This window comes from Battus philenor, unplaced genomic scaffold, assembly GCF_028537555.1.
Source record: "Battus philenor isolate CCGP_79_NKW_IND1 unplaced genomic scaffold, ilBatPhil1.0.hap1 SCAF_30, whole genome shotgun sequence".
Taxonomy (NCBI): Eukaryota; Metazoa; Arthropoda; class Insecta; order Lepidoptera; family Papilionidae; genus Battus; species Battus philenor.
In genome coordinates, this window is record NW_027181694.1 from 6,785,749 (window position 1) to 6,857,837 (window position 72,089).

The 72,089-nt window shown below is 39.6% G+C and overlaps 4 protein-coding genes and 1 long non-coding RNA gene across 5 annotated transcripts in view; 3 read left to right on the forward strand and 2 right to left on the reverse strand.

Annotated features, from left to right (window-relative positions):
* Positions 1–3,262: 3,262 nt before the first annotated feature.
* On the reverse strand, positions 3,263–40,552 carry LOC137927293 (BTB/POZ domain-containing protein 7). Its single transcript, XM_068771077.1, has 27 exons — positions 40,264–40,552; positions 34,722–34,835; positions 31,718–31,782; positions 30,424–30,521; positions 28,869–29,049; positions 28,513–28,623; positions 28,202–28,329; positions 27,162–27,224; positions 25,190–25,293; positions 22,770–22,841; positions 22,296–22,378; positions 21,755–21,880; positions 20,382–20,581; positions 17,985–18,139; positions 14,960–15,091; positions 14,069–14,161; positions 13,351–13,578; positions 12,324–12,400; positions 12,064–12,204; positions 10,632–10,696; positions 10,270–10,324; positions 8,840–9,042; positions 8,166–8,228; positions 6,774–6,829; positions 6,146–6,218; positions 4,320–4,385; positions 3,263–3,471 (listed from the first exon to the last, which is right to left on the reverse strand). The coding sequence occupies exons 2-27, from the start codon at positions 34,788–34,790 to the stop codon at positions 3,263–3,265; spliced, it is 2,916 nt and encodes a 971-aa protein (XP_068627178.1). The 5' UTR covers positions 34,791–34,835; positions 40,264–40,552.
* Positions 25,321–26,789, reverse strand: LOC137927331 (uncharacterized). Its single transcript, XR_011107752.1, has 3 exons — positions 26,674–26,789; positions 26,123–26,246; positions 25,321–25,352 (listed from the first exon to the last, which is right to left on the reverse strand). It is a non-coding gene; the product is annotated as an uncharacterized lncRNA (long non-coding RNA).
* Positions 40,553–42,700: 2,148 nt separating the features above from the next.
* LOC137927325 (E3 ubiquitin-protein ligase rfwd3.S-like) lies at positions 42,701–48,637 on the forward strand. Its single transcript, XM_068771116.1, has 2 exons — positions 42,701–42,864; positions 45,770–48,637. Exon 2 carries the CDS (start codon positions 45,783–45,785, stop codon positions 47,574–47,576), a length of 1,794 nt encoding a protein of 597 aa, XP_068627217.1. The 5' UTR covers positions 42,701–42,864; positions 45,770–45,782; the 3' UTR covers positions 47,577–48,637.
* Positions 48,638–51,661: 3,024 nt separating this feature from the next.
* On the forward strand, positions 51,662–57,613 carry LOC137927380 (thioredoxin domain-containing protein 9). The gene is made up of 6 exons (XM_068771179.1): positions 51,662–51,806; positions 53,574–53,651; positions 54,695–54,794; positions 55,187–55,388; positions 56,166–56,301; positions 57,022–57,613. Exons 2-6 carry the CDS (start codon positions 53,587–53,589, stop codon positions 57,158–57,160), a joined length of 642 nt encoding a protein of 213 aa, XP_068627280.1. The 5' UTR covers positions 51,662–51,806; positions 53,574–53,586; the 3' UTR covers positions 57,161–57,613.
* A 5,457-nt stretch (positions 57,614–63,070) lies between these two features.
* Positions 63,071–72,089, forward strand: part of DPCoAC (dephosphocoenzyme A carrier) — an 11,742-nt gene continuing 2,723 nt past the window's right edge. Inside the window, exons 1-4 of the mRNA XM_068771185.1 lie at positions 63,071–63,201; positions 66,617–66,743; positions 70,981–71,169; positions 71,892–72,071. Coding sequence (XP_068627286.1) covers positions 63,135–63,201; positions 66,617–66,743; positions 70,981–71,169; positions 71,892–72,071 — 563 coding nt within the window. The 5' untranslated portion in view covers positions 63,071–63,134. The remainder of the gene's footprint in view (positions 63,202–66,616; positions 66,744–70,980; positions 71,170–71,891; positions 72,072–72,089) is intronic.

A 72,089-nucleotide genomic window follows, 5' to 3' on the forward strand; every position in this document is an offset into this window, starting at 1 on the left:
AATTATGAAACAGGAGGATGAAAGTGGAAGGAGGAGGTACGCCCTCCAGCGAGCTTCCGGTGCGTTGACATTCAAATAAATTCGATAACAAAACAATTTTTTTTATCTACACGTCCTTGTGATGCCGCCACGTTATACAGGATGTTCAGTCTTCGCAGACCTCCCGCATTACCACCTCAACCTCACCGAACACTCACGTGCCATACCAATGGCCCGGTCGAGGTGTCCGCGTGACTCCCAACGCATGTATACACAATAAAATTGGTTCTTTACTTTAACATAATAATTATCTTTACAAACGATTCGTTATCAACAGTTCCGAATTACAATTGGGCGCGGCGCGCTGCCCACGCGTGGGCTGGCAGTGATTATCTTATGTAGTCCCATCGTGAACATATGAAACTACTCTCATCTCCAACTACATGAACTGAGTATTATATACGAGTACAGTCAGCGCCCCCTACAGAGCTAAATAAATAACAATTATAAAATATCTCTCGCGGCCGGGCGCGAACAATACAAAAACAAAACAATGTACCGCTTGAGGGTATATCTCGTTGTGAAACGTATGTTCAATTGACAACATATCGGCAGTAGAAGACTGTTGGCCACGCCCACTTACCTTTCAGCCACGACCCCTTCCATCACCAGGCGGTGATCAATGTTTATCACACAACGTGTCACTAAGGGTTTTATTTTAGCTAAGCTCGACATAGCCCGGCAAATAGGCTATTTGAAGTGGCAGCGGTCAGGTCAAGAGGCCCCTGGACCCTCAAAACTGGCACTCCGCCAGTGGTTCCAACTGATCCTATTGGAAATCAATAATGAAGGCTTATATCCTTGAATAAACGATGATGAAGTTAGAGATTTGTTCACCATGAATCTTTAAACAAAACATTATCCTTGCATACTATGTACAATACCCGGTAGACGCGGCGTGGTTAACCCCCCCCACACCCCCAGCACTGGATGGACCGAAATAGTCAACGTCATGGGAAGACTTCATCACGGTGATTTTTGAGGGAGACAATGATGATGATGAAAATGCTTCACATATAGAAAACGCGAAGACGCTGTTCACCGAAGCACATGCCTTGAAGTTTGGGCGCCATTTATCAACAAGCTCCCATAGTGTTGTAGCGAAATAATGAGTTGTCAAAATGATTTCTCTTGTCTGTCAATCCATCGGTCTGCGCATGCGCAGAATGTTAGGACGCGCGCCGTATGATTTGTAGGCGGCTGTCAAAACCGCGTCTCACGACGAAAAATATTATGAAATATAATGGCGAACGGCGTCAACTGACATATGTGTTGTTGTTTTGTGAATTTGTATTAAATCTTTAGTGCTGTAATGGAATATGTAATTAAATACTATCTTATATCAATTTTGAATCAATGTTTAATATTTACAAATGAGCGGTGAAAGTTCTATGTGAAAATTATTTCATTCGCATGACAAATACTTTATTACGGCGTTGGTGTGTCTGAAGTTGTAGGCGGATGACTTTTAAAATAAACTGTGTCTATCTTACATCCGAGCGTTTTAATTTTTGTGCTCCAGCTTGTTAGGTGTTGTCTCTAACATTGCCTACCTAACCTGTTAAACTCCACCCATATCTGGTGACCCCGACGTGATTTGAACAGGCAACCTTCTGATGATCGACAGATATGGGAAACCACGACGATATAAGGATATGTCGATTTTCAAAACCATTTGTTTACAAAAACCGTACACGTAGTATCTTCAGTAAGAGAAAGTGGACAGGATGAGATAGAGAGAGAGAAAGTGAATTTGAACCACGCATTTGTTATCTCTGTCTACCGCCATACTTTCAGCCATGGAATATGCACAGCTGGACATAAACTTCAGTCATAAATTTCCAATAGAACCTGTTAGATAAGTACGCTTGCCGGTCCGTCCAGAATTTTAAGACCACAGCTGCTGTTCCTTCTAGACGCCCTGTAGCTTTCCCACTGCTGTTCAACCAGCCAATCCGCTGTTCTGTATAAATTAGTTTCCTTTATCTTGCTGTATCAAACTTTGTGTTCACATGAAACAGAGTACGATCTCCTTTTAATATTTCTGACACGAAAGGAAAGTTATAGTAGGAGAGATACATCATTACGCTCCGCCCACAAGTCACACGGTGTGACACGAGAGGTGATGGAAGAGTTGAGGAACTCCAAGCTTCATTCATACATCTTGCACTGTGCAATCCCCCTCCCCCTCCAATTACGACTGGTAATAGCAGGGGGGAACATCCTTACGCCCCTTCCACACACTCTTGCACTGTAATACCCTCCTCCCTTTTGCCTCCCTCCAAGTTCCCTTTGAACATGTGACGTTAGAGGGGATGACAGAGGGGTGGTAAGAACACAGCCGCGCCGCGCCCACGCGAACATACGTACACATTTACATATATATTTACATAACTTCATCCCGGCCGCACGTGCAGACCGGTTTATTTTTTATTTGTGCCCAAATACACGCGCGCCCGTGTAACTCCGGGAGGGAACGGAGGGAGGAGTTGCTTTCCTCTCAACGTCACGTTCCTTATTGCTCTTCAGTTAAGATGGTTCCAGGTGGAGCCGTCGCTCTTCCCCCTCCTCCTCCCCGTCAGCTGTCCACGGGGACCGCGCGCTGAGATCATGCCGGTGAGCTTCGCGACGCCTACCTGCAACCACAAACAACGTCATGTACGCTGGTAGAGTTCGCACTAAACTTCTAGAACATTCTGGACAAGTCGACAGCAAGCAAACACAGGATCCAGGGCACTTTCAAGCGGTCTCGTAAAAAATATATGCCCAGCACTGGACGTACTAAGCATTCTGATCAACAAAAGGGTTAACAAGTTTGGACAAAGAATGACGCGCATAGTATCATGGTATTCTAGACTATTACTACTTCAATCACTCTGTCTCAGGTGAATATCTATCTCCTCTGCGAATTCTGGCTGACTTATTATGCCCAACAGTGGACATTCCACGATATTATGCCGATACTCATGAATTACATTATCACTTGCTGTTATATGAATATCTTCGCAAGTCTAGTAAGAGTGGGACTAGAAATTAGTGGTGGAGGTGTGACCTGTAGTCGCGCTGCCGGTACAGCGCATCAGTGGGCAGCGCGCGTGGGCTGGGCGTGGTGCTGCGGCTGCCGGCGCGCCGTGACTCCGCCCCCGGCACTGCGGCACCTGCCCGACACAAACACGGTGTGTTGTAATATACAACAAGCGCCATCTAGTTCAGAATAAATAAACTATGTGATCAATGGTGAGGAGTGTGATGTGTGAAGGGTACCAGAGAGACGCGGCGGGGGTGTGAGGCGGTCGAGGCGGCGCCGCGCGACCACGCTGCCGCTGCCGCCGGCCGCGCCGCCCACGCCCGACAGGCTGCCCACGTTGCCCACGCTGCCGGCGCTCAGCGCTGACGGGCTCGGCGTCGCCCGGCTTCGTATCGCTGCGAATTCTACAAACAAATATTTTCTTGAATTCACGCGACGGGAGTTCACAGCTGCTTGTATCTGTTAGTATGTACTTATGCGTATTAATACGCAAAATTGCGTTTTCAATAATTTTTATTCTAATAAAATTAACGAAACACTATACTAAGCACAGTCTGCCCTCGTATAATATTTCCAAAATTAAATGATTTTATGTAGCCATGTTCATTGACAGTGAAATCTTTTTTCAGAAAGTTGAAAAAACTGAATGTGTAAACTGAAGACTTTCAGCCTGAAATAATAAAAATAACTCTGTTTTGTTTCAACTGAATATTAGTAGCTTGATACTGGAGAGCTATATTTGGCAGATGTTCTCTTTGTAAGTACAGAGACTACTTGTTAGAAAGAGACGGATGGAGACTTCTCTGTGCGGTGACTCTTGACAAAGATTGCTGGATAGAGATAGAACAGAGACTGCAAGAGAGAAACTGTTTTATAGACACAAGATAGAGAATGAACTGGGAAGACACTGAAAAGATGAGAATGAGATACGTGTTATATTTAATAATGCTTTCTCTTATTTCTACTCTTGAGTTTACAATGTAACTGAATACATGCGTGTGATATGACTGTATGTGTGTCTGCCCGCCTCTCTCTTTCTCTACGTGTCTGGGAGAGAGACAAACTCTCTCTCTATGTAATGTTACTTACTGTGAATGTAAACGCGCGCGTATCATGTGACTATATTTATGTGTGCACAAACGTAGAATGTAATCTTTGTGTGCGTGTGTGTTTTGTGTGATGTGACTCTATCTTCGTGTGTAAGTTTGTGTGAAGACTATCTTTGTACGTGTGCGTGCGTGCGATCACTGACCGGGCGGCAGCAGGTCCGCGTAGTGTCGGCTCCGCGCTGCGCCGGCGCCGGCTAGCGACGAGTACGCTGCAACGAACGCACGACACGTTTACATGACACGCCCACATGTGATACAACATTCAACATATTTTAATTTCAAGTTGACTTAGCTGACAGACTTTCTTAAACAAGGTCCCATTCCTCAGTCATAGAGGATATGTAAGGAGTGACTATGGGAGGGTCCTGGTTGATATAAAAAATAAAAAAAGTTTGCTACAAGTAAGAAAAGTACCAATATTTAGCCACTTCCGCACATGCAGTGGTAGTCGCGCAACAAAGTGCACCGCCCGCCAGCCCACTGATAAATGCGTATGCGGCAAACAATGCGAATTACAAAACTACCACCGTCAAATCACTCAACACGTGTTTCACCCCTCCACGGGGCATCTTCAGGAGTTATGTTACACCGATTAGTGCCAAACACAGAGTCAACAAATTACACAGACGTATGAACCAGTCAACGATGTCACTCGAATAATTGTTCGTCCATAGGGCAGCAGGCAGAACACATGCAATCGATGGCCGTTATGGTCGAAAAGTTCTGGAGTGTCGATCACGTATCGGTGGTCTCAATATGGGCTGCCTAACCACCACTCCTCCCAATAACTAAATCAACTCCGATAACGTCCAACATAAATATAAAAGTTTACACGTGACTTATATACACACGGGAACCTATTACATGGTGATTGGCAACATGGCAAACGTGCCAGTAGACGCGGCATGGATGCGTCCACCCACGTGGTGGATCGGTCATCATCAGGATCTTTTGATGGAGGCCTGTGACGTCATCACATGAAATAGCCTATCAGCGCGAAAGGGACGGATGCATGTATCAGTCAAAAGTGAACCTCCTTTTCATAGAATCACGTCATATATACTCTGTTGACATTTTTATTCATTGCTACTTAAATGTCAATTGTAATTAAAATATGAAGACATATTTTGTTTGTGAGATACTTTTTTATTTAATAAATCAGTGTTTTAATTACTACATGTACACAAATACCTCACTTTGCGTCGCGGTTACGTTCCAAATAAACGCTGCAAAGTGAATTAAGATTTTCTATAGCGAACCATGTAAAGATCGAAGATAGCTTCCAGTGTTACGAATATACTACTTTTTAAAAAGAAAATTGAACAAAGTAAACATTTAAAAAAACAATAATAATATAACTCTGCCAATAAATAAATTGGAAAAATATTTAACTTTTTATTAACCAGAAACAACACGTAAAAATTTATATAAATTTATTATTCTCTTTTTAAAAAAGCTCAACATACTACGTAATTGAAACTCCAAAATTAGCAAAACAAAGTGAAAATAAAACTGTATTCAAATTGCGTTGTTTTAGTTAGAAAGGGAATCCCCGAGTTTTGATGGCATGGCGCAATTAGAAACAAAAGTGTTGCCATCTTTTGGAAAAAAATTCAAAAAAATAAAAATTAAAGACTCGAACCCAAAACAACGCGACCTCGAAAATCTAACGACGCACAGTGAAAATTAGTACCAATTAAGTGTGTATATATATATATATATATATATATATATATAAATATACATATGTGATTTAGATTTTAATACAGTTGAGCATATTTTTGATTATGGTAACTTTTGGTTGAAGATGGCAACACAGTGTAAAAAAGTAAAAGGACGGTATAACGTGTATCTGTGTCTAACGATGATTACTTTCAAAAATACACCCCATACATATATATACATACATAAATATATATATACACACACATCTACATGCGTCTGTCGGTCTATCACACAGGTACGTTACCTCGTATGACGGACAGCTCTATAGCAGCTCGCAGCTCGTCGTCCTCGGTGCGTGGTCGCGCGCACGCCGCGCCCTGTGGACACGCGCACACGTCACATCAGTGATGACGTCATCACCATCCCTCCCCCCCTCCTATCACCAACACTACATCCTCTCGCAATACGAGGATCACAGTGTGGAGACGTACGTATCTTAATGAAACCACACGTTTGCTCCTCATCAAGCAGACTCATAAGAATTACATAAATGGGATTACGGCATCTATAGGAGAGGGTTATGCCCAGTAGTGGGCGGTCTATGATAATAAAATATCCAAATCTATGAAGTATAACATAACTTGATCATAATGCATTCTGGAAAACAACGGCTGGCTCCACTGACGATCAGCGGTAGATATTCTACCACTGGAATGATTAAATTGCTTCATCATGAGAATACAGACATCAGTCTTCGTTGTCCTTTGTATCTTTTTACCCACAAAACATACCCCATTCCTCTTCTTTCAGTAAATACTTTGTTCAATATTCAATCAAGGTCGGGTTTATTCGCTGGCAACAATCATGTATGGTGATGTATGAGAGTGTATGTGAGTTGAAGTCAACCGGAGCTGGTCTCCAAGGGCACGTACCTGCGCGTCACGGTGCTGCCGCGCTGCGTGGCCGCCCGCCCGCTGCGCACGAGACCCTAAAACACACGACCATACAAAAAATAAAAACCCATACAAAAAGTGTACGGGACTTTTTTTCACTTTGGGCATCAACAATGTCTATTGTTGAATAAACTTGCCACCGCTGCCAAATTAGAATAAATATAATATATACTCAATTCAAATTACTTTCAACACCTATTTTTACGTGTATATATATTAGCACAACAATTACAAGATACAGTTGCCGTATCAATATTGATTCTAGTTACAATATTATATGTGACGCGTGTCAATCTACTATCAACGCCATCTATCGGCGGCGTCAGTATTGACTGCGTTAAAACATTTTTATATTTGAATGCATTAATATTTTGTATAAGACAACATCTAGAGATGGGTGAAGCACTTTGACTTCATAGGTATAAGAAGTCAAGGGATATACAGGATGATTAAAAATAGTAAAAGCTGTGTGGTGAATATATAGCGAATTTCTCAGTAATAATCTTTAAGAATTTTAGAACTAATACTATATAAAATATGTAACATTTTTTATTGTGCATGGACCAGGGCTTCTTAAGCATTTGTCATTCACGACCCCATGATTGCGAGTTTCTTGACGACCCCGTACAAATATAAAAGAGAAATAAATTAATATTTTCATGATTTATTTATTAGATAACAATATACATATGAAAATATATCGTTTTAGAATTCATTTTGAAACATACAAAAATCTAAAATTAAACCTTCAACAAATGCTCGTGTCTAGACGCTGCAAGTCCACTGTATTCCGCCAACTCTAGTGATGATATAAAATGGTATATATAAATATTGACATTAAAATCTCTCGACCACAAAATTTTGTTACGCGACCTCATTTGGGGTCAAGAACTATAGTTTAAGAAGCCCTGGTATGGACAGATAGTAAAAAATATTTAACATATTATATCGCTATTTATTATTTCTATCACTGTTGATTTTTATAAAGAATGTACAATAATTTAGTCGCATCAAATGAACTATACCCTTTAAATCATCCTGTATATGACAATGAATATATATTTTTTAATTTTTATTTCATATCAATATGAAAACACGTAAAACACAGTCCGTCGACTCTATTGTCCAAAATAGTCAAACATGATCGCACTGGGTTTCACAATGAATTCTTTACCATGACTCCCATGTATATAATAAAAGCTCTAATATTCTCCAAACACAACATAGTACCTTCCTCACGAGGACCTGTGAAGCTGTCCCACTTTACATATCTTGAATGTTGACAACACCAACAATTTTATTTTCTAATTATGAGGTTGGCACTATTCCCTCTCTCTTTCTAATGTTACAATACTGTATCGTGGTACTCACCGGGTCGCGGTGTGTGCGTGGCGCCGTCTCCCAGGTCCAGCTGCAGCACGCCGCCTCCGTACTCTGCGCACAAACACACACACATTACACTCAACTTCACCCAACTCTGTCGCTTTCCGAAGTTGTTATACACCAGGCAGTTCCAACCATGTCAAAATATGTCCCGGCGTCAAACTGCTAAATGGGTAATATCGACGACAGTCCAAGCCGATATCCCCTTTGAATCCAAATTTCATCACCTTTCTTGCAATCCAGCATCTTTGACCTTAAGGTCTGTTCACCTTCAGGGCGGATGTCTACCTGGTTCTGCGCATTATGTGGTCTGCGAATTGCCACTACCACTTGCAAACCAACTGTGCTCGGTTACTTTCGTCCACGGATCTCCTCATTACTGATCATAACTTGAAAAATTCTTCCGTGGCCAGTTGAGAGATGGTAAGTTTGAGGAAAATAACTGGCTGGATGTAGTGCGAGTTGAGGTTCATAGTAGCTGTGTGTTTGGTGGATTTCGTACCTGACTAAACCAATATATTGTGATGGAGCATATGGTGGACAGGAAGTCTAAAATCTTCTAGGAGAAGAGGAGAACTGATTGGTTCACAAGGGAGTCTTCAAGACATAATCAGCTGATGTGATAAAATGTACACTGTGTTTAGTGTATGTGCAGTACATACCCGCCGGTCGGAGCTGCTGCAGCTGGTGCGCGTGCGGGTGGTGGGGCTGCTGTTGGTGCTGCTGGTGCGACTGGTGCTGGTGCTGCTGGTGCTGGTGGTGGGCGGCGTAGAGGTAGTCGCGAGCGGTGAGCAGGTGCGTGTTGGCGTTGGGCGCCATCGCCACGTCCGGCACGCACGCAGACAGGCGCGCCCTCATCGACCGGCTGCAAACACAATACTAACATTTATGGTTTCTCTTTTGGGTTCCAGGAGTACATCTTCTGTATTAAAAACAGATGGAGTAAGACTGGTATAAAGAGACAGTTTCTTTCATATTGTTTAAGTGGAGGGGGCATATCTGTAAGAAAGAGAAGGTTATATGTGACCATACCCACTATAAATGATTTTTTATCTCTTTTATATTTATTTACCTCACCTGCAATTAATTTATCTTTGCACTGTCCAAACGGGTAACAATAAAATGACATTCAGCATTAAGTTCGCTGTATAATATTGTATAAGATGTGTTTAAAAGAGAGTTTATTTTTTGTCTCATTCAGTTTGTGTTCGGAACCTTCGTACTTTTAATTTAAAAATTTGACCAAGTGGTCACAATTAAAGGGGGGATTCAAACATGTTATTATATGAGTAGAGCCTACTTTGATGGGATTTTAATTACTTTTCCAAACAACCTTTATCAGGGAAGGATATATGATTGTTTTCCAAGCTTTTTTGTACTCACGCCCCACCTTACCCTTTCTGAAAGTCTTACACCCCCTCCCCACTCCCCCTATGTAACATAAATAAGTTTTATATTAAAACGAAAGGAAATTCGCGTCGAGTCTATTCTCGAAACATTCCCCTTAATCATGAAATTGCCCCCCTGATCCTACATTGGGAAACATTGATATACGATGAAGACAATATTCAGAGACTTGGACGTCGGAGGGTGTTACATCACGTCTTTCTCCAACCCTCTTATCATGGCCTTGGCGACGGAGTTGGAGTGATCAGCCGCAAGTAAGGAGTCGAGGCACTGAAACTGGGGAAGTATACGAAATTGTTCCCGTAGTTTCAACAAAAGGCTTTCAATATGACCGTGGGATTTCAACCGGTTGGAGTCCTATATAACCCTTTCGTTATCTACGCAGTGAAAGTGTATCCCAATGTATGATTTCTCCACGTGAAAAAAAAAGGATGTACAAAATATAATAAATATATACATGGTGTTTGATGAAACACGTATAAGCTACAAAGGTATGAATGTTCAGCTCATTTGTGAACAAAAAAACCTTCAAAATTTTTACAAATATCCCCTATCACCCTGTATAAAGTGATCACTCTGAAAGTCTATTGAAATGCGACAGACATATCTCCTAGTGGTATAAAGTCTTGAGGGATATCTGTAGTATGATCACCACGTATGATAACCCTGGAATGATGAACAGTACCTGTGCGCATCTGGCCGAGGTGGCAGTTCACGTCTGCAGGTGCCCGATTCACGCTCTGGAAGATACATAAAGCCTTATTAACCCTTAATAGCCTGATTTACGAAAGTGATTTTTTTTTAAATATTACTGTGTTTGCTTGAGGGTCTAGATGAAGGGAAAAATATATTTTTTTTAATTTCGTTGGAAAGAATATTATACAACAGTAAAATATGTACAGCCAACCTAAAAAAAAACTGATAGTAATGTGAACATTCGGTTTAAAAGATTGGTATCAAAATTGAAACTCTAGGCTATTAAGGGTTAATATCAGGAGTGAGGACTAGGTCTCATCCCCTCCCATCAGTTCCTCTCTGTCAACTGACCGGGTTGGTGGAACGCCGCGGGCGGCAGCGGAGCGCCCGTCGAGCGCAGGGAACCGCTGCCAGATCTGTAACGAGACGACACCAGTTCAAATTCATAATATATTTATTCAACAGACGGACAGAAACTCAACAGTTGCACTATATATATATACCAATGTTTATATATGTTATATTATGAAACGTTTTATTCAATAAACCTAGTTATGTTTCTATCAAATAAAAACTATGTAATGTAATGCTATAATAGAAGGTCTAATATATCTTATGGAACTTTATATATGTACACTGAGACGTGTGAAGGTTTTGTTAACTTATTTATATATCCTTTTATATATCGTATCCGTGCCCTCTTGAATGGTCATGGTCATGACCAGGTCGATTCTGGTGACCCCACTGCTCTCACCATGAGAGCATTCATCATGCCTTTTTGCAGTGATAGTTTTGATAATGTCTTTCCATCTTTCTGAAGAGCTTCCGCAGGATCGGTTCACCACCAGACTTTCAGACATGTCCAAACAACGCTAAGATTCATATTTACACAGACGATGATAACCTCAATCCGGCTGGATAAGTTGACCTGTAGTGGCTCCAGCATGGTCGTCTACCAATGGGTAAGTCCAGATCCCTCCTATCGGAACGTACGAGTTAGTACTGAGTAATGGATGATCCACTAGGAACCTGCTCCGGCTGTCGCGACCCTGACTGCGGCTGGTAGCAAGGATCTTAACGAGTCATGATGTTTTTAACAAACATGTGTTTACATCAGGTGTTACGGACAATCCTCTGAACAGAACCTGGTAGAGTACGAGACTGCTGCTCGTGTACTTCGGTGTACAGGAATAACACCCTACAGGGCTACCCATCTTGGATCACCAAGAGGCATCCCCGAAAGGGTCGACATCAAGGGTCTGCCGGGGCTTCTCGAGGAGTTGGGTTGGTTTGAGTATGGCTAGCCCCGAAGCAAAATGAAAGCAGTGCCACTTGGTTGCGGAAACCAGCACGCAGACAAGACACAAACTCACTCTCATGTTGAGTTTTTTGATGATCAAAACGTTGGTTCGGTATGCCGTTCACGGTATTTTGAAGGTGAATTTTCCGACTATCCAGAATCCTCAGCGTCCAGGTCACAGTTCTGTACAAAGATTGAAAAGACCAGGCTTGTTATCAGTCGAACCATGATTTTGGTCATTCAAGATCTTTATAAGTTTTTCTACTGAAGATCTGGTCACAACACGACATCTCCGAAACGCATCCTCACAGCCTTCAGTGTTAGAGGATAATGATGTCCAGGCTACACAGCTTTAAACTGCTTCTATCTCAACAACAATTTCTTTATAAATAACTGACAACGCCATCTATTGAAAAGTCAAAGTAACGTAATAAATTAATTCCTGAGGCTAAATTTGAGATGCTAGTGAACATGCTTTCTTACCGACAGCAATCCAGGTCGAGGTCGGGGAGGTCCGGCAGGTCGGGAACGTCTGGTGCTCCGGGTAGGTCACGCGGGTCGGCTCCTCGCGGCCAGCTCTCTTCGCGGCACTCCCAGTTCTCTTCACCAGCTCCAGCACCCTCGCTGCATACACAATAACAACTGCTATAGCCTGAATATGACCCCCCTTTGGGTAGATTGTCGTGTACAATGTAACGCCATTTGTGCCAATAGTTTTTTTTTTATGAATTTGTATTGATCACCTGTCCTCGCAGTCCTGCAGCAGCAGCTCGGCGCAGGAGTCGGGCAGCGACATCTCGCGCACCGCGCGCAGGGCGATCTGTAAACAGTTTCCAAGATCAGACCGCTGATGTGCAAGCCAAATGTGACTGGTCGATAACGCGGCCTGACCAGTCCACCCAGACTAGATGGTGGAGGTTTTTATTGCTTGGATCATTGTACTCCAGAGTCAAGCTCTGCTCGAATAACTTACGATAAGGAATACAGACTCTCTCTCTATGCTCTTTTTCGTGTCTAGTCGTTAACAGCAGAGTGGGAAATTCATTGCGTCCCCGCAGTCCTGCTTAGGTAAGCCTTTGTCCGTGCGTCTCTCTGTCTCTCTCACTCTTGTATGTCTCCGGGTGCGTGTCCCTATCTCTCCTCTCTGTGTTGTGTCAGTGTCTCCGGGTGTATGCTTGAGTTTAGCTGTCTCGCTCTCTTAGCGGGTTGTATGTATATCTCCGGGAGTATGTGTATCTCTGTCTTTTTCTCTGTGATCTGTGTCTTTGTGTGTATGTGTATTCTCTGTCTCCTTCTCTGTCTTTGGGAGTATATGTGTTCCTGTCACAGGATGTGCAAAAAATCGTTTTTTAAATTTACTTTTTTGTTACCGCTTTTAAATAATATTTAAATGGTTTGCAAGGAGTTAATATTTTTTTACAGAATTGTTGTTATTGAACACCTAAATAAAAGTATAAAAATACATATAGTATAAGTAATACATCTACATATATCGTTTTACAGTAATTAAAAAACATTTTGAAACGCATGGAATCATAACATCTTATAATTAAATATGATAAAATAAAAATTGTAAGGGGATAGATTTATTGCGGGCCTAAAATAATTCTCCAAAGAGCTGCATATTGCTCGCGTGCCGCAAGTTGGTCACCCCTGATAACTGTATCTAGTAACTGTATCGACGGTGGTCGAGTCTCTAGTGGACTCCTGAGGATCCACTTGGACCACTTAAGATGATATGATATAGATGTTGAACTATAATCACCGTACCTGCTGGTGCACCTGCTTGGTATCAGAGGCGTGCAGTTCCAGTGCGCGTGCAGCGGGAGGAGAAGCTCGCAGCTCGCGGGCGCGCGCCCTCAGCGCCGCCAGCACGCGGGGGGAGACACACGCCGCCTCCGCACCGCCCCCTGTGCTGCCCGCCGCGCCGCCCCCTGTACTGCCTGTAACACCCCCGGCACCGCTGCCAGCACTCGAGCCACTTCGCGCTGCTGCCACCTGAACACATAATTTTTGTTACTATAGTAAAACGGAGACTAGCGTTCTCCTATTATAAATGAGACATTCTTCCAGAAGTTCAAGACACCATGCCTGGGGGGGGGGGGGCAGGTTTATGTGGCTTTTTACGCTGCCCTGTATGAGGAACCCTGATATCACCAATTTAAGGATCATCCGTAGTACCTCCCGTTATTCTATTCAACTCTATGCTCGAAACTCTCGTGATGCTGTTAAGATGGTTCAAGACCAAGTAAATCCCCCGTTTCTACTCTAGAAATGACCCAGCTGGTATCTTCTCCACTTGCTGTATGACTTATCGACTGCCACTTCAACCTATCAAACGGCTGGGTTATGTTGATTATTCTTCTGTTCTTCTTCTATCAATGGAATCGATAGCTTTAAACTTCATCCAACTTTGTAATAAAAGGTAGAAGTCTGACTTTTGCCAAAAAAAGGTGATTAAATTACTGATAAAAGGTGATGCACTCACCATGTAGAGCGTGTCCGGGATGCGGTGCAGGTACCGCGCCCTGCGCACACGGGCCAGCTCCGCCTCCGGCACCGCCTGGTCCTCCAGCAGCGCCTGCAACAACACCAGCTTCTCAACACCTGGATACTCCACAAGCTGATTTCACACGTGCAGTTACACATTTGCCACATTTTCTACGGTCAAGATATTTCCTCATCATGTCTCCGGTCTCATCCAAAGATCATCACGACGTCTGGTCTTGAGCGACCTGTGACCTTGACTGACAAGTTTCACTGAGATTTCTAGATCTCCGTTCCAGGAAGATACCCCCCCCCCTAATTTTAACGTTAAGAAGCTCCCCCCTTCCCTTTTTTATTTGTTCCCTTGCCCTGTTTGGGGCAGGGGGACGTTACTTCTAAGGTATAGATATATAGTTTTTTAATCTTGCGCCTTTCTTTCCTCACAAATTTTATCTCCCTTTCTGATGTTTTTTACACATCGCCTTACTTCAATCATCACCTTGTTTTTTAGTATATATTACCCCTATTACATAAATATCCTCCCCTTCCCTTGTTTATAGTAACTAATCTCAAACACTCTTTCCTCATTAAAGTTCTCATTTCGATAGAAGGACGCTCCGTATAGTAACCAGGAGATCAGGCCTGGTTGAGGACTCCCACTCGAAGATGTTCGACAACGACGATTGGTTCTATTGATGGGTAATTACTGAGGGTATGTGGATTCTAAGAGATCATAACTGGGAGTTGGTGTCAAATGGAACAAAAAGGAGGGATGAAGCTTGAAGAGTTGGCTAGGAAATTCAGCCATATCTAAAACTCACGGTGTTACCCTGCTATACGTTGAAGTTTATGAGATAGTGCTGGTAGTGTCATGGGGTGGGTGGGTACCTACCTTGATCTCGTCGAGGTAGGGCAGGAAGCAGCGCGGCGGGCGGCAGGTGCCGCGCGCCAGCCACGCGTCTGCACCAGCTCCGCGCTCCACCATCTGCGGCGGCGGCTGTGGCACTGCGCCCCTTCGCACCGCCTGCCACGCAACATACTTTACCACACCTGCCACGAGTTGCACAATAGTTTTCTTGCGGCATAAGACTACATAGGTTCCAATATATAGAAAGCATTTGACCTCTGTCTTGCCTGATGTGAATGAAGCGATGACGAGGTATGGGATGTCACATGCTTGCCTAGAAGAAACCTATTCATTCTAAAGCAGGGCTTCTTAAACTATGGGTCGCGACCCCAAACGGGGTCGCCTGGCAAAATTCTGGTGTCGAGAGATTTTGATATCAAATATATATATATACCATTTTATAACATCACTAGAGCTGGTGGAATACAGTGGACTTGCAGCGTCTAGACACGCGCATTTGTTGAAGGATTTAAACTAATATAGATACAATTTTATAATTTTTTGTGCAATTTTTAATTTTAGATTTTTGTGTTTCAAAATGAATTCTAAAACTATATATTTTCATATGTATATTGTTATCTAATAAATAAATCATTTAAAAATTTAAATTTATTTATCTTTTATATTTGTATGGGGTCGTCAAGAAACTCGCAATCATAAATGGGGTCGTGAATGACAAAAGTTTAAGAAGCCCTGATCTAAAGGAATTCATGGCAGAAACAAAGGTTAAAACATTTGTTTGACTTATTATATATTCAGTAAAAGAGGATGTTGGATTTTCTTTTGTAACGGGACGGTAACATTTAAGTTTGAAACCTTATGGACTAAGATGTATCATATATACCAGTGATTCCCAAAGTGGTCTACATCGACCCCTAGGGGTCTATGAGAACCGGCAAGGGGTCTACGTCAGCGAAAAAAAAATTTGGGGGTCATTGGGCCGAGATTTAAGATTAAACCTTACAAAATTGTTTTAATTTAAATTCAATTAATAAATGTATAAATTAAAATGTGTTTTTACTTTAAGTTTTTAACACTAAACTTCACTACAGTTAGAAATTTACAGGAAATCAATATCAGGTAAGTAGGGGGTCTACCCAACACGGAATAACATGGCAAGGGGTCGACGACACAAAAAAGTTTGGGGAACTTTGATATATACTGTACTGTATGTGTATGTGCCTTTTTCATTTGACTATCTCTTACAGAGTTCATGTGTGTGTGCATGCAGCTAGTTTCTCTCTCTGTGTATGTGTGTGCCTATGGCTGTGCGTATCTGTCTGTCTCTCTTTCTATATATTTCTCCTTCTCTTTCCCTCCTGTTCTTTCTGTGTTGTGTGTTTTTATCCATGTGTGTGATATTTGTCTTGTTCGAATGGTCGTTGTCTCAATGTTTGTGCTTATGTTCATATGTGTAGCTTGTGTTTATCTCTCTCTGCAATTCATATATTAGTGATATTGATATATTCTCGTGCTCTCTCGTATCTTTTAAAAGACAATTTCGTTCGATATCATTGAGTACACACAATGCAATTTAAATCTCATTGGAACGTGACGGCTTGCTGTGACTCGTAATTATTGCAGCATCTTTGATCCCTGTTTAGTAATGTTTTATTTGTTTTGTCATTGTTTGACTATAAATCATTATATGTTCTCAGTGAGATAGTTATAAGGTAACAATTGTAACTAATTTTATATTTCTAAGTTTGTACTTTCTTACTGCCTTTTGTTACTGTTTATCTCCAATAAAGTAAAGTAAACTCTGTATATGCATCCACGTGTGAGGTGTGTATCTATCTCGCTCTTAGGATCTATCTCTTTCCGTTTGTGTTTATATGAGTATCGTGTCTCTGTATATTATGTGTTCAAGTTGGTATGTATCGGTATCGCTCTGTGGGTCCTTTATCCTTTTATCTTTTACAGAGTTCACGCGTGTGTGCATGCAGCTAGTTTATCTCTCTGTGTATGTGTGTGCCTACAGCTGTGCGTATCTGTCTGTCTCTCTATTTATATATTTTTCCTTCTCTTTACCTCCTGTTCTTTCTGTGTTGTGTGTTTTTATCCACGTGTGTGATATTTGTCTTGCTCTGATGGTCGTTACCTTACTGTCTGTGTTTGTGTTCATGTCAGTGGCGTAGCTATGGTATTTGGGGCCTGGGGCAGATTGGGGCTTGGTGCCCCCCCCCCCAAACAATCTAAATAATTTCAAAATTCAGAACAGAATGTAGTTAATATGTAATTTTTTTTTGGTTCTAAATAATAATAAATATATAAAAAAATAACATTAAATCTTAATAAAATTTATAGGGAACATTTAAAAACGAACATTCCTCGCTATTTGGCCTGCAAAGTCATTAATAACATTTTCAAAATCAATAGTGTCGACTAGTTTGAAACACAGATATGTGTTTTTTTTTGGTGATTTAGGGTCCTTTAAAAAAACACTTTATGTGTTTTGCGAATGAAAGGCCTTAACACTGTGTATATTATAATTTGTAACCGTTAACTTTTTTAATGTTCATATTGATTAACAACTTTTTTAGCACAAAAATAGTAAAATTCGATATACTTTTTATGTTATTTACTTTAAATTATGGTTTTCATTTTTCTTTTAACATTTCATTATTCATCATTCAAAAAAAATTCAAAAAAATTATTTTCCACTTTGGTGCTCCCACTGCTTGTGGTGCCTGGTGCGGCCACCTCGCTCGCCACCGTTCTAGCTACGCCACTGGTTCATGTGGTGTTCATTGGTGTGTATCTATCTCGCTCTTAGGATCTATTTCTTTTTGTTTGTGTTTGTGTTCATGTGTGTGGTGTGTATCTATCTCGCTCTTAGGATCTATCTCTTTCTGTTTGTGTTTATATGTGTATCTGTCTCGGTGTGTTATGTTATCGCTCTATGGGTCTACCCCTTACTGTCTGTGTTTGTGTTCATGTGTGTGGTGTGTGTCTGTCTCTTTCTCTCTGTGTATGTGTTTTCGTCTGTGTGCCTGTGTGCGTGCGTGACCTGGTGCAGCAGGTCGCAGTCTGGCGGCAGGTGCTCGAGCCTGACGAGCGGCAGCAGCGCGGCGAGCGCCTCCCTGAGCGCCGCCTCGCCCGCGTCGCGCCGCCGCGCCCCGCGCCGCGACACCGAGTGCGCCGTGTGCCATATCACGTTCGGCTCTGCGCACACACAGTAAGTACACGTTACACATATATTCAATAAACTTGTATGTATTTAATAAATTATATTTTTGTAATACGACCAATATTGATATATGGCTGTGAAGCTTGGACGCTAACTTTGAAAGAAGAACAAAAACTGCTAGTGACGGAACGCAAAATCATGCGGAAGATCTTGGCACCAGCGAGAAATCAAGACGGATCTTGGAGGCTCCGAAAGAATGCCGAAATTGAGACTTTAGTAGCACAGCCAAATATCATTGGCGAATAAAAAGCTCAACGAATTCGGTGGCTTGGTCACTTGGAGCGAATGGGATCGTATCGGAGCGTGAAGGTAGCGTACCTGGAAAAACCGAGGGGTCGAAGACCAGTGGGTAGACCCAGGTATCGCTGGATCGATCGCGTTGAGGCAGACTTGCGCGAATTGAATGTCAGCCAATGGCAGACGATGACGCAAGATAGAGGAAAGTGGAAGTCTCTCGCTTCGGAGGCCAAGACCCACTTTGGGTCACTGAGCTAGCGGAGTAGTAGTAGTAGTAGTTAATCTACTAGATGGCGCTAGTCGGTAAGCCACATAGATACAGTGCTGATTTACCGACGTTTTGCTCTCTTTTAAATCACTCTGTATGCGCGAAATATATACTCCAAAATATAAATAAATAGATATAACAAAAATTGTGTTTTCGTCTTCCTAGACCTTGCAGAACAACCTACCATTATCTACATAAACATATTTATAAATTTATTTGTAAATGCGATCAAGTTATGATTTTTTGCTTGTTTTTTCAACATTTTTCTGACATTAAAATGTAATATTTTATATATTCCAGAGAGACAATTGAATGTTGAGCTGTGAAGATATGAAACAAATAATTATTCTATCAAATAGACTTTGCTAAACACTTTCTAAAGTTAAGACATACGATATAATGTATATAAACATGTATCAAAATGTTGATTCTATTAAAACTCAATAGTAAAATCTATAATTGAGACCATCGGGAACTAAGGAGGAATTATACAATCGAGCCAGTCGGGGCTGACGGCGCGACATCAAAAACATGTAATTAGGCAACTCAAGGCTAAGTTATTCAGGCACTATTGTCCATCATTTTCATTATTGTTTCTCTACTTGATACCCTATTCTTTGTTGAACTGTCTAAAAATTACCTGACTGCAGTATTTAAGAAAGGATGTCAAGAAAGTGATGAAAGCCTTTTTCCGACATCTCATCAGCGATACGAAGCTAAAACAAAGCTATAGTCGGAAACTTACAGCAGGTGGAAGAAGAGTGCCTAGCATGAATATTGAGGGTGTTTCATGTATTTACAGTTTAGTAGGCAGTTACGGAACTACACTCGAATAGTATACGTCCATATTACAGAAGCTTCGTCAAGCGACAACTGAGACTGGAGTCGCTCGACGAATGGAACAGGAAGTGTGGAAGGAACGACGGCTTCAGTGACGAGGATATTTTTCCCGGACGCCGTCTCAGCCTATCGCGTGCTCCGCAGTGTCGAGATGGATACGGTCTTGGCCCAGCTCTTCACGGGTCACGGGGGGTTCTCTGAGTACCTTCACAGGTTCAAGCTCTAGAAGGACCCCTCGTGCTTCTGTGAACCGGGCGTGGGCCAGACCGTGGTCCACCTTGTGGCCCACTGTCCGGCGTTCGGAAGACTGCGCGCAGATTCCGAATGTCGGATGGGCAAAAAGATAGAGGAAATGAATATCTCGGCCATCATGCAAGACGAATGGGAAAGAGAATGCTTCCTCAGCTACTGCGGGAAGGTGGTAATAAATGCAATAGGTAAAAATAAAACGAACACTAACATATAGAAATAAAAGGAATATAGTACTACCAAAAATAGTGCAATAAACAGTATAATATAAGATGATAATTATAAAGAAAATACGTGTTAAATATTTGAACAATAAATAATGTTGCAAAATAAAATAGTAAGGAAACCTATAATGTAGTGGTTGAGGATGAATGTATAGCTAATGGAATGAAAGAGAAAGACTGGGAAAATTGTAGAATGAAAGAAACAGTACGACAGATAATATGATACATGAAGGAGAAGAATGATAATAATTAAAAATATGAATAAATTACTAGAAATAAAAAGTCTCTGTCCCACACGAGATAGGGGAACGAGAGGTCGCCAACAGCGGGGACCATAAAAAAAAATTATAAAACCTGTACTGCCTTTGTTCATGGGGGAAGGTAAGGAGTGTAACGCACCTCGCTGGTCGTGCGGGGGCGTTGTCTTGGCGAGGGCAGCGCGCTCGGCCCACCGCAGCAGCGCCCTCAGCGCCTGCGCCTCGCTGGCTTGCAGAAAGGGCGACGCGAGGGCGTCAGCCAGTGCAGCGCGCGGCAGCCGGGCTGACGCCGCGTGCGCCATGATGCTGGGGAACTCGTCGCGGAGGTACCGCATCGCCTGCCTGCCGACACACGTATCATCATTCCACCTTCTCATACACTGCTCAAAGTTACACGCTCAGATCAGCTCAAGCTGTTCCTTGATGTTGAAACCGTCTTATTCACGCACTTCTATTAATGCATAGAGAGCACAACGTTATATACCTAATGTGGTAAAAAAAGTGGCGATAGAAATGGTATCCCGAAGGTGAGGGTATGAAACTTGGCATCGCAGGTGGTGGATTCGATTCCCGTGATATCTTACATAATTTTTTTATAGTCCCCGCTATTGGGAGCCTCTCGTACCCCTATTTTGTTTGGGTCAAGGATTTTATTTACAAATAATTTTTTCAGGGTTTTATCTTTATTCTACACTCACTCTCATTCTTCTCAATTTCTTTTATTCTTTCCTTTTATCCTTCACAATATCTTGCAATTTTTTTTTGTTCTTTTATCGCCTTCCTTTCCTCATCTTTTTTACTCTTAGGTGGCTAGGTACAATTTTATTTCTAATATTTATTTTATTCTTACATTTTCTATCCTTTTCTTATAATATCACAGGTTTGTTTAGATTAGACTTTTTAATACATCAGAGTCTTGTCTTACATTCTATTATTATTTAATAAGTTCTTTTACATGTGCATATCATTCATTTTGGTTCAAGTTTTCTTACATAATTTCCAAACGATGGGCAGCAGCGTCCTATACTTTACGTATCATAACACCACATTGCGTTCGTCAACCCGCCTGCCATGCGTATGAGATTATAATATACCCCCCATTGATACCTTTAGGGGAGGGGGGGGAGGCCATACGACGACCTAGAGATATGGCTTCATGTGTTACATCTACAGGATACTTAAATATGAAGACTCGAAGCTAGCTGTGCAGATTTCAAACCGCGTACTTGAAGTAACAGAACAGTAAATAAGGTCGCCAAATAAGCGTACCTGGAAAAACCGAGGGGTCGAAGACCAGTGGGTGGACCCAGGTATCGCTGGATCGATCGCGTTGAGGCAGACTTGCGCGAATTGAATGTCAGCCAATGGCAGACGATGGCGCAAGATAGAGGAAAGTGGAAGTCTCTCGCTTCGGAGGCCAAGACCCACTTTGGGTCACTGAGCTAGCGGAGTAGTAGTAAGCCACAAATGATTAACGGGTGTTTGTGGTGGTGTTTGTATGAGCATTTCACTCACCGGTGCACCCACTGGCTGGCGTGGGAGGCGGAGGCCCAGCGCAGCACGTGCGGCAGCGTCTCCGCGGACAGCGCCTCCACGATCGCATCCTCGCAGCCCTGCACCACGATCGGCATCTCCAGGAACCTGTACACGCACACCGTCACACCATCATCATCATATCGAGCATAGGTTGTCCACTTGTGGACACTTGACTCCTTAAGACTTCCAACAGGACTGATGAACTTGCATCCATCATCTCCGGATGATCTTAACTAGCTCGTCTGTCCACCAGCAGAATCTTAAGCCTGGAAGCCTTAAGCTATTTGGTCTGCTAATTGACTTGTTGGGTTGGTACAATAAAAAATTTAATCCAGTTTAATAAAGAATCTGATACCGGCTTTTGGCCACTGTTTATTATTCTTCAAAACCATTACCAGATATATAACCCTCGTACTATAGCTCCTTTGACAATACAGACTATGATATATTTTAAATATAGTATGTTAAGAAAAAAAATACATTTAGGATATTAGCTTTTGGGCACAATGTTAACACTCACCGAGCTATCTCATACAGCTGGAAGGCGTCGTCGAGCGCTGCGGCGGTGGCAGGCCGCGGAGAGCCTCTCGTGCCGGTCCACGCCTGGAACACAACGTACTCAGTACATGCCCCACCGTTGGGATACTTTTCGGGGCCCATAAAAGTTATTATACACGTCTGAAACTTTTGAGACATGGGTGCCCGAGAACATTTTTGCATCCCAGTCAATATAATTTTCAAAATTATTTTGGCTAAGAAAATTTCTTATCGAAATTGTAAAGATCTTATCACAGAAGATATAATATATCAGGATGTATATGTTAAAATTACATTAAAAGTTACCATATATATAATGGTACTGTTGTGTATTCCTGTACAGATGACAAGATGTTAAAAATTTACTTTGTACGACATTGCAGAAAGATGAAACCACGTCAAATCAAAATATTGAAGAGTGTTCGTACATAAGAAGAAACATTACAAGTATACTCACAGTGCCCGTGGTGCCACCGGAGGCAGTGGAGGCGGGTGAGGAGGACCCCCTGCCGACCAGACTCAGGTCCACCTGTGAGAAGATTACTCTTATTGGAACAGTCCGAAAATGTTGTTCAAAGTTTTTAGCTATATATACTTAGTCTGGCCATAAATACTGTTACTATTCAAAAAAAGAAAATATTACGTTTGAATTTGGAATCTGTCATTTTTATATGATTGCTTGATGTGTTTTCTTATTTTCGCGCCATTATATTGTTAAATATTTTGTTATATTAAAATGGAGTGGGGTGATAAAGAGAACCGAATCGCTGTGATTGCCTTACATAAAGTAGGTATGGAGAAAAGTGCAATTTTTAAAACCCTCCACCCGCTTGGTATTAGTCAAATGTTTGTTTACCGGGCTATTGATAGGTACAATGATACCTCCTCTGTTTGTGACAGAAAAAGATCTGGCCGTCCACGTACCGTTCGTGTGAAAAAGGTGATTAAAGCAGTTAGGGAAAGAATTCGAAGAAATCCTGTCCGTAAGCAAAAGATTTTATCTCGGGAGATGAAGATAGCTCCTAGAACCATGTCGCGTATATTAAAAGATGACTTAGGACTTGCAGCCTATAAGAGACGTACTGGTCACTTCTTAACTGATAATTTAAAGAAGAATAGGGTGGTAAAATCCAAACAACTACTTAAGCGGTACGCAAAGGGAGGTCACAAAAAAATTTTGTTTACGGATGAGAAAATTTTTACAATTGAGCAGTATTTTAATAAACAAAATGACCGTATTTATGCTGGAAGCTCTAAAGAAGCTTCGCAATTAGTAAACAGAGTACAACGTGGGCATTATCCCACTTCAGTGATGGTTTGGTGGGGTGTTAGCTATGAAGGGGTGACTGAGCCATATTTTTGTGAAAAAGGTATTAAAACGTCGGCACAAGTTTATCAAAATACCATTCTTGAGACGGTAGTTAAGCCTTTAACTAACACCATGTTCAATAACAAAGAATGGTGCTTTCAACAAGACTCGGCACCGGGTCATAGAGCTCGATCCACCCAATCTTGGTTGAAAACTAACGTTCCGGACTTTATCAGCACTGAAAACTGGCCGTCGTCAAGTCCTGACCTAAATCCATTGGATTATGATTTATGGTCAGTTTTAGAGAGTAAGGCTTGCTCTAAACGCCATGATAATTTGGAGTCCCTAAAACGATCCATTCGGTTGGCAGTGAAGAATTTTCCTCTAGAAAGAGTTCGTGCTGCTATTGATAACTGGCCTCAACGTTTAAAAGACTGTATTGCAGCCAATGGAGACCACTTCGAATAAACATTGTATATTTTTAATAGTTATATATTGATGTATTAAACTAACTCACTATGAAAGGAATAAATGTTACGTATAAAAAAAAATCGTGCTTTTCTTTATAACAATATTTATGGCAAGACTAAGTATATATATACTTTCAAATTGAAACACAATAGTTGTAATTAAATTTCTTTTGATATAGTACCACCGAAATTGCCGCCTTTGTACTGCGTATTAGAAAGGAGAGAGATAGAGAGAGACGAGAGGGAGAGAGAGAGAGAGACGAGAGGGAGAGAGAGAGAGATAGAAAACAGACCGAAAAAACTGGACAGCTGGTCAAGATACAACAGTTTCTAGTCTTTATCCAGTAATATTTTATCTAACCTCTCTCCAGTTTCTATTCAATGGTACCTTCACCCTTCACCCATCATCATCATCATCAGTATATTGTGTTTGATAGTGGCAGAATAAACCGTTGGATAGATACTAGTACAGAAAGAACAGTGCCACCAGTACCAGTAAAGAACAGTGCTGGATTCATGCCAGATTTTCAGCTAGATAGAGTCCAGATAGACTTTTGGATGGAGATCAGATAGTCTGCTGGGTAAAGAGCGGAATAACTGCTGGATACAAGACCAGATAGACTGCTGAATATAAACAGATTTAAGAACTAAACTTAGACTCAAGACCACCATTGTATGTACTGGTACCATGGTTTTCAGGGCAAATTATTTCTTTCAGTGCAAGGTATTATGCATCCACAAGAACCTGATGGATGTAGCGTATGCCCTAAAGGAGGTGTACGTGAGCATGTGTTCGACTAAGAAGATGGTGCTCTTCTGGAGTTTATTGTTGCTTAATGGAGAACCTCCTGATATAAAGAAACATCCTGTACCTAACTCACACCAAGCCGATAAACAAGTTCTCTCTACTATCCAATAATACAGTGCAAAGGTTCAAAGACGTTTATCCGCGAGGTTCAGGATCTAAAAAGCTAAGGGATCATGTTGTCTTTTGGAACTCTTGCACAGATACTGTACTGTACCATGACATGGACTTGGGCGGATATACTCATATATCACAGTGTAGACTCAGCAGACAGTGGTGTAAAAGTGTTTCACCTGATCGGTGTAGGCGGCGTGCAGGAGAGCTCTAGCAAAGCGTCGCGGCAGCACGCGCTCGTCAGCACACACGGCGCCCCCGGACGAGACGCCCCCCGCGCCGCCTACGCCCCCCGGCGCGCCCCCGCAGCACCCGCCAGCCCCGCCGCGAGCCAGCACGCTCCTGCGTACACAACCAAATATCACAACTCAAAATTTAAAACTAAAGACTTCTATATTAAAATATGACTGCAACTGACTGGAGCGTTAGAACATCATTATTATTTATTAAGACACACATCAATTTACACACTCATTGGCAATGTCCATATATATTAATTAAACATACAATATATATACATATATCATAAACTACTAACAAATGTTGCCAGAGATTGTGACTAAGAAATCCATTACATGAACAAAATGTGGCAGGGGACTTCTCGCCTAAGAACTATTTTAAGGTAGCAAAGGGAATCCCCCCCCCCCCTCTGGGAGAGAGAGACCCAAGGTGAGTTTGGAAAAGAGGCTTAAGGCGAATTTGGTCAAGAGACCCAAGGTGAGTTTGGCCAAAAGACCCAAGGTGAGTTTGAACAAGAGACTCAAAAAGAGTTTGGATAAGAGGCCTAAACTGAGTTTGGTCAAGAGGCCTAAGGTGAGTTTAATCAAGGTGTCTAAAATGAATTTGGACAAGAGACCCAAGGTGAGTTTGGACAAGAGACCCAAGATGAGTTTAAACAAGAGACCCAAGGTGAGTTGAGTCAAGAGGTCTAAGATGAATTTGGACAAGAGACCCAAGGTGAGTTTGAACAAGAGGTCTAAGATGAGTTTGGATAAGAGGCCTAAGGTAAGTTTGGATAAGAGGACTAAGGTGAGTTTGGACAAAAGGCCTCAGGTTTCTTTGGAACAGAGGCCTAAAGTGTATGGGTAGGCAGTAATAGCAGCTCAGCTGACCTGAAGAAGCGCGAGCGAGCTGCCAGGAGCACACGGTGACAAGGCAGCTCCAGCGCAGCTCGAAATCCGTACGCCGAACCGCCGCCTTCCAATCGAAACACCAGCCGACTGTCCGCCTGTTCACCTGCAACACCCTCTATTTAAATACAATATACTACAATATATTCTAAATAATACAGAGTGTACAAACAGGTACGTATTTAATGGAATCAGACGTTACCTCGCGGAAGTCCATCCTAAGTAAGAAAAGGACCAATATTTAGCCACTTTCGCACAGGCAGTGGTAGTCGTGCAATGAAATGCACCGCCCGCCAGCCCGCTGATAAATGGGTATGCGGCAAACAATGCGAATCACACAACCGCCACCACCAAATCACTCAACACGTGTTTCACCCCTCCACGGGGCATCTTCAGGAGTTATGTTACACCGATTAGTGCCAAACACAGAGGCTTTGTTCAGCGGGCTGGCGGGCGGTGTACTTTGTTGCACGACTACCACTGCATGTGCGGAAGTGGCTAAATATTGATCCTTTTCTTAAACAGGTACGTACCAGAGTCGAGCAGGTACTTGATGTCGCGGTGCAGCGCGTCTGGCGCGAAGCCGAGGGCGTCCGCCAGCCGACGCAGCGCGCGACCCTCTGCCCGGGCACGCCCGCTGCACGCGCACGCGCCCCGAGCTGTGCACACACACACAAATATACGCTTCAATATGGTACTCTCACACAGGCATGTACACTGGGCGTGGATATTTGGAGTGTCAAGAGCAAACTTCTTCAATTTTATCTTCTTCGAGATCAGCACGACGACCAAAGGTTTCTCGTTACCTTGACTATGTCGTCGGTCTACCTGATGGGGGACCATCCACGCCACGAGTACCAGCTCATGGTAGCAACTTAAGTACCTCACGATGTGCTCCACCCACTGTTATTTCAGACGAGCAATTCTTCGAGCTACACCGTAGCCCTTCGTCCTTCTGCAGATCTCTAAGACTCTTTCTCTCTCTCTATGTATATATATGATTGTGTGTGTAAATACTCACGCGCTGTGCCTTCGCCGCTGATGATGTCCAAGTCCGGCTCCAGCTTCGGACCGCGCTCCCACTCTGCGAAAAGAAGGAACAGTGTCGATTATAAACGGATTTTTGTGGGGTTAAAGTTTACTTCACTAATCTGGACCCTCCACTTCTCTTTACTAATGAAAGTTGAAATATATATATATATATATATATATATATATATATATATATATATATATATATATATATATATGTTTTCATATACATCAATCAGCGAGTTACAAAAATAATTTACTTGACACTATTGTTAGAAGTGTATACAATTGTAAAGTAAGTGGGCATAAAGATGGGATGGCTGTCTGTGGGCCCAGTGATGGGTCTATAAAAAGTAGAAAGGCAGTCCCATGTGGAGGTTGAATGATTGTGGTGGGGTAGAGGATATATTTGAGGTATTGTTAGGGAAGTAGGTGGGGGGTAGACGTGCAGAAGGGTATTGAAGTTACTCGGAGATCCCACAACTCTAGTAAGCAGTAGGAACAGTTCTGTAACTGGAGTATGCCTAATTCCCCCCCCCCCCCTTAGATGGACCGATAACATAGTCAAGCTGGAAGTCGCTAGATGCCTGTCTGTCTATAATGGAGGCATATGCCTTGCAGTGAGGTCAGTCTATTAGCTGACATGATGATAAGAACAAGTTATAAAAATGGATAAGACAGAGTCGCTGATGCCACACCATGTATGCTGAGATCCGTCCCCCTTGAGAGTTGGTGCAGGGGGGACTCCTTCCTTGGTGTATTCCTGGGGTGTATAATAACTTGATAGAAATTACAGTTGGATTCAGCTCCCCTGTTATTACATCTACTTCTACATGTGGAAGAGGAATTTGGTGATGAAGCTATAGTATTATTGGAAGGACTCCTGTACCCCCTATTACATTCAGGACAGATCTCAATATTTTTTTTAGGTTAGTATTTTCTTATCACTCTACTCTTCCGTTCTTCACAATCTCTTTTACTCTTCTTCCAGAAAAGGGGGAGAGGGGGTGTCATGTGTGCGGTACTCACTGGAACAGAGGTCGCACAGCAAGCGACGAGCGCAGGCGGACGGCCCGGCGTAAAGCGCTGCCACACACAGCTCCAACTCCTCGCGGCACAGCGAAGCACCAGCGCCTTCTAGCGGTACACGACACGCGCTGTGGACAAACTCGGTGTACACACTGCCCCGTGCAAACATTCCAAACAATTCCTTAGCTATCTACATTTCCAACTAGGACAAGTCCAAAAGGTTAGAATTTCCTCCATTTTCATCAAACCAAAAAAAAAAATTTTTAAATACACTTCTAAAAACTTTCGAAAAGTCAAGATGTATCACACACCTGGGGTATCGCTGTAGCAAATCGCGGAAGTAGGAGCATCTGGCCGCCAGGATCGCGCGGTGCGCCGCCAACGACCACCCTGCACCCACCAGCTCCACGTCGCACAGCCACCTGGAGGTTGGAAATACAGTTTTAACCATAAAATATACAGTACCCTCTATAACGCGGTAATTTCATTACGCGATTTCATATCGTACAAGTGTTTACCGCTGAATCGCAGAGATTACGTATATAAATATAGACTCCAGGATCTTTAAGTTCTATTCTGGACTTGGTCATGGATCGGCAAGTTCAGCCTAGGACGTCTACTAGTACGTCTCTGATAGTGGGTTTCCTTAATATCTTTAACGAGGTACCTGTCTCGATGGATGGCAGCCAGGTCTGCGTGCAGCGCAGCTGCAGGCTCCCGCGCCAGCTCCGCCTGCGTGGCGAGGTCCCGAAGCGCTGCGCCAGCCTCCAGCTGCTCGCACAGCACAAACACCTCCGCAAGCCGCCACGAGCTCACCACCGACCGGATGAAGCGTGCATGCTCGCATCCTGTGCCGTCAAATTACCAAAATTTGTTCAAGTGGACATTTCTCTAATTGGACAGACGGCATGGTCAAGCAAAAAGTTAGATGTGGGCAGTGCAAGACTGGTTATAGTGGAGATATTCGAGGTAGGGCTATGCCTTGCAATGGGCATCTATCGGCATGTTTATGGATGGATACATTTGACTCGTACAATTTTTGTATCATTGTAAGCAAGCTACCACCAGCTCAGAACGCTGATCTGGTGATAGCCGGTCAGAGGTTCAAGAATAATTTTCCACTTCAAACCACAACTCTTCAAGTTTTTGATCTAAACAAATTTTCTACCCCCTCCTCTTCACTCAGCGCTAAAGCTTCAACTACTTCGGATTTCCAGGTCAGTTATAGTCCTCACAGTTCCAAGCACACCTCAAGGTCCTATTGCTTAGACACCGTCAACCTTATATATTGACATTTAATGGAATCAGGCGTTACCTTGCGGAAGTCCATCTTAAGTAAGAAAAGGACAAATATTTAGCCACTTCCGCACATGCAGTGGTAGTCGTGCAACAAAGTGCACCGCCCGCCAGCCCGCTGATAAATGCGTATGCGGCAAACAATGCGGATCACACAACCGCCACCGCCAAATTACTCAACACGCGTTTCACCCCTCCACGGGGCATCTTCAGGAATTATGTTACACCGAATAGTGCCGAACACAGAGTTTTCTGGCTAAATATTGGTCCTTTTCTTACTTATATATTGACATACAGTGTGATGGTACACTGTACTTCGGAACACAAAATTATACTAAATACAAAATACTCCTGTACTACAAGACCTGATATGTGAGATAGTACGTTGAACCATTCACAGCTGGTTTCTATAATAGAGGAACCTTTTAACAACCTAGACCCTCAGAACTGGAAGGTCACAGGTAACGCCACCTGATAAATTTCTAATAATTACATACCTCCTCTTGAGTTACTATGTGTACTCGGCTAGATATATATATATACATACTAGCTGATCCCGCAAACGTGGTTTTGCAAAAAAAAATTGATATTTTAATTTACAAATAAAAAATAAGGGTTGATCGTAGAGGGGTGAAAATTTATGGTTCTATGTATGCTGTATCATAAGAACATAAAAACAAAAAATTTCGTTAAAAAAATTAATTTTTTTTTTTTAAGTGTGAACAACCTTTATCACTTAGGGGTATAGAAAATAGATAGTAGCCGATTCTCAGACCTACTGAATACGCATATTAAATTTGGTAAAAATCAGTCAAGCCGTTTCAGAGTTCAAGTTCGAACACCGTGACACGAGAATTTTATATATTAGATATATCCAAGTGTTTTTGGGTTTAGGTACCTACCCCTGGCTGGTATTCAAGTGTTACCTCTGTCTGGGCGCGGGTCACGGGGTCGTCGCGCGGCTGCTACCAGACGGCGTCGCAGTGTGCCCAGCGCTGCACCACCGGCCTTCTTCTTCCGCTCCCTGGCATCAGATATCACAGTACATCAGTTTCATCACCGCGAAATCTATCACCGTAGATACTCTAAATACCGAAATAAGAGTAAAGATATTTTATCGATATATTTTTTTCTTCTATCGCTTCCAACGCAAATGGCAATAATATTTTATTTATATTCATGTTATATACAGGGTGATGTTTTTACTTCTCCTTCCACCCCTATCTGGTTGGGGACAGGGACTTTATTTTTATTAATATTTTTTTATTTCTATTCTCTTCTTTCATTCGTCACAATATCTATCTTGCTACTCTATTTTTCCCCTTCCACTCTAATCACCTTTCATCCATCCTCAATCACTGCACAGGGTGATGTTAGCCAGCCACTGGCAAATCGAGATTCAGTGCACCCGGGCACGCTTGTGTGAATGTTAAACGAGTATTATCCCTTCTAGGGGGTTCTTGTGCCTTATTACTCCGTGAAGCTTCTACCTAAGCCAAGAGTTTGACAGCCTCTGATCCAGTGATACTTCAGTATACAATAGCCCGAGCTGACACACTAGGTAGGCTATAAGCTTCGCTTCTATAAAAGACGTTTTAGGCAATGCACCCCCTGCTCTCTCGTAACCGCGGAATCTGAACAGTTGTGACATATTGCTTTTTCGCATTTACTGCTTCCTTAGATTTGATCATCGTCTTACTGGACATCACAATAAACGTTTTCAGGAGTGACCAGGAGCAAGGACACCCCATGGACATCAACTTCGTTCAGCTCTGCCCAAGGTTGTGCCGGCCAGCCACAAAACCTCGGCTCTATCAGTCATTATTGACGGATTCGTACAAATGCTTGGCTTCTTAGAGGACATATTGATCTCCGGAAGGTGTGCAATGGGATCCCTGCTTGACTGAACTAAGAAGCCATGTAGATTAGATCCACTGCACAATGGCTTCGCTGCTGTGATTATGGTTCTGAACCCCTTTCTTTCCATCATTCTAATGGAAATCATATTTCTTAGTTCAGGACAATTCTCTCTGGAGTGATCAGGTGCAAAAATATCCGTGGACCACTGTTTGGTTGAGCAACCAAGGGAGGCCCACAGCGCCAAAATCTGGGTCACCTGGTGATCAGTATCCACTCTGAGAAGCTAAGATCAAGCATGGGTAAATTACACTTCATCCAGGCTGCGTCAATGTGATCATGGGAAGGGGTAAATATACTAACCGTATCACATCGGCCATGGTGGGCGGTGCGACCGGCTCCGCGACGCCGTCGCAGCCCTCGGCCTCCTGCGAAGCCTTAAATGTGAGCGGACAATCTGTCAACTTACTTCGACGGTGATCAAACGTATATATCATAAAATATTTGTCTATTTTATTCTCTATTCTTCATGTACATATATGTGGGTGCTCCTTTGTGTAAATTGTGCAGAGTGCCTATATATATAGTTATCAACATTTATGCCAGTATTTCCCAGCGTGGGGCCCACGCCAATTCGAAGGTGAACTCGGGACGAATTTAGACCCTTCGCTCTAATATAAATTTTTTTTATGAATGTTACATTGGGGGGGGGGAAGAATTCTAGAAGGTCTAAGGTGGTCTAAGAAGCATCACCGATGTATAGAAGTAGCTGGATACTGTCAGCGCAGGAGCGGTCTTGGTGCTGATCTTTGGTGGAGGCATAGCTTTGCAGGGGACTTAAAAGAAGGTGGCATGTCACAAAATTATTTGTAAAATACTGATTCAAGTCATATAATGTCTACTGCCGGTCATAGATATACCACGTATGTTAACATAATGACTGGATATAAGGACCCTGGATCCAAAATCTTCCTAAATTCATGTACGTATATTTGCAAGAGTTAACTGTAGTATTCTGTGTGTCTTTTTCTGTGTCTGTGTGTGTTCTTCTTCTTGTGTCTGCTTGTATTTCGGTGTAAGTTTACGTGTGTGATGAAATTACTGGACACTGGGGTTTTGAGCTTCTAGAGTGTAAGTATACCCACAAGATGGGCATAGGAACTTGTCGAGATTTTCCAAAAAAGTGGGATACTGTTTCCAACCGACGCTATTGGAAATATATGGAAGGGGATGTTGGAGGTTTATGGCTGATGACCCTTGGTTTACCCACGGACTGGCAAACGGAGACTTGAGATTTTTCTTTTCTCTGGCCCCGTTTTTGAGGCGTCTCTTTCACCATTTATCATGGGTGGACGGGGCTTTTATTTACATTGCAAATTTCCGTTTCTTCCATCACATGGCCTCTCTTCCTTCAATTTCTCTCCAGGGTTTTACAATTTTACGTTTATTATACTGAGCTAGCTGGAAAATGCTGCATCCTGGCAGTTTTGGATTGATGTTGGATGATGGAAAATGCTGCATCCTGGCAGTTTTGGATTGATGTTGGATGATGGAAAATGCTGCATCCTGGTAGTTTTGGATTGATGTCGGATGATGGAAAATGCTGCATCCTGGCAGTTTTGGATTGATGTCGGATGATGGAAAATGCTGCATCCTGCCAGTTTTGGATTGATGTCGGATGATGGAAAATGCTGCATCCTGACAGTTTTGGATTGATGTCGGATGATGGAAAATGCTGCATCCTGGCAGTTTTGGATTGATGTTGGATGATGGAAAATGCTGCATCCTGACAGTTTTGGATTGATGTCGGATGATGGAAAATGCTGCATCCTGACAGTTTTGGATTGATGTTGGATAATGGAAAATGCTGCATCCTGCCAGTTTTGGATTGATGTCGGATGATGGAAAATGCTGCATCCTGGCAGTTTTGGATTGATGTCGGATGATGGAAAATGCTGCATCCTGCCAGTTTTGGATTGATGTCGGATGATGGAAAATGCTGCATCCTGGCAGTTTTGGATTGATGTCGGATGATGGAAAATGCTGCATCCTGGCAGTTTTGGATTGATGTTGGATGATGGAAAATGCTGCATCCTGGTAGTTTTGGATTGATGTCGGATGATGGAAAATGCTGCATCCTGCCAGTTTTGGATTGATGTCGGATGATGGAAAATGCTGCATCCTGGCAGTTTTGGATTGATGTCGGATGATGGAAAATGCTGCATCCTGGCAGTTTTGGATTGATGTCGGATGATGGAAAATGCTGCATCCTGGCAGTTTTGGATTGATGTCGGATGATGGAAAATGCTGCATCCTGGTAGTTTTGGATTGATGTCGGATGATGGAAAATGCTGCATCCTGGCAGTTTTGGATTGATGTCGGATGATGGAAAATGCTGCATCCTGGCAGTTTTGGATTGATGTCGGATGATGGAAAATGCTGCATCCTGGCAGTTTTGGATTGATGTCGGATGATGGAAAATGCTGCATCCTGCCAGTTTTGGATTGATGTCGGATGATGGAAAATGCTGCATCCTGGTAGTTTTGGATTGATGTCGGATGATGGAAAATGCTGCATCCTGCCAGTTTTGGATTGATGTTGGATGATGGAAAATGCTGCATCCTGACAGTTTTGGATTGATGTCGGATGATGGAAAATGCTGCATCCTGGCAGTTTTGGATTGATGTTGGATAATGGAAAATGCTGCATCCTGGCAGTTTTGGATTGATAGATAATGGATGATGGAAAATCCTGCATCCTGGCAGTTTTAGATTGATATTGGATGATGGAAAATGCTGCATCCTGGCAGTTTTAGATTGATGTTGGATATCTACAGATGTACAGCAGTGTACCTCCTATAGCATGATGATGGTGTATGTGTCGGTGTATCGTATGTCGTGTGTGTCCACGTATATGTATTGTGATATACATCTGTGATCAAAGAGTAAAGTGAATTTATTTATAATCTGTACAAACGCGTTTTTGTCAATGCATATTTCAGTCTTAGAAACTGTCGAAATAATATATTTCCAGTAAAGACATCAAGACCTTTGATTCTGTTTTTATTTTCTAAATCGTGTCAATACGGCAACCCAGCATTGGGCTTTTGAGTTTGCTGAATAGAAGTCGCACGGCAGCCGCGAAGAACCGATGCAGTATGACGTAGAACAATCCAGACTTGACGCGTTTAAGACACAAAACAGTGGTTTGGCCTGAGACAGATGATATTACAACTTTTGACAGGGAAACGAATGACAAATGTTATAGACAGTTCCTACCGACTTAAGGTTTCCGATGGAAAATTCACCTTAGTTTTTGATTGCACCAATATGGTGTGCATGTGTGGGTGTGTGCGTGCGGTACATACGTGCGGCTGCGAGAGCGCGGCGCCCATGTCGTGGCGGCGCGCGCGCAGGCAGCACAGCAGCCGGCTCATCAGCGGCGCCGCCCCGCCGCCCGCATCACCGCACCCCCGCGCGCCCTGCGCACACGTCGCGCCATCAATACCGACCACACTAAAACCTCTTTCGTCAAGCCTCGTGCGATTAGTTTATGCAAATCCTCGTCATACAATGTATGTACGTCTTTTATACATTTTTAATATAACTTACAGTACTCGGCTTCGTAGAGCACTATCTCTGTCCCACACTACCTATGTTATATTTTGTCAATCGTTGTATTTCGTGCGACAGAGATAACACACTACCAAACCGAAATTAGCCGATTGTCTCTTTCCAAAGGTAAATATGCAACATATATCGCCGGGTAATGTAATACTATGTCAAATGAATACATATCTTAAAGAAAATGAAAAAGATAAACACCTAAAATTAACATACTAATGACTTTTTAAGAAAAAAATTTTGTTGATGCAATCATAAAAAAAAATTAAATTCCTAAAAGTTTGTTGCACATCGTCGGTAGATGTCGCTGTACGAACCTAACGTAAACATTAATTTTAATTTTATAATCGATTGTAATGATCTTTTATGATATAATATAACTTTACTACTAACTACAATGATATATATACACAATGTAATACATATATATATATATATATATATACATGTGTACATATATATGTATATTTATCGAAACAATCTGCGATCGCAGCGGCGTGCGGACAAACAAAAAAGGCTTTGCAGATCGCTTCTCCGGTAACAAAATAAACAAATAAGATTTTTATAGTTCGCTTAGTTTAAAATGTAATGCAGGGTATATATCCGACCTCCCACTATATGTACTACCAACTTCACTACGTAATAAACATTAAGACATGATATAATAACACACTTATATGCTCTCTATCTCCTGTCCACGCAGAAATCGCTCGGGGCAACGTCATCATCACCCTCCCACTACCCCCCCCCCCCCCGCCGCGTAGTGAAGTGGCGGCCCAGTTTCCCCTGAATGCGCCGCTCCAATTAATTTCCCGGCGACCGAAGCCTACCTCCTGACCCGCGGAAGGTTCCCCTATTGGAGGCATCATCTAACTTGTTTGAATTTTTTCTAATTCACCAAAACTATTTAATTATACGAATTATCAAATTCAAATAAGAATACTTGCTACAGATGTTAATCAAACAAATAACACCTACAAAATTCGCGGTTTTTTTTAAATCAACAGATTATGGAAAATTTTATTCTAGAAACACATGTAGATGGAAGCGTTTAAAGTCTGTCCCGTACTTGGCTGCAATATGCTCAGTATACCGCGAAAACTACAGATTATACAAGATAAACTACATATATATACTGCAGGGCATATGCCTCCCCCAAGATATCTATGGGGGGATATACCATAATAGCCACGCTTAAGAGTTGGCAATCGCAGTTTTGTATTGTAGTACGCAGAGGACGATGCTGTCCTTTGTCTGAAACCTTGTCTGTATGTAAGATATATATATATATATATATATATATATATATATATATATATATAAATCGAGAAATAACATACAGGTAAAAGGAACCCTTGATGCGGCGAGATCAGAAAAGATCTAATGACAATGACACAGTATGCAGTGTACACAACTTGTTTTACTATCATAGCAACCTCCGGAAACACAATTACATGTCTTAATCTCCGAACGGTGAGATGTTGGAATGTACCTGGTGTGAATGTATTGTATATGACTGTATCTACAATCAGTGAATTAAAAGTTTATTATTTTTAAACGCATACCAATACACACCCTGACAATAATACAATACAATATAAACATTTCAATTAAATGCATTGTTACATTCATTGATAACACAGCATTGCAAAATAAATAATTTAGTTCTGAATGCACTACATATCTTGTGGAATGTTTTACTAAAAAATTTTTATATATTAGCAACTCTAGAAGCACCAACGCTGAAGATAAGCTGACCGGAAGGAGTTCCAGCATGGTCGTTTACGGCCTGAAGCTCTTCATCCACTACCAATGGGTACTGCCAGATCTCTAGTAGTGGAGCATACTGGGAGTCATCACAGTGAGGAATGGCTAGCCATGAAGAGTGTCGACAAGCAAAAGAGGCAATGCCTTACATGAGCTGCTGACTCTCTAACGTCCTGCTCCGACTGCGTTTGGTGACAGGGACTGTATCTAGTCATGGTCATCTAGTCTTTTTAACAAACATCTACACCAATACCTCACTTTGCCTCGTAGTTACGTTCCAAAAAAAACGACACAAATTGAAACGACTCAAAGTGAATTAAGATTTTCATAGCAAACCATGTAAAGATCGAAGAATGGTTCCAGGGTCACGAAAATACTACTTTTTAATAGGAAAATTAAACAAAGTAAACAATTTAAAAACAAGAACAATGTAACTCTGCCAATAAATAAATTGGAAAAACATATACCTTTTTTGTAACCAGAAACAAGCTGGCTTAGTTTGTTGTAGGCTCTACTCACATTAAATAACTAAGTTTGTTATGAGCTCCACTCAACTCAGATAACTAGCCGAGTTTGCTGTGGGCTCTTCTCACATCAAAGAGCTGGCTGAGTTTGTTGTGGGCTCTATTCACATTAGATAACTAAGTTTATGTGGGTTATATACACATCAGATAGATATGTAATAAATATTTATGGTATTATTTCTTCCTTACAAAATTAAAACAGGTTTCATTTTGTATGTTGAATAGTACTTACTATACTTGCTATTAGACTTTATAAAGTGTCTCATTCATTAATAAATTACTATATACAATTTTATAACACTGCCAAATAAGGTGATAAATTTTTCTTCACAAATTTAATAAATTTACCAAGCATGTACAGCCAAATGGCATATTGCTATATTTCAGTGTATGTTTACGTTAAATATATTTGTAAATGAATTTTTTTTTGTTATTGTTCCAATTTGTTAATATTTACCGACCAGTAGTCCTTATCACCGCCCACTCAGCTACAGATCATCCGAAACACCAGTTCGGTTTTGGCTTACTCTGACATGCAGGAATATACACACTTTTCTACAGATCAAATTTAATAAAATACTTTACTTTAATCACATTAATGTTAAGCAATATTATTTTATCTATTACAATTGTTTTCAATTTAATATTTACGTAGAATATACAATGATCCATTTCATAATATTTGTTGAATAAGTTGTTTAATATTCATCATCAGTACTGCTTGCTGTGTTGCAGTTCAGACAATCTGACAGGTTGTCGAGATAAAATTCACCGACACTATACTTGTCATTCATTTTTAAAAGCTAATGCTTAGAGAAAAAGACAGATTATCTAAATAAAGAATGCGAAATGCTTTCTGCTTGCTAATTGTCACCATAACCAAATCTAAAAGATCAAAAGTTGATTAATGGCCGATCAGGTAAAGTGATAATACAATTACCATAAAATGTCAAAACCCACTTAGTTTGTTGTTAATTGTTCTATGCACATTCAGCTCAGGAACCATCTTAATACGTTCCATGCTATGTGCTGCATATACAACCCTTGCTGCACTTTCCGTACAGGCCACTTGCAGTTCTCATTGAAAAATGGATTCTTAAACACATGAATTGTGAGGCCAAATAATGATAACTTCAATATTTAATGGAATCAGGCATTATTTTGCAGAAGTCCACCCTAAGTAAGAAAAGGACCAATATTTAGTCACTTCCGTAAAAGCAGTGGTAGTCATGCAACAAAGTGCACCGCCTGCTATTTGTGAACTCTGACACTGGACTCTGTGTTTGGCGCTAATCAGTGTAACATAACTCCTGAAGATGCTCTGTGGAGGAGTAAAACACGTGTTGAGTGATTTAACGGTGGCAATTGTGTAATTCGCATTGTTTGCCGCATATGCATTTATCAGAGGGCTGGCGGGTTGTGCACTTTGTTGCACAACTACCATGGCATGTACGGAAGTGGCTAGATATTGGTCCTTTCTTATTTTGGCTGTAAATTTTTTACAGCCAAAATAAGAAAATAAGACTCGGTGTTTAGCACTAAACGGTGTAACAACTCCTGAAGATGCCCCGTGGAGGGGTGAAACACGTGTTGAGTGAATTTACGGTGGCAGTTGTGTAGTTGGCATTGTCTGTCACATGCACATTTACGAGCGGGCTGGCGGGCGGTGCACTTTCATGCGCGACAACCACTGCATGTGCGGAAGTGGCTAGATATTGGTCCTTTCTTATTTAGGATGGACTTCCGCAATGTGACGCCTGATTCCATTAAAAAATTTTACAGCCATTCTAATACCAGGCCTTCTTTTTATATATATATATATATGTACAAACATACATGTGTTTATATATGTATAAAGAATTTTATATTACATCTATACAAATTAATAAAATTGGAGTGTGTGTTTGTAATATTAAAATTACAGCGTTTTACTACAAAAATAGTGTATATTTAGAAACACAAAAATCACATTTTTTTCAATATTTATGTCTGCCTGTCTGCCTGTTCTGGTTAATCTCTAAAATGGCTGGACAGATCTTTATGGAACTTATACTGGCAGGTAGCTGATGGAATGTGTAACTAAGGCCACTTTTATTTTAGAAAAACTGTTAAATGAAAAAAAAATCTAAATATATTTTTTTGTTAAATTCTACATGAATAAAGTCATGGGCACTGCCAGTATTTAATAAACATTGAAACAGCCCAGAGGAGTGTTGTAAGGGAACTAGATTTTATTCTAATTTCTATTTCATTTTTCTATTGACATAAGTGAACACTACATTAAGTGCAAAATTGATAACAACATGAATAAATGACTAGTGGTAAAAACTATTTATGTATAAAGTTGGTTTTAATTAAAAATGTATAACGATATTTTATATAATTTAACCACTGACCCAATTTATTTAGAACAAGGAACGAATTTCCACTACTTTCGAAATCGACGAACGAGTTAGGCGCCTGGTAAAGAGTCATTTCACTTTTTACACATGCATAGATCGAAATTAAACGTACAAAAATGAAATAATTATTTACTTATGCAATTCGCAAATAGTAAACACAGGAACAACAAAACACGGAAAATGTAAATTGTTATATATGTTACGTATCTATAAGGTATGGTTAACGATTGATATGTAATATACATGCCCTAATAAAGCTGGGCCGAGACTACAATGCCCCAAGTAAATGCTATAGGGGTGTAGCTAGGGGAGGCTGTGACGTCATTGCGCGTGCCCGCTGTGGAAGTGACCTAGTTACCCCACTTGCGACATCGCTACGCACGTCTATTGCTCGCGAAAATGTCAACAGGCGACGCTCCGCCCGCTATTGACCAACGTTGGCCTAGAAACAGCGACATATTCCAAAGATCCACTTCAATGTCTCCAACAATTCATGTATTCCAACAAACAACAGCTCCAAATCACTTATAAAGGAAAATATAATGATATGTTATTAAATTCGGTTTTACAGTAAAGAAGGTTAACATACTGACCGACAATTACAGGCATTACAGTGAAATCCTCGCGTTTAATTTTCAGACATTTCACATAAACATACAGAAGCACCGTAATGGACCGCCATTAGAACCAAATCACGTCACTTAAAACAAAATCACTGATCACAGCGCATTATCGCGGTACGATTTTAATTTAAATCGATCGTAGTCGATACTTAATATTTGTTTGGAATAAATAAGTCACTAAAAGAAGCTCTTTGAGTGATAAAAGTTGAAAAACAGAAAGCAATTCAACTCCGTCACGAACTGCCCCGCTGGGTCGCGACACTACACTGCTGCCAACTACGTAACATAATAAATAAATACTAACCTTACCAATACTATCAAAAATACGTTCCGATACATCTTCAAATCATAAAATTATTTTATATTTTTTTATCTCAAACAATATTACAGAATAAATATTAATCGAACATTCTATTTTTCTTTTTCTCTCTTCGTTCACTGAAAATAAAGTGAAGGAATCGTTCATTTCTCTCTACTTTTCCCTGTTTCATACTGTGAGAATCCTGTGGCTGCCCAACAGCTTCATGATATGAGTCCTGTATTACGTTTGTAGCCTTCCCCGTGGGGAAAGTCAAGGTTACACTGCTGCCAAAGGCGTTTATGATTTAAAAAAAAAAGCAAAACAAGAGGGCTCCCAGCTCAGACCGCTACATAGTATAATTTCATCGAAGAGGGAAACCGCACAGTTCTTAAATCACTATGCGGATGCACTACGGAGTAACTACACCCTCTAGTTATATTATGCGCATAACTGCCATTTGAACCTTCATATTTCATCTGCACTTGCTATCCTTAGGGTCCTGTTCAACGCCAAGATAATCATCTTGTTGACAGACGACAGACTTAGAGCAAAAGCAGAAGTCTAATAGAACGATAACTCATGTGCCGCGCTACTGTATGAACTTTGCACTATATTATTCGTGTAAGTGTATAACTTTAACAAGCATTCTAAAATGGCCTTCTGTAAGAAGTAGTCATACAGTTTACTTTACATTATAGCCTTTCATTTAATTTAGGATTGAGAACCTCTTCCTATACCTAAGAGATGCCTATTTGGTGTCTAAACTATAAACCCGTTTGGCATTCTGAATCAATGGCGACCTCGAGGAAAACCGCTATTTTGTCAGTTGCTATTACCTGGCAAACATTATAACCAGTTTAGAAAGCGTCAGCGCAGATAAGAAGTGTTAGAAGGAGCTGTAATACTCGAGCCGACCTCAATCCCGACAAGGCTAGGTGGTTTTTGAACGGCTGTGAAAAGTTCTATACGACGTCTTTTAAGATTTTGATTGTCCGTTTGAAGAGCTTAGTGATCGTTGACAGCTCCAAGTCTTCGTGCAGGTCAACATTACGCTTGTACCACGGTGCTTCCATGGCTCTGGGCATGAATTTGTTATGAATGATTTATAATTTACTGTGAATGACCCACAGATTTGCATGCCCAGAGCACGGGCTTATGCATGTATGGACTGGTCTGATTACAGCTTTATAAAGTGTCATTGTGTTTGACATTTTACGCCGGCGGTTTAGCAATGAAGGCCGGTATTTTTTCGCATTGGCGACATGCGATTTAAAACTTAGTTTGTCATCAAGGATGTTACCTAGATGACGGACTAGATTGGCATAAGGAACTTTATTGGCCATGAGCGAAATGGAATTTGGATGGGAGCGATTGCACTATGAGAAGGGTATCTAGGTAGTCGCTCTCTTGCTGGGATCATTTTGATTCACCATTTCTGGAACCATCGTTCTAGGACGTTGGATGCGATCCGGAGGTGACGGTATGGGCAGTGCTACAAATTATATGTAAAAATCTGCTACATAGAGTCAATATTTTGGTGTGTTTAATTTCTATTGCTTGGCAGGTTTCATCATTACGTAAGCTTATAAAAATAATTTATTAAATTGAGATACTCCAATAATTTTAAATATACCTTCCCGGAAATAATATAGATACTCGATCTACTATTAATTAAATCAAAGACATATACCAACATTAGTTGTAAGGAACTTCAGTCGCATAACAGGGATTTATTTTAAATATTGTAGAATAGGTATTCAAACTCTTTAAATACTCGTGCATTCAATTACTTTCAAAACTTATTACTTGTTTTATTAAGGAAGTTTTTCTGTTCGAAATAAAATATTTTAGTTATAATGTTATTGCAGTGTATGTACTAGCCTGTAACTGGTTTATATTAATTTTTTGTTTTAAAAAGTTCAAAAAATATTTTTATTTGTTATTTATATTTATCTATTTTAAAAATAATTAAATAACGCTCAGTAATTATATAATAAATTTTCTGGTACGGAATTTGGAGCAGGCAACATATCTTTTGACACTGGCAGCTGGCAGCATTTCGAACTTTTGCCGAAATTGAAAAAAAAAGCGCTTTCAAAGAAGGAATGGAGGTGGTTTTTGATTTTGTTTGTTAACTTACTGTGACCAGAGCACTGTCTCTAATAAAAATACTCAAAATTAAAAGTAGTTTATTCGAAAAAGTTGTGTCAGTGAAAAATATTGAAGCTTTGAAAACAATTGGATAAAAAGATGCTTTGACGAATTTAAAAGTAAGTCGTATTCAGTTAAAATAATTTATATAGACGCATTTATTTACGTTTTTTTAATTCAACCACAAAGGGTAACTTTTATTGAGTGATTTTGTAGACCTGGTCCTGGAGAGCCCGAGGGATAGGCCGTCATGATAGATAGGTGATAGGTGGGCATTTAAAAAAATACTAATATGAACAACTTGTTTAGTTATGATTATTTTATATCGATACAGTTTCATAAATCACATTTTGATCCAATTGTATGGGTTTATTTTAGTTTTTGAAGTTAAAACGAAAGTTCTTGTAATTTTAAAACAACAAGACAAATGGTACAGATTGTTTTTGACCCTCAAGTATAGGTCAAATCTGCTTTGCTGATAAAATGAAGACCAATCCATTCATTTATATATTTATACGAAGGAGATATTCACCCTAAAGAGTGCTGGTGTAAAAAAATCCAAAGAAAATTATAATATATTTAGTAGGGTGGGCCAGGGGTGGCCAATCAGGGGCTTGCATGCCAAACATGGCTTTCTAAAGAATTTTTTGACTTGATTTAGCTAGTTCCCTTTTTCATGTTATTTTTATTATTATTCTTTGTGTTACAAAATTTCTTTAAAATGTCTGTTCTATATGAATTACATTTTTTAATTTATTTAAGTGTTTAATAAACATTATAAATAGATTAGAAAATATATTCTCTTTGTTTATCTCTTAAATAGGTATTTTTTATAGCTTGTGAAAAATTTTAAATTTAAAAAAATGGATGGGTTATTGGCCATCTCTGATATAATCTATATTTTTTAATAATACATTCTGACCTTATGTTACATTGTTTCTATTCCACTCCACCTATTAGTGTATATTATATTAGGGTTGGGCATCAATGGTTGTACTTAGGAATCATACTGAACTTAGTTTGATTCCTAGAACTGTATTCAATGAGTGGGAAAGAGAGACATTGATACAGTGGGAATACACTGATGTAATCTCTAAGTAGGGGCTTCTTTACTCTGTGAAGAATATGCCATTACAGAGGAACACCCTGTATCTAAGTAAAAAGGGAATAATATATAGCTACTTCCGCTATGCAGCAGTAGTCATGCAATGAAGTGCACTGCCCGCCAGCCCGCTGATAAATACGCATGCAACAAACAATACGAAACACAACTAACACCGTTAATTCACTCAACACATGTTTCACCCCTTCATGGGGCATCCTCAGTAGTAATGTTATACTGACCAGTGTCAAACACCAAGTCCCTGTGTCTAAGTTACACCAAAACTGATAAGTTCTATTAGTCAAGGCTATGATGCAGAATCAAGCCTGCTTACCATTGTTATGCATGTCTTAAAGTTGGGTTGGCTTGGCAGGGTATTGGATAAATAATATTACAATTAGGCAGTGATTCATGTCTCTTGTATTGCTTATAGTCACAGATAATAATGATGTCCATAGACTACATAACAACCATCAACAAGGCTTTGGGGCTAAGAGTGAGGAGTTCATCATCGTTTGTTGAACAAAAGACACCCTTGGGCTGTATAACAGTGTTCATCATGCAGCGGTAGCAATATCATATCACATGAACAAGACCCATTATGCAACCGCAAAATTCATTGATATCACACAGATACTGGTGCACAGCCTGAGGATGGCAATAAGGAGTAGGGATTGAGGAAGTGGTCGCATTGACTGTAATGTTAGAGATGGACATTATTTGGGTGCAGTGAAGAACAAATAAGACACCAACTATTTATAAGAAAATGTTTAATTGACTTCAAGTTGGTTGTAAACAGTTTATGATTTAAGACAGATAATATTTTAATAGACTTAGTAAACAATGTGACATATAGAAAAACATCAGCAATATTAAAATAAAGGCAAGGATGCTACTGTCTGTGGAATTTATAAAAAAATAATAATGACACAGGCTAAAGTGTGCAAGAGTACATTTTATATGAGAAATTGGTCTAATTTAGATTTTTTTTGCAAAATTGTAAAAATATTGTCATAAATAATTAAATCTGATATGGAGTATTAAACATATTGAATTATTGTAAAAGTGTTTGTCATCTATACATACAAATAAATATTGTAAAAGTGTCTGTTTGTGATATAAAATAACCCCTTTTTACTATGCAATATGAATATACATATGGAATATCTACAATTTTTTTTTTTATAATTTTTGTTTATCTGTTTGTTAGTAGTCATCACTGGAATGGCTTGACGATTTTGGTGGGATTATACAGGCAGGTAGCTGATGTAATAAGTAACTTAGGCATACATTAGAAATTATTATAAATATATTTTTTTTAAATTTCACACGGACAAAGCCAGGGAACAAAATAGACAAAATATATTGTCAAGAATGCTTTTCATGTAATTACAAGCACAATGCAGTTCAGGTCATATGTGTGTGTGAAATTGAATACGCATTTAAAACACATAAACAAATATTTTTTTACAAAAATCACATTTATCGAAATTATATGACAAAAGTACAAAATATGTGCATTGAGGTTAGATATATGCACGCGTATATGACAGCACTCCTAACAATACTTAAGACGCCGGTTAGTTAATTACGATCGGTGTTTGGTTTTTCTAATTCTATGCTGGAATAATAATTATTATTATTCACACCAGCAATTTATTTTGCTTTTCCAGAAGCTGACATGATTTATATAAATTTAAATATTATAATAAATCGATAATTAATCTAAGCCAAAAATAATCGTTCAAAGAGCCGCATATGGCTCGCGAGCCGCAGTTTGGCCACCCCTGATATATATGCATACATAAATAAATTATGATATTTTTTGCAGCTGCTTGTTGATGAACATAGACTCGCTTTTAATGATCCTATGTGGATAGTAATGTGAATAAATGAACTGATATAATTTTGTATTGTTACAGACTTCATGATACCATGGACGACCCATCGACAACGCCGCCGCGATCAGCCAGCCTAGTCAGCATTGACTCGCAGGACCGCGTGCGTGCCGTCAGCCCCTCTCTACTAGACCCTTCATCACCAAGTAGTCCCGTTCCGTCTTGGCACGACGGTGCCGTCACCAACGTCCAGTACGAGAACAGCGTCGACTCGGAACTGACCGACGGCACCGATAGCAGCCACTCACGCTGGATCCCTGGGAGCCAGACCCTCAATCTTGACCTCAACGATGACGCCTCCAACTCTGTACGACCACAGGCCTCACAGCCTGACGTGAATTCTTTAAACGAGGAGTCCAATAGTGTTACATCCTTGTCAAACGACAGGAGGGAAGACGAACTGGAAGGTCCACCGGCGAAGGTCCGCAGACTCTCCTCGCCGAGCTCTGACGACGCGGACGGTGAGACGTGTCCGATTTGCCTGGAGTCGTGGGCCAACTCCGGGGAGCACAGGCTGGTGGCGCTCAAGTGCGGGCACTTGTTCGGCGCGAAGTGCGTCGAGCGCTGGCTGCGGGCGCAGGCGGCGCGCGACCGCTCCTGCCCCACCTGCAAGAGCAAGGCGGCGCTCAGAGACGTCAGGTTCATCTACGCCAAGCGCCTGGTAGCCGCAGACCGCACGCAGATCACGGCGCTCGAGAAACAAGTGGAGCTACTCCAGACGGAAAAGAGCAGGGTCGAGTTGGAGCTCGAGAAGTGCAAGATATCTCACCGCGCCTGCGTCATGCAGCTGCAGCTGGTCAGGAGTACGCTGATGAAGTCAAACGCGAGCAGGGACCAGCCGCCCAGGACGACGTGGCGGTTCGCGCTCGAGAAGAACCTGGAGGTGTGCAAGGACGGTGGGTGTCGCGTCATGACCTACAACTGCCGCACCTACGAATTGTACGCGTCGCAGAAGAGCGCCAACTACCTGTTCCCCGGCTACGGCATCCGTAAAGTTAGCTGCGTGGACTACAAGCTGGGGCAGTTCGTGCACCTGCACCCGAAGCCGATAAGAGACATGACGTACTCGCAGCCGCGGGACCTGCTGCTGAGCGTGGGGCTCGACAGCACGGCGAGGGTCGTCGACCGCGGAGCGCCCAGTCTCACGGTCCAGTGCGGGATGCCCCTGTGGTCGTGCTCGTGGGATAGCTTGCGCACTAATGAGTTCTACGTGGGTGGAGTTGGTGGCGTGGTTCAGCAGTACGACGTACGCAACCCAGATGTGCCAGTCCAAAGGCTGTCGGTGCCAGAGGACCTGTCGCCGGTTGTGTCGCTTTGCTCTACGGAGTTTGGTCTGCTGAGCTGCCAGTTGAACTCATGCAGACTGTGGATGTACAACATGGGAAGGTGGGAAGCCCGAGCGTTGCCGGTGGAGGGTCCATTCATGTCTATGTCGTACGATGCGGAGTCTCAGCGAGCGCTGGTGTCGTGCCGGCCCGGTGCTGGCGGGGCGGACCGCGCTCGGCTGACCTTGTGCAGGCTGCGGGGCTCGACGACAGGCGACCTGGCGCTGGAAGCTGAACAAAGCTACGCAGGGTCGTCACGCACGACGATCATTTCTCGCGCTACGTGGGTGAGAGCGCAGGACGCCACGTGGCTCGCCGCGCACTCTGAGAGCGACTCGACATTGAACCTGCACGGCCTGGACGGTTCCCGCGCCATGTCGCTACCGTCTTCCGACGCGGCCTTCGACGTCTGCTCCCTCCAGCTGAACGGCAGCACCATGCTCGCCGCGCTCTCGGACTCCCGCTTGAGGATCTACAGGGCCATCCCTACCACCATATCCAGATGATTTTGATTTCTGAACTTTTTGCCGCTAGTTGGACATCCCCGCCGCCATATTTAGATTACTTCGACTTGTGGACTCTTTGTCACCACATCGAGATGACTTCTGGACTTTTATCCATCATCTGTGCTCGCAGACTATTTAAAACATTGTGTGTAAATATATTTGAACTGTTAAATCGTTGAATGTTTTAGTGGAAGTGTTAACATGCTGTGTGTGTGTGATTCAGGCTGGTGGAATTTTATATGACACAGTGATAATCAACAATGCATTTATCAGCCAGTCGGGTCAGTTGAGTTGAGTTTTGAAAGACGGATGAGACAAGAGTCTTGGAGCTTCATCACGAAATTCTATGCCCAGAAGTATTTGATACTGATTCTGCATAACTTTTTTTGGATTCCTTGGAAACACCATGCAAGTAACTTTAAATTAATGATCTTCGCAATACAACTTTTGAAACCTGTTCCTGGAACGCTTCAGCTGGATGGAGATATCGCTGTAATAGCCTTCATGCCTCACATGTAGTACTTGATTGATTAGATCATTGTACTTTTTTAACCCTAATTGTGATGTCTTTAGAAACTTTTGCCGCATGGAGTGTTGATGTGAAGCGGTGATGAATGTGTTTGCATAGAAATAAACATTTTTGTTGTAAAAAATGCATGATCTAATGTAAAAACATGTGTACAGTTGAGAATAATTGATGTTAATAGGTTTTATATTGTTATATTAGTTGAAGGTGTATTTCATAATTTCCCTTTGTGATGATGGAGTGATAATTTTTTAAGGTTTATAAAGGTATTTGATTTTTTTTAAACTTTATTGTATTATTTAGTTACTTTTTAGACAACTCACTGTGTGGACTAGCGTCGAAGTTAAGGTTGCTAGAAGATGCTAGAAGTTAGCTGCTCAATACCCGTCATCATTGCGACCTTTCGGGAGGCCCATATCAGGCAGTGAGTTTCTATTAGCTGACATGATGGTATTGAAACTAAAATTTTCCTATTTTAGACTATGAGTGGATCTTCCTCTAGATCAGAGTTCCCCAAACTTTTTTGTGTCGTAGACCCCTTTACATGCTTTTCTGTGTTGAGTAGACCCCCTACTTACCCAATATTGATTTCCTGTAAATTTCTAACTGTAGTGAAGTTTAGTGTTAAAAACTTAAAGTAATAACACATGTTAATTTATACATTTATTAATTGAATTTAAATTATATACTTCTCAAAATACTACTTCTAGGTACTTTTATAAATAATGTAAATGTTTTGATATTATAAGATAGTATGATGTAAGTAAATAGGTACTATCAGTGTATGTGTTGAGATCCACTATCGTGGACCCCCATTTTCATTTCATGAACCCCTAAATTTTTTTTCACTGACGTAGACCCCTTGCAGGTTGTCATAGACCCCTAAGGGTCGATATGGACGACTTTGGGAATCAGTGCTCTAAATGGACCGACGACAAAGTCAAGGCGAGAAATCGCTAAATTATATTTAAAAAAATTCTTGGGGGTTAATCACGAGCAGGTAGACGATGAAGGCCTATGTCTTGCATTGGGTCTCCATCAGCTGACATGATGATAGGGGGGTTCTAGATCTCGGGGTAAATCCAGTCTGGCCAAGCTGATCTAAGTTGGCGTTGTCCAATACAAACAAGACATGATGACAGGGAAAAAAAATGTTCTTGTTTAGTCATGGGCAGGTCCATCACTAGATTAACCGACGCTAAATGTGGGAAGCACAAGACAGGTCTTTGTTGCTATCTTTGGTGAAGGCTTATGCTCTGAAATGAGTGTCTTATCGGCTATGATGATGAAACAAATACTCTTAAATAAATTTTATTTTAGGGTGAAGGATTAAATTAAGTGGTAATAAAGCATTATGACTATGTTTATAAATTGCTGTATGACTGTATTAAAGGTATTTGTGAATGACCACAAGAACCGTCTTCCTTTTGACGTCAGCTGACATGGTTTGATTACACTGGGCTGGTCTCCGCGATCAAGTGACATTGCACTAGTACAGTATCAAGGATGGCTTTAACTCAACTTCTGGGAGAATCCCGGGAGATCCTTACCTTACTCAATACTGGAGTAGGACATGGGCAGTTGTCTCTTTCATACACTTTGGACTGATGCGTACCATCTCAACATGCTCCCGTCTTAATGAACGTAGAGCGGAGCGCCCACACGTCCTCTTACTGTCAAAGCAAAGAGGCATTGTGTTTGTAGTAAATGGAGCTGCCAGTATTTGGCAGCAGTTCTAGTGATAACGCTACTGAAGATCCTCGATCCAAAGGTGATTGCTAAAACCATGATCAGTTAAGACCGCTGCCACCAGTTGCGACGTCGACAGCGGAACCAGGGTTTTAGAGGCAGCAGCTTATGGTAGGTATCTTCTAGCTATTCGACACTCATATTGTGCTCCAATGTCGTGTGTTACAAGTGGCATGTTAAGTGAAAAGACAATGCTGGAATCTGACTAGTTCATATCTGCAGGGTCATTGCCTCTGGATCCTCCCATATTACTTTAAATATCGAATCTGCAGTTTTGGATCCATTGATACAAAATACTTTCCGAGAACTAAAGTCACTGACATAATAATAAAACTATTTCGTACAAATAATTGATATTAAATATGTATGGACCTCCTTAGGGTAAAAGCCTCTAACGGAACTTTCCATTTAGATTTATCTTTGGCAACTTGGAGCTATACGCGACTTGTAGTAGCCACGATCTCGTCAGCCCATGTGGCATCTGGATCACCGATATAGCTTGAAGAATTGCTCGTCTGAAATGGCAGTGGAGGGAGCACCTTGCTCGTGCAACTGATGAGCGATCGACAGCATAATTAAGGTTATAGTAAGTAGCTAGATGCGGGCAGCGCAAGTCTGATCAGCGTGGCAAACTTCAGTGGAAGCCTGTACCTGGTATGATGATGGTGACACCAATTTAAATACTTCGCAGTAAGTTAACCCTTTCCACTCCAATGTCGAGTGTCACTCGACACTGAATTTGTTCCACAAGCTCCACTGTCGAGTGATACTCGACATGGTGTAATACTTCTTTTTGCGGAAAATTTTAAAACAGGAAAGATTTTTGTTACTAAAATTTTTGAATTACGAATGAATGAAACATATTCTAGATATTATAATTCAATTAAATTTTATCGATGCTACATAACAGCCTTGTAGTGGAAAGGGTTAAGTGAGTTAACTCGAAGAAAATTATTAAAATTCAACTCAATAGATAGTAAGTACCAATTGTAATTGGTAATTATGGAACTCGTATAGCAATACATTGTTTCTGCTCGATCACAATTTTCAGTAATTTTGTACACGAAGAAATGTACAGACTTGATTTGAAAGGCACGAAAAGTGTCATTGCATTTTTTGACATAATCAGGTTGCACCAAGAAAAAAAACATTAGATTCCGCTCTTCATTCAAATTACATTAAACATTTAGTGTTTTTTTTTTGTTACCTTTTTAAGCGATATTTCGATATATTATGTTCGGATCTGTAGGAAGATAAATGGCGTTAATAGCAAGCCCCCACTGATAACAGCTCAATATTTTATAGACATTAATATGTAATATACATAATTATTACGTTAAAAATACTTATTTAAAAACACAGCAATATTTTCGTAAAAGATTCTGAAACGGTTTTGTGGCGCTGGCCACTACAGTCATAGTACTTTAGCTTATTTCTTTTTCAAATGTAAATTTGAACGAGAATTTGAATTCGAACTTTTACATTTGGGCTATTTTTGAGGAGGAAATATGAGCACGGGTAGTTGTTTCCAACCACCCGCTGAACGCGTATAATTTCAAAAAGAACCTGCTACTAATATGGCTAAAAACAATTTCGTTGGAAGGTAAATTCAATAGGTAATTCAGTCTTTCTATATATTGAAAAAGTCTCTAAGTTTGTCAAGTCGAAGACTAAGGTATTTTTTATTCAGTTCTAAGGTAAAATAAGTTCAGTATATTTAAATTTATTCGAAAATTGGCTTTTTAAAAAAAAAACAAAAGCTAAAATTTACCTTTAATAATGGCAGCACTGGTATTTAATGTCATGTCAATTGTCACGAATAGTGCGGTTTTGGTAAACAGTAAATATATTCGATTCAGTACTGTTTAAATTTGATATAAAGTTAATTTTAACAATCTAGTGTCTATATACAACTTGCAGGAACATAAGCATCTAAAATTTATTGCAATTAACAGGTGAGCGGTGGATTTAGAAACGTTTCGTCGCACATCTGTGCCTCATTAGTATGGCGTCATCAACTCGTGCAATTATATTTTCATAAAAAAAAAAACCAGAATTATTCTTAACATTTATTTCTATATAAACTAATGTAACTAAATTAATTCAAACCCAATCATTAAGAAGCTAAAGAAAAAAATAGTTTATATACTTATATAGTTCTGTATATATTTATATACTGTTTATTTTTTCGTCACGTATTATTTTAATTTATTTATATGGAATTAAAACAATATAAAAATATATAATTAGAACAATAATGTTTGTAACCTTTTTGTCTAAAATTAATATTTTATCGATATATTATCTCAATAAAATACAATTAAAAGTGTACATAATATATGCTTCTTCCCACGTAGTGTCCCACACTATTGACGTGACTCTTTGTAAAATTTATCTTGCACAATATCATGCCATCTGTACTGATTTTCATGTACTTGCTTTTGGTGCTGTAGTATTGAGAGTGGTTGTGTCTGTCCATCCCTTTTTCCAGTGATCAAATTTGTTGCTAAATTGTCACAGTCTCCAATGGTCCACAGTCAAGAAATTCAAAAAACAGTTTGTCCAGATAGAGGAAAGGTGTTCACTGCAGTGAACAGTATCAGGATCATGTGTTGGGTATTACTCATGAACATACCCTAAAAGATGATAATAGAGTCAGCTCTAACTTAGGCTACCTATCACCTTTTTTTTGGTTTCGGGGCAGGGGCGAAATCTTCCGGACGTTCAAGATGCCCCGCCTCTGGGGGGAGGACAGGGGTATGTGCGATTCTTACCCACTAAAACCCCCCCGTGATCGCCCTTTGCGCTATACAGGGAACCGCGGTATTTCCCGGTCAGGGATCCATGCGGTCTAATCGCCGTGCTATTTTTTCGATAGCCCGTCCCAGGGTATGCGTGTATACGCTACCCCCGAACCCTCGTGGCGCTATCACGATGGTTGGAGACCATGTCGAACCATTGTCCGCTTTAGAATCGCCGAAGCTAGTGGGAGTTTAGGGCCCCCACCCTAAACTCCCGATCACCTATTTTATCTTAGACTCACAGAGTCCCAAAATCGGCTCTTAATATGTTCAACACATATAGTGTTTAATATATTTTTTAAAAAGTCTCCAATAAAAGTTGACCATGTTGTAAACATTAAATATATAAATAAATATAAAAGATGTAAATTCGAATATAAAGATTTTGCATTATATAGCAAAAGACATCACCCGCCAGCCATTGATTTAGCGGTGGTAGTTGTGTAATTCGCATTGTTTACTGCATGCGCATATATCAGCGGGTTAGCGGGCGATGCACTTTATTGCACAACTACAACTGCATGTGCAGAAGTTATATATTGGTCTTTCTCTTACTTAGGATAGACTTCTGCAAAATAATGCCTGATTCCATTAAAGATTTTGCATTGTTACAGTATTCAGGAGTGTAGGTAAATGAAGAGAGGTGATGTATGAAAGGTAACAAGGTAGTGGAAAGGAATGGAACAGTATGAGAAGGAGAGGAACAGAGGAGTGAATGAAAAATCTTAAGAATGATAAAAAGGAGTGTGCAAGTAACTAAAAAATTTGGTGGTCCTCACAAACATGGTCAATTTTTAAAAAAATCTATTGTTATGATATATGTATATATATTAAATTTATTTAGTTTTAAGTTAATTATTCATAGGTAATACAGGATGCCTGTCACGGTTTTTGTAAATAAAAATAGTATTGTGATTTCAGTTATCAAACCGAAATGGATCAAGTGCTGCATCATGTGGCGCAGACCGTGGAGAAGCAGTTGGATAGTGAAATTGAAAGGTATTTTTTTATATCTTTTTTTTTATGGTCCCCGCTATTGGGGACCTCTCGTTCCCCTATCTCATGTGGGACAGGGACTTTTTATTTCTAATAATTTATTCATATATTTTTGTATTATTATCATTCTCCTTTTTCGTGTATCATATTATCTGTCGTACTGTTTCTTTCGTTCTACAATTTTCCCAGTCTTTCTCTTTCATTCCATTAGCCATATATCCATCCTCAACCACTATGTTCTAGGTTTCCTTACTATTTTATTTTGCAACATTACATTTATTGTTCATACATTTATCATATATTTTCTTTATAATTATCATATTATATTTTACTGTTTATTGCACTATTTTTGGTACTACTTTATTTATTTTAATTCTAAATTTTAGTGTTTGCTTTTCTTTTTTTTTTTCATATTCAATTATTATATCTTTACACAGGAGATATCAATTGATATGTCGGCAAGTGTTGTGTAGGAAGTCAAATAGTTAAAGTCATAGTGACTCAATGATCTGGCAGAAGGCAATACATCAATACTTCACATTGACCTAAGGCAAAAAGACAAGACGCAAAATGATCTAAGATTTTTTATAGCAAACCATGTAAAGATCAAAGATATCTTCTAGAGCAGAGTTCCCCAAACTTTTTTGTGTTGTAGACCCCTAGCCATGTTTTTCCGTGTTGGGTAGTTCTACAGGAAATCAATATCAAGTAAGTAGGGGGTAAAAACATGGCAAGGGGTCTACGACACAAAAAAGTTTGGATAACTCTGCCCTAGGTAGACAGGTGACCTAATTAAGCATGTTGAGATGCTGGATACTGGCCACCTCCAAATGATCCTGTTGAGAATCTACGGGTGAATTCTATATCCAGCTGTGGCCGTTCTACGGCTTGATGAGACTGCTCATCATTTTGATCTTCGGTGGGGACCTATGCCTTGCAGTTGGAGAAATTATTTGATGTGATGAAACATTTAAAAGTTTCATTGGAATTATTTTTGTACATCAATATGTTATAAATGATTTAAAATAATTTATATCTGTTTACAGGCTGGATGCCCTGGACAGCGGTGACCTGGAAGCGATAAGACAACAACGTATTGCTGAGATGAAAAAACGCGCAAAGCAGAAACAAGATTGGATTGCCAATGTAAGTTATATTTCTTATTTACTTTTTAGTTAGCTGCTCTCTCGTCTCCAAGTCTTCTGCTTTGTGAAAGATAAATTTAAACATGTTTGTATTATATGTTACCAAAGGCAGGGGCTTCTTCATCATAATTTTGGATGTAGGTTGTCCACTGTTGGACATAAGCCTTCACTATATCATCATCAGCTAGCTGCCGGGATTTTTCGAGGAGTTGGGCTGCCTTTTCATTAATTAATTCCTGTCAGCCGATGGACAAGTACTGCAAGGTATAATCTTTCCCCAAGATATCACCACAATGACCTGTCTTGCCCTGCTCGAAAGCAAGGACTGGTAGCCAACACAATGAAAGAAATCACAGCAGACATTGATTATATATTTGACTTTTTTGATTCCAGGGCCATGGGGAGTACACAGAGATTGACGGAGAGAAACAGTTCTTCACAGTTTGTAACAAGAGTGAGAATGTGGTCTGTCACTTTTACCGGGCTGACACGCCGCGCTGTAGCATCGTGGACATGCACCTCAAGGCCCTGGCGAGGAAACACGTGGAGACCAGGTTCGTCAAGCTGGATGTGGAACGTGCGCCGTTCCTAACAGGTCAGTAATCATTGTTTCAGCAGTAGGATGTCCACAGTTGGACATCAACCTTTTTAGATTTCCAATGTCCGCCCATTGGTTGTTCCATGCCTGTCGGTTTGTGGTCTCCACTGTAGAACATAAAGACTTCCATCAGCCTGTTGGCCTATCCGTTGCCACTTCAACGCAGTTCATCATTATAATTTCAGCAATAAGACATCCACTACTTGCTATAAGCCTTACCCACAGATTTGCAATAGGAGCGGATGGATTTATCTAGCATATTCAGATGACCGGTAAGAAAAGGAGCAATATTTGGCCCTTCCGCACATGCAGTGGTAGTCGTGCAACAAAGTGCACCGCCCGCCAGCCCGCTGATAAATGCGTATGCGGCAAACAATGCGAATTACACAACTACCACCGTTAAATCACTCAACACGTGTTTCACCCCTCCACAGGCCTTTTCAGGAGTTATGTTACACTGATTAGTGCCAAACACAGTCAATGGCAGTCAATTTATCAGCGGGCTGGCGGGCGGTGCACTTTGTTGCACGACTACCGGTGCATGTGAGGAAGTGGCTAAGTATTCGTCCTTTTCTTACTTAGGATGGACTTCCGCAAGGTTACGCCTGATTCCATTAAATATCAGAAGACCAGAACAAGGTTGTATGTTTGTATACATCTTTTGCTGTGATTTTCATGGTGGGAATGGTGGGGGCTTACGGCTTAATAATAAGTGTATATTAGCTAAAATGTTGACGATGATAATGAATTACTAATGCAGTCTATGATCCTCAGGTCGCTTGAAGATCCGAGTGCTGCCAACTATAGCGTTGGTGAAGGAGAACAAAACCAATGACTTCATCGTTGGCTTCACGGACCTGGGTAACTGTGATGACTTCTCTACAGAGATGCTCGAGTGGAGGATAGCTAGGTAAGGGTATATCATTCTGGTATATCATCAATTTTTAGTACTGGGACATCCGCTGCTGAACTGCCTTCACTATCTCATGGGTGGACGCCTTGATCTCCTATTCCATTGTGATGCATGGTCAAATGTATTAAAGGTAATTTTGTAGGAGAATTTACAAAACCCATCATCCGCCACTACGCACTGTTCTGCTTGCTGTGGACTAAGTCACTTACTCTGGTAATTTGATTTCATAGAGAAATCCTGAGTTTTGTCCTTTCTGTGGGTCGTTAAGACGATATGAGATTTCTGATCAGGATCAGAGGTGTTATTAATAAGCAGAAATTTTATATAGCCTGCTTTAGGATAAACTTTCTCTCTTCAAGTAATGAATTATGTAAATAGCATAGCTATATATGTATTTGTTATTAATGAGTATATATATATATATATATATATATATCCTCACGTATAAGTATGTGTTCAGAAGTAATTTTGTAAATATTTAGGGCATGAAGACTGCATTATCACGAGTCCACCTTCGAGAAAATTTGATATTTTGTACAAAATCTAAAGATATTCATGCTGCTACCAAAAAGTATTATTATTCATGCTCCTACAGGCTTCTATCATAGATTAAAAATAACCGGTTTTGAGCGGTTTTGTTTCATACAAAAGGAAACTTTCTGCTAGTGTTACAGTGTCATTAGTAATAAGTTTCTTATGTGTCGTATGGTATCACAGAGCCCAGGTGATAGAGTACGCTGGGGACCTGCTGGTGCCGCCAGCGGAGGCCCGCAAGCAGCGCGCCCTCACACTCCAAAGCAAGAAGACGATACGCGGAGGTCACGACAGCGACTCCGACCTGGATCTCAGCGACTGATAAATTACACTCCATTACATATAGCAATGCTTTATTAATATTTTAATAAATTCTACTATTTTGGTAACAAAATTTTTTATATGGCAACTTTTGTTTGCTTGTCAAAAAATACGCGGCAAATACAGACCTGTCATAATAAGAACGCTACAATTCAGTCGTAACTGTTTGATGAGAAATAAAATCGATATCGTTCTTAAAAATAGGAAGATATAATAAATATTTAATTGGTCCAACCTTCGCTTTAATGACCTCAGCGATTTATAGAGAAAACTGCACAAGCTTTTGACATTTCTCTGCAGTTTATGAAAGACTGTATTATTGACTGTATGATTGTTTATTGAAATTAACATATAATATGTATTATGTTGCAACATAAATCTACCTTTATATATATGGTTATATATATGTTGTGCGAATGCTATGTTATAAAAACATTTAGCTCTATTAACATTATTTTTATAAAACACTAAATTAAAAGTGTCATTTGATTATAACCGTGTTTGATTTTTTTTAAATAATGTATGTGGACTCCTCCATGTGAAGTGTACACTTGATTTATGGTGTCGTTGTCAGCCAGGGCAAGCTCAAAGACATTTATGGGTTTATTTACAGATAAAACTTGTATGTAAGAAATATCTAGATATTTATTCAGGCACAGGAGTCTAGAAAATAAACAGCATTCTATTTGCCGTTTAATAGCATACGGTGATAAAAAAGGTTTCTACTACCTTACATTATGTAATAAAAACGTATTGATATATGAGCAATGGCCTATATACTCAAATCAAAATCATTTACATAGAGTCATCATGAAATGGAGTCCATGGTATTGTTGAGGGGTTAGGTGTGATTCTCAGGGCTGACGGCCCGCTTGACAGGTTTAAGGAGACATTGCTTTGGATCAGTTTCACCGACCACACTCTTCACACCAAACCAGATTTTAATTAATCCTACCAATGATGCTGTGGAGGCGAAAGATATGTCCTGCCTTAACAGGATTATATTCAGGGTATAAAGGTATTGCGCTATTACACCTTCTGCATATACCACCAGAGATGTTTCTGTGAATTATGATAATTACACCAATACCTCGCTTTGCGTCGTGTTTTTTTGGAACGTAACCACGAAGCAAATTGAGGTATTGGTGTAGTATTTATTTGAAATTACAAATCAAATTTAAATAAAGTTCCTAGGGTACTATATCATGTCATCCAAGGGGAATTACACTAAAATATAATTGTTTATGTGAATCGGTATAAATATGGGTCAAGCTCGAATGAATGTACACTTGTACAGTACCGGGCTATAAATATTGCACATCGACCTTTTGGAAAAAGACAGTCGGCTCATTTTGGCTTCGTAGATCATTATTTCTGTCCCACATTGCCTTTGTAACGTTTTGTATTCAGTGCGACAGAGATAACGCTCTACGAAGTCGAAATTTGCCGATTGTCTCTTTCTAAAGGACGATGTGCAGTATTTATCGTCGGGTACCTTACTTCACCCTAGGAGATTACCACAAAAAAGTTATGTAAGGATACACTGCAGAGTAAAAAACCGTTTATTTCATTATATTTCACAATTTTAGAAAATCTTATAGAATAAAAATAAAGAGTGACAGTTGGTTACAACTATGCAGATAACAAAGTTTCATTTTTATTTTTAAGATATTCCTTTCACTCCGAAACCAAAAAAAAAATTAAGCCATGACCTCCCAGATATTAAAAACTGCACCAATTACATTTAAATACAATTTCGTTTTATTTAATGTCAAACAAAGACATTGTTAAAGTAAAGAAATGTAACTTTGTAAGTAAATTTATGATAAAATAACAACAGATAGTTTTAAAAATATATTTGTTAGTGTCCTAGGTCGTCGAGTGTAAAAACCATCGGCGCCTTTTATAACGCAACGTGATAGAAAAAGATTAGCAGCAGTTGGTAAGTCATTGCCAATGATTTTTTGATACAAAATCGTGACGATGTCATTGTCTTTGGTCGTCACATTATGAGTTAAGCTGATTTAAAAATGGAATACTTTAGTTGAAGGTAGTTCTGTTCTAAATGAAATGACAGTTCAATATGTAATGTTTTTTTTTTATTAGGATCTTAATTTCATAGATATTGGCGTCTGTGCTAGTTTTGAAAATTACGTTTAATATTTACGATTTTTTTTGCTCACATATTTGTTATTTCCATACGTAATTATTACATGAAATTGAACTGACATTAAAATTTGAAATGACATTATTAAAAAATTACATGAATAATTATATATAAATATAATACCACAAAGGGTTCCCGCAGTGGCTTGATTGGGTCATTACATATATGCTCATATAGTGGGACGTAAGAAAGGTAAGTAGTAGCAAATATAACAACTATTCATGTATTGTATAGTGTAATTAAAGTTTACTTGGTAAAAATACATTAATTCATTACTGTCCTGTAGCCTTGCTTCATCTAGATACGTATATTGTGAGTAAAAGAATATCTTTATGGGTCAGTTCTTTAAGATATATCTATTTACATAATTCTCAAGATCATTTGCAGCGATCACACGAGTACCTCATGAGTAGAATATCCTAGCCAAATTTAATAGAAGCCAAAAGAAATACAATTCTCCTATAATAATATGATGATGCCTGATATGTGACGCTCACAGCGAACTCAGACAAGTTTTTTTTTGTAATTACTTACACAATATCTTTAATATTATTCTGGCAGCGTTTGTAACTGTATGTTAGCGTTTAACGATGATTATATATTTAAAATTTCTAGTGTCGTGAATGAGATTTGGTAGAATTTATTATAAATTTTCTTGCAACACCGAAAACAGCTGACAGTTGCTGTCAAAAAATTACAATTTAACTCATATGTAATCTGTTCCTAATTCAGTTGTGTCATTCGCTTCGAATGAAGAGGGGTAGTAATGAATTATTACGCGTTAAAAATACGAAAACATTATATTTAAAAATAATAGACCGCAATTACTCCGTGGGTGTGTGCGCTGGGTTTCAATACCAGTTAAGTGTACGGTTTTAGTCAAAAGTAAACAGTTTTTGGGAAAAGTTGTCGCCGTACGAAACAACTCGGTGTTTCTATGTAAGTCCGCCAAAACATATTTTGTTTGCTCTAGTAACGTCTAAATATAGACTAATAGTTGTACTATAGCGTGTAGCCCTAGATGCCTTGCTCAAGGCGACGGCCTAGACTTTGGACCGCGCATGTTGCGTACATTTGAAAACAAAATATTTGAGATAAAGATGACTATCTCAAGGTATAATAAATAATGTAATCAGTGATGAAAATTATATTTTCTTACCTATTCTAACCATCAACCTTCTGTAACTTCAGACAAAGTTAAATTTACAAATTATTTAACTCAACTATACAAAATATTTGTCGATATTTACGCAATCGTATCGCAGTCTTATTGTGTTATACTTGGAACACAAAACACTTCATGCCATGGTGTTCGATATTTAAAGTTTCGTGAATAAATTTACATCCGACATTTACTCGTTTTAATTACCTAATGTTGACAAATGAAAGAGGTCATTGAAACTTTTTCGAGTTGAAATGTTTTGTATACATAACCTATATTTAAAAAAAATGAGCAGAGATTATATGTTTATATATATTATTATTTACGGTAGTAGTATTTTTTTACATTTACTAAAGTTGGCTAAAGACTCAAAATGAGAAATAAAACTTGGCGAAATATTGTTAACCCTGGGCCAAACTATGCATATATCTTTTTACTTTTTTATTATAGATAATACATTAGATACTAGGTGTAGTTCAACATAGATCTTTGAATACACATAACTATTTTGTATAAGAGAAAATAATTTTTTTCAAGAATTATTGTGCAAATATAAATTTATAAAATATTTTAACATAATAAGTCATAAGCTACCACTGGCCTGGAATGATGATCTGCTGAGAACTGGCCAGAGACAACAGTTGGTCCTTTTTAAAAGAAATCTAACAATGTTTTATGTGTACATTATAATATCAATCAAGACATATTGCAAATCTATAATAAGATTTATATATACTTTTAATTTTAGACTTAAAACTAAAAATAGGAAGGTTTAAGATATCTTGTGGAACTTTTTTATATATGCATACACTTAGAGATATGAAAGATTTATTAACTTTTAAGATATACCTCCCATATTACAATGAAAAAAATAATATTTTATATTTATTATAAAACTTTTTTATTGGTTAAACAATAAAATATATGTATTTACATTTTAGTACATACTAAGGGATACAATGATATTTCCTTCTAAAATACAGGTCATTCTTTTATTGAAAGTTTCAAATTATACCTTACGTGGTCAATTTTAAGACTGCATTCATACTTCTGGTCAATAGTATGGTAAATGTTAAAGTTTAGATCTTATGAGACACAGGATATCCTTTTATTGTCCCTCAAAAATAGTTTTTATTTATGTCCACACCTGGGAGATTCAATCCTTTGGGATATTAAATTTGAATCCAAGGTATTTTATCATCCATTTTGAAAATTCTTATCCGATTTGATATTACACACCATTTTTTTAAATTGATAGGCGTTCACTCCAAGGCACAGGCCTCCCTCATAGGGGGAAACACCTTAAAGTGTTTGGTGATCACAGTGTGGTATTATAGTAGGCAGAAAATGCTGCTGCTTTTTCTCTGGAAATCTATTTAACAGTTGTCATCCTATATAATTGATGTACAAATTATGAATTATATAACATTTTGTTCCAGGAATCAAACCTGTGACCTATGATTGCAAGCCTTATTCCTTTACTACTAAGCTATCATTGATTATTCATATTAATTTACATACTGGTTTATAATGAACAACTGGGTAGATTGGTGCAAAATATATAATTAAATATAAAAACAATTATTAATTAAAGGAAGTGCTTGTTTAACAAAAAATTAGACGCTTCAGTAATGTTGAATATAAAATGAAAACAAATCATTTTAATTTACAATAAACATCTTGAAAGATATATTTCGCCGTTGTATGTTTTTATACCTTTAAATTTTTAATTATTTATTATCTGTGTTCATTGTATGAAAATTAATTTAAATTCAATTTTTTTAAATCTCTACATACAGATTATATCTATAAGTGTATAATGTAATAAAACATGTTTGTATATGGAATGTTACATTTGAATTTGGAATTATTGATTTTATATGGTTTTTTTATAAAAACTATTTCTTAATATTTTGTTTTTATTCCATTGACGTCTACTGCAAGGAATAAATTTTCCAGATAGTATATAGTATATGTTACATATAGTAGTATAGTAGTTCCATATAGTAGGTAGTATCTTTGGAATATACCAGGTTTGCTATGCTTGGTAGACAGGTTGGAAATATGTGTGGTATTATAGTACAAAGAGGATGCTTTTATCCATCCTCAAAAGACGAAGAATAAAAAGCAATTTCGAAATTCGTATTAATACATATGATAATTAATTATTTAATTTATGTCCCGGCAGACTGTACTGCCAGAACTTATTGGCATGTCACATTGCAATAAAAAATAAATTAATGCAACATATTACAGAGTGATCGCTTTATTTATTGATTAAATGTGAAATGAATAAATTAATTTAGTAATTGATGCAACTGATAATTGATAAAATAAATTTGTGGTGCATGAACTGTTGAATGAGGTAAATCAAATCATTGCATTTTTTAGACAATCTACTAATTTTTCTATTCGTAAAAAATTTATAGAAAGTATTAGGAAAAATTTTAAAATGTTTGGTGTGATCAGTGGTCCTCGTTGGAAGCTGCTTGCATGGGTGAGAGGATATGCTGGTGCTCCCTCCACAACCTTACAAGGCTTGAAACACGTAATGACAGAAATTATGTTTGTTGCAGTTGGGGCAGGTGTTGAGGGATATGAGACAGTTGAGGAGGAGGTCGTGAGCGCCGGTGGGCGCGTGTGGTCATGGGCGGCGGCGCGGTGGGCGTTACGGACGCGCACGGCGTGATCCTAGAGGAACGAACGCGCTCACGTAAGTACACTTGACACTGGTTACCTTGACCTTATGCCAAAACTAAATTTATTCATATCTAATATATAAAATTCTCGTGTCACGGTGTTCGAACTTGAACTCCTCCGAAACGGCTTGACCGATTTTTACCAAATTTTACATGCGTATTCAGTATGTCTGAGAATCGGCTACTATCTATTTTCCATACCCCTAAGTGATAAGGGTGGTCCACCCCTAAATTTTATTTTTAATTTTTTAAACAATTTTTTTGGTTTTTATTTTATTATGATACAGCATACAAAAATACATACAAACCTAAATTTTCACCCCTCTACGATCAACCCTTATCTAACATTTGTTAATTAAAAACTTTAATTTTTTTGGCAAGACAACGTTTGCGGGAACAGCTAGTTGTGATATAAAAATACATGTATTAATAAATATTGTTTGCGTATTGTATTGAGTTCATTGACATAGCTCGAAGATACTTGTATGAAATGGCAGCGGTTTGGGGCAAATGACGGTGGTTGACGACGAAACGTTATCTGGCGACCACTAGACGCGGTGTGGGTTGCCTCTCCACTAGCAGGTCCTATGAATGGTCGCAAGACATGGTGGTGATATATTGGGAGCAAAGAAGAAGCAAGAAAGGTGATGTACAGAAGAAGTAAGCCAGAAGAATGGCAGATGTTGTGAAGAAAAATATAGGAATGTATGACTGAGATGGGAAAAAGTACAGTAAATTAAAACACTATGCCGTCCGGCAACACCACAGTGGTGTCATGTGCAAAATATATAGTACAGTAATACCCCGCTTTACGCGACCCTGTTATACGCGGTTTCACTATAACGCGAATTGCAAATTTCGCACTCAAATGCCTCGAATTACGCGAAAGAGTGCGCATAAATATAATGTAGTCATCAACTTCTCTATGGTGTCTTGACCATCTGTCAAACAATTAAATACAGTGTTGGGTGTTATGAACGTATTTTACAAGAACGCAAACAAAACGTTACCCAAAAGACAATAGATGTATTTTTCCGTAAAAAATAAGAGTATGTATTGCATAAAGTGTTCATAGATTTAAAGTGATTGATTAAAATGATTTGTATTTTTTTGTAATAATTTTTGACTATGTTTAACCAGAAACCTCGTTATACGCGAATTTCAGTTAACGCGATTCTTTTTGGAACGTATCGCTCGCGTAAAGCGGGGTATTACTGTATATAGTTCTGTTGCTGTTGAGTTCTGTTGGTGTTTTGTTCAGGTAACAATAAGTTACACACGTCAAAAAGTTTTTTGTTTCTATAAGTGCTTGTGCCCTTCCATCATGGCAGACGAAATAGACGACACGATTATATATGATGAATGCGCGGACGTCTTGTCTGACGTTCCGGACGATTCGGCCGATTCGGAAGAAGAGATTGGAGATGATAAAAGTGAAAGTGGAGCAGAATCGTCGGAAGATAGTGAAACATTTACAAAGCGAATTCGACGTTGCATCTTGGAGACTGTTCGCTTCATACCATACGAAAGAAAAATATTGAATACCAAAGAGAATTGAAATAAACAAATATATAAAACAAACAAATTATTTATTTACGTATGTATATCTTCGAAATTTCACGAAAGTAAGAGAACAGGGTTGAGAACGCATGAGAACTAGAGATGAGTTGATTAAAACTTTACAATTCATAATTTCCCGATAATGTCAAAGATGGCCGGCGACAAGACAAGTGATCAGAATTAGCGCTGCCGGCGACAAGCGAATCAATTTTTATGAAACATGCGGACGGCAAAGTGTTAATAGAAGTGAAAACCATGTCCATCCCAAAATAGGGGTAAACGATAGGTCCCCAATAACGTTAAACGGTTTTATTTAGTTCGACCCGTACGGAATTTATTTGGGTCAAAATTAGAAATTGAAATTTAAGCACCTTCCCGTTGTGAGATTGATCTGAAAATTGGTACACACATTTAATTTAGATGACAATACAATATAATAAAATCAATAATATAAATCTGAGATGGCCGCCGATACAAAATGGCGGATTACATATTTTTCCTTAACCCTCTCAATATGGGTATCAAATGAAAGGGCTACACTAGTATAACACGATGATTATGTCAAAATTTAAAATTCAAGATGGACGCCGTTCCAATATGGCGGACTAGGTACATATTTTTCCACAACCACCATAATATGGGTATCAAATAAAACCAAATCCGTAAAAAACCTTTAAGTTGTTTAACTTAAAGGTTTTTTACGGATTTTTATATAGGTTGAAAACAAAAAATAAGACAACAAACTAAATTATATTTCGATAAAATTAAAAGTCTTAGTATAAAATAAGATTTATTTAATAATTTATTACGGGGGACAGGAAAGTAATGTTCGTTTCTGTCGACATACAGAAAAACCAATTAATTTGTTACCGCTCCGGCATTGATTTGTAAACTAGACGGCAAAAGGTTGTTGATAACGAAGGTGAATACATTGTTGATTAGAAATAAAACCTTGTTAAAAATGTAATCGTGTGAATTTAACTTGAAAAAAGGGGCGTTACTTTCCGATACCCATAATAATTTTTATTTTAAAACTAAATGTGTGAGATGTGAGATATCTTGTGAAACTTTATTATATATGCCTTAGACTAAGAGACGTACTTTTTTAAATTTTCGAATACGAAATCGTTACGATACGAGTTTAGTTAGTTTTTATTTATTTTATTTATCACTTGTATTTTATTTGAAAAATCTAATGGATTCAGGCGTTACCTTGCGGAAGTCCATTCTAAGTAAGAAAAGGACCAATATTTAGCCACTTCCGCACATGCAGTGGTAGTCGTGCAACAAAGTGCACCGCCGCCAGCCCGCTGATAAATGCGCATGCGGCAAACAATGCGAATCACACAACCGCCACCGTTAAATCACTCAACACGTGTTTCACCCCTCCACGGGGCATCTTCAGGAGTTATGTTACACCGATTAGTGCCAAACACAGTGTTTATGACTACCACTGCATGTGCGGAAATGGCCAAATATTGGTTCTTTTCTTACTTATTTGAAACATTTTAAATTCCTCTGAAATCACCCAATCCAATATCAAGTTAATGGTGATGACATTTTAAGTGAATTAGTTTCACTTAGTTTAAGTTAACAAAAGAAAAACTTTGTCCGCTTTTTTCCTGTTCATCTTTTGGTCAATGTGAATATGCCATTAGTACATTATTAACGTTTTTTGTTTTGTATGTTTTGTCAAGACAGAGGTCTTCCCTCAAGATATATATATGCTGTATATGTATATACACTTCTATATGTATATACACGCTGCGATATATATATAACAACGGTCATCGATCAGATCATTCTGCCCAGGGTCACCATGAGCTGATAAGTGAATATCTCCAGCTTGACATAATTCTTTGGTCGCAGAGACTGCCAGGCAGCTGAATGGGGGGATGTTGCTGGTGTCGTCACTGGCCTCTGGCGCCGTCGCCGGGGCCTTGGCGAAGACCGTCGTAGCGCCTCTGGACCGCGCCAAGATCAGGTTTCAGACCAGGTCAGTGCTTTAAAAAGTTTCTCACTCTAAAACAATTTTTTATTTAATTTCAATAATTATCGATATGCGATATACTGGCCATAAATACAGATATAATTAAAAATAAACAAAGTTTAACTTTTGAATTTGGAATCTGTAATATTTAAATGATTCTCGCGCCAATATATGGTAAGATATTTTGTGACATTAATATGTAGTGCGTGTGACAAAGAGAACTGAATCATTTTAAACCAGGTGTTAGTAAGAGACGCGCTGAAACTGAAATTTAAAAAAGGAATAGAGCGATAAAATCAAAACAACTAAAGCGATACGCAAAGGAGGCTTTAGGTTTACCAGACGATGTAACCATGAACAATGATGATGAACACAAGATACCCAGCTCTCTAGGTGGTCAGGATCATGTGAAATTTCTACCCAGTAAAACCTCCTTCGTTGGTGGTCAATACCTTTGGACAGGCAGACGGATGTCCCAAGGAGCACGGAGCTGCCCTTCAGTACACCAATCCCCCGATTTACACGGTAGATACGTTCCTGAGAAAAACGTGTAGATCGAAAATTAAAAATTTTTCATGTCAAAACCGTGTAAATCGAAAAACTTGCAGAAAATGCATAATTTTGCTATTTAACAGTTGTGATTTTTTCAATATTTTTTGATGTACACATAAATAAAAAAATGCATTGACAATTTAAAATATTTAATATATTAAATATATTACGGAAGAACAAAAAATAAAACCAAAGGTGTTTTATTATCCTTTATCATAGTCAGAAATTACTCTCATTCTTTTTTTTCGCAATCGAAGGTTCGAATTCACTTTCATCACTCGAAGCTATTTGTGCCGATTCGATGTTTGAAGCAGAAATTTTTACATTATGAGTGATGGTAATAAAATCGGTTATTAAAACAAAAAAAAACTTATTTAGAAAACCGTGTAAAAGCGAAAACGTGTAAAACAAGTACCGTGTAAATCGAGGGATAGGTGTACTATACTATGCTGAGAAACATCCCGGGAGGAAGCAGAGTTGCCTCTGGCATCTAGTACCTCCAGACCACTTCGCGTTCCTACCCTTATTGGGTTGGCATTGAGTTGATGGTATAGGCCCCCACCATCAACCCCCCAAAACAGTACACGATACTGTTGTAATTGTTGTTGTGTGTGTTGAAGTTCTTACGTAGTGATTGAATTAAATCGATTTGCGGTTCACAGGTTGACGACCCCTGGATTATAGATATACTTTATATGAATACCATATGTTATGACAACAATGTGATTGTATTACAAATTGTTATATATACAGTTTACTATACATGTGTAGAGACAATGAAACAAAACACGTGAGGTACCATTCTGTTGTATAAATAGACATTGATGTTATTAAATTCATCAACTTATTAAGTGAAGGTGATGTGTATAATTCATCACCGTCATCTTATCTAAGCCTCCTCCAAAAATCGCATCGATGATTTGTCTTGTCGGTGATTTCGTTGGTCCATCTTGTTGGCTTACCCACGTCATTTCTCAGGCTTCAATGGTGGTAGATTGTACAAATGCCCTGGCCACTGCTGCCATTTCAGGCAGGGCTCTTAAACTTTTATCATTCACGACCCCATTTATGATTGCGAGTTTCTTTACGACCTCATACAAATATAAAAGAAAAATAAATTAATATTCTTTGATGATTTATTTATTAGGTAACAATATACATATGAAAATATATAGTTTAAAAATTCATTTTGAAACCTACAAAGATCTAAAATTAAAAATTGTACAAAAATTATAAAATTGTATTTATATTAGTTTAAAACCTTTAACAATTGCGCTGCAAGTCCACTGTATTCTGCCAACTCTAGTGATGATATAAAATGGAATATATAAATATTTCACATTAAAATCTCTCGACTCCAGAATTTTTCTTCGCGACCCCAAATGGGGTCGCGACCCATAGTTTAAGAAGCCCCGACTTATACGGTTCTCCTTTGCTGACCTTGAGTTGTTTTAATAAATATTATAAAATGATATATCTGGCCTTCTAAAATACATTTATTACTGTGTTATTTCTCAGCAATGAGTGTATGATAATTATCATATAGAAAAAAATATTCACACGAAACAACGTATTAAATAAAATATGACGTCATGAGCATTAAAATATTAGATGTATTCAAACTAAATCTCTGGAACATTCACAATGGCGTACTGTTGATAATTCTTATCGAATAATTACACAATACTATCAAATCTTTGTAAAGAACCAACGTATTTAGTTGTATAATTGCCTGTGTGAAGTGACAGGGGGCGTGGTACATTGCTCAGATGGTTTATTGAGTTTCTCGTGTGGCCTTCCGTTAGATTGACCGGAAGTCGAGGTATGCGGGAGACCCAAGACCAGACATCGTGGTGATGAAGATCTTTGATCGTCTATCGAAAAGAATAGAACCTTTGGAGTAGGGAGATATTCTAGAAATGCATGTATTTTCAAGGATTCATAAATATGGACATAATATATAGGTTTCTAATAGTCGCACGACAACTGGCTTGTTTAGGTGACATTTATCGAAACCGTGTCCTGTTTGTTTTTGTGTTCTGTAGTATTATTGCTTTTGAAAAACCGCCATATTTAAAAACTCACGCGGATGACGTCACAACGCTCATAACCGTTCACTCGTCTCGCCCACTCGCACGGCGTGCAATATACGCGCTCTCGCTTGCACCCTTGGCACGCAGCCAACGCGCAGCGCGCGTGCGCCGCCGTTTGTTCTCTGAGAGTCCATTCGGAACTAGGGTTGGATGCGTAACCGCTCCTTGGAACGAATTATTTATATTCCGCGCACAAATAATTGAATTAAATAAACGTTTTTCCAAACCCCATTCCCTTTTTTAGTTCCTCTCTTACTATGTGTGTGCAAGGATGTTTTTTAAAAATATTTTTTTACGTAATATCTTATTTAATTTCTTATCATAGATCCTTCTTAACCCTTTTCTTGATAATGTATCTGTAGAGATACATCAGAATTAAGAAAAAATATTGGCATCAATTTTGAACGCAAAGTAATTATTTGTATGTGAATGTTTAGGTAATTTCTTAATTTTCGAACGCTTGCTCCGTTTTTTCTGTTGGCATCTTTGGGTCTTAAGAGTCAAGGTTTATAAATATTAATGTAATATTTTAAAAAATCTGCTTTCCTTTCTTTAATTCATATTTTGAATTTCTTCGCGGTGTTCTGTTGCACTCCAAGAGTTACACAACAAAGTCCGTCCTGCGTAACAAGATCATTATTCTCTCTTCGATTAAACTGTGTCGTCGGTCGAGACTACACCCACACCCACTGCTGGACATAAACTTCTGAAATAGATTCCCAATAGAATCAGCTGGAACTGGTCTGCATCGAGCTTCTTATCGGGACTCATAGCATAGCAATTAGCGATAACATGATGATGCCCAAATATCCCACGTAAAGGAGATCGCTGGAAACAAAGTACGAGTTATACGAACGAGTCAATCGGGGCTGACGGCGCGATGTAAGACGTTATTGGTGTTTTATTGTGCGTCCTTCGAAATTAAAGTAATGATTACAAAAAGGCTCCACCTTCGGAGGCTATATTGTTTGCCACTTCGAACCATTTAAAAATAGCAGTGGTATTTAAAGGAAAGAGCTGGGGTAGGTTGGCAGCTTTTGATCTAACGTCTCGTGGCGAACTTCTGGTAAGATAGTCGGCATGTTTTCGCGTGTCGAAGTGAAGAAGTGGCGTGGACACTTGGGCGTGCGCTGAGTGTTGAAATTGTACGCGGGTTTCCAGTCTCCGTTCATTGTTATTTTAACTTCGGCGCCGTGAATAAATACATTCTTTGTTGTATAAATGGAATTTTACTTCGAGCTCCTATATGATACTTGGCAATATTCTTCAAGTGTCGCAGCTGTACGGTCTAGGGTCATTCCAACCCTGTCGCCTTAAACCTGATGATGCTGTAAATGCAAATGGGCAAACATCATCATTAATCGATAATTAATCACTGAATAAAAGCCTCCCCCATAGACCTTGACCATGTGTGCCCAAGCGTGCACCATTTTTTTTCATAAGGATTTATGTTTCGCCGACATTAGCGTCTAGGCTTTTATTTTAAATTCACTTTTTTTTTCGTTTACCTGTTCTTGGTGACCAATCGAGAATCTTTCGTCTCAAATTGCTGTCGGTTGCACGATGTACCCATAATCAACAAAGTCATGTTGTTGCAGCGACATCCCGTATTCCACGCGAGCGGCGGCTCAGTTCATCATCAACAGCGCGAGGTCGGAGGGGGTGACGGCACTCTGGAGGGGGAACAGCGCGACTATGGCCAGGATAGTGCCATACGCGGCAATACAGTTCGCTTCCCACGAGCAGTGGAAGCGACTCCTCGGAGTTGACACGCCGCTGGCTGCGCAGTAAGTGTTCCATGTTACGGACTTACCTTACCTTCAAGCTCAAGTTTTGGGAGCAATGAAGGTAGGATATACTTGGAGATTTGTAAAATAGAATCCGGAAAGAGGAGACAGTTTATTTTTTCCTCTTGTATTAGAAGACGTAGTTGTTATAATTGATTTTTAATTATTCTTAAGTACTTTCCTGGAAGGTGTAATATTTTCATATTAAGAGCTATTCCACAGGAATCTGAACTTGTAAGCTATAAGCATACTATTACGTGTGATCATTGTGTGATATTTATGTTGGATAATATCTTCATCATCACATCGGCATTAGCTTCCCCAAACATCACCACGATATCTGGTCTTTTCCTGGCCATATCCAGCGACTTTTCACGACTTTGTTTTCGATCCAATTACTGGAGGACAAATATTAGTGCATCCCTCTAATTCTATCTCATCATGTTAACTGATAGGTGCCCATTGCAAGATAAAGATGTCCCCCAAAAATGGTCACGATGCATGAGCGGTCATCGTGGCCATGTGGACAGCCACATCCAGCGAATTCCCAAAACCTTGACTATGTCGGTCTACCTAGTGGCGGGCTTACCTGCACCGCGTCTGCTGGTTCCTTTGCTGTCAATGTATGATACACATTATATCTAGTGGGGGATCTTATGACAGAATTTTTTGGTCCCACTTAGAGATGTCCATAAATTTTACCCTGGTGAAAAATTTCTCAGGGAACATCCGGTGAGGTTGTTGATCGTAGGGTCGCTGGCGGGCGTGACCTCACAGAGCGCCACCTACCCCCTGGATTTGGCGCGAGCGCGTATGGCCATCTCACCCAAGAGTGAGTACGCGTCTCTTCGCGTGATGTTCATCAGGGTGGCGAGGGAGGAAGGCATTAGAACACTTTACAGGTTGGTAGAATTTTTGAC

Bases quoted from the DNA above. Each gene is read 5' to 3' on its own strand.
- LOC137927293 (XM_068771077.1), bottom strand. From the start codon at position 34,790: ATGAGCCGGCTGCTGTGCTGCCTGCGCGCGCGCCGCCACGACATGGGC. The intron at 12,401-13,350 runs GTACGGTGATTA...AACTGTTTACAG, and splicing joins CCAAGCAGGTGCACCAGCAG to ATCGCCCTGCGCGCGGTGCG. The intron at 6,219-6,773 runs GTACGTGCCCTT...GCGTGTCCACAG, and splicing joins GGCAGCACCGTGACGCGCAG to GGCGCGGCGTGCGCGCGACC.
- LOC137927325 (XM_068771116.1), top strand. From the start codon at position 45,783: ATGGACGACCCATCGACAACGCCGCCGCGATCAGCCAGCCTAGTCAGC.
- LOC137927380 (XM_068771179.1), top strand. From the start codon at position 53,587: ATGGATCAAGTGCTGCATCATGTGGCGCAGACCGTGGAGAAGCAGTTG. The intron at 53,652-54,694 runs GTATTTTTTTAT...ATCTGTTTACAG, and splicing joins TTGGATAGTGAAATTGAAAG to GCTGGATGCCCTGGACAGCG. The intron at 54,795-55,186 runs GTAAGTTATATT...TTTTGATTCCAG, and splicing joins AACAAGATTGGATTGCCAAT to GGCCATGGGGAGTACACAGA.